This window comes from Chiloscyllium punctatum, chromosome 12 (assembly GCF_047496795.1).
Source record: "Chiloscyllium punctatum isolate Juve2018m chromosome 12, sChiPun1.3, whole genome shotgun sequence".
In the NCBI taxonomy this organism is placed as follows: domain Eukaryota; kingdom Metazoa; phylum Chordata; class Chondrichthyes; order Orectolobiformes; family Hemiscylliidae; genus Chiloscyllium; species Chiloscyllium punctatum.
This window is the reverse complement of record NC_092750.1, coordinates 105,178,736-105,250,824: the sequence shown is the minus strand read 5'-3', so window position 1 is coordinate 105,250,824 and position 72,089 is coordinate 105,178,736. Positions and strand designations below refer to the sequence as shown.

At 43.6% G+C, this 72,089-nt stretch overlaps 1 protein-coding gene across 1 annotated transcript; it reads left to right on the top strand.

Annotated features, from left to right (window-relative positions):
• Positions 1 to 43,344: 43,344 nt before the first annotated feature.
• Positions 43,345 to 52,105, top strand: LOC140483977 (uncharacterized). The gene is made up of 2 exons (XM_072582837.1): positions 43,345 to 44,116; positions 49,221 to 52,105. Exon 2 carries the CDS (start codon positions 49,553 to 49,555, stop codon positions 50,765 to 50,767), a length of 1,215 nt encoding a protein of 404 aa, XP_072438938.1. The 5' UTR covers positions 43,345 to 44,116; positions 49,221 to 49,552; the 3' UTR covers positions 50,768 to 52,105.
• Positions 52,106 to 72,089: the final 19,984 nt, after the last annotated feature.

Genomic DNA, 72,089 nt, shown 5'->3' with positions numbered 1-72,089 from the left:
ACCCCCTCTAATTCTGAGGCTGTGCCCACGGGTCCTAGTCTCCTCGCCTAATGGAAACAATTTCCTAGCGTCCATCCTTTCCAAGCCATGTATTATCGTGTAAGTTTCTATTAGATCTCCCCTTAAACTTCTGAACTCCAATGAATACAATCCCAGGATCCTCAGCCGTTCCTCGAATGTTAGACCTACCATTCCAGGGATCATCCGTGTGAATCTCCGCTGGACACACTCCAGTGCCAGTCTGTCTTTCCTGAGGTGTTCTGCCCAAAACTGGACACAGTACTCCAAATGGGGCCTAACCAGAGCTTTATAAAGTCTCAGTAGCATATCGCTGCTTTTATATTCCAACCCTTTTGAGATAAATGACAACATTGCATTCGCTTTCTTAATTACGGACTCAACCTGCATGGTTACCTTTAGAGAATCCTCAACTAGCACTCCCGGATTCCTTTGTGTTTTGGATTTATGAATTTTCTCACCATTTTGAACGTAGTCCATGCTTGTATTCTTTTTTTCCAAAGTGCAAGACCTCGCATTTGCTCACATTGAATTCCATCAGCCATTTCCTGGACCACTCAACCAAACTGTCTAGATCCTTCTGCAGCCTCCCAACTTCCTCAGTACTACCTGCCTATCCACCTAACTTCGCATCATCGGCAAACTTCACTAGAATGCCCCCAGTCCCTTCATCCAGATCATTAATATATAATGTGAACAGCTGTGGCCCCAACACTGAACCCTGCGGGACACCGCTTGTTACCTGCTACCAATCCAAAAAAGAATCTTTTATCCCAACTCTCTGCCTTCTGTCAGACAGCCAATGCTCAATCCATGCCAGTAGCTCATCTCGAACACCATGCGCCCTCACCTTGCTCAGCAGCCTCCCGTGTGGCACCTTATCAAAGGCCTTTTGGGAAGTCTAGATAGACCACATCCACTGGGTTTCCCTGGTCTAACCAACTTGTCACATCTTCAAATAATTGTTATGTCGCTGTGATAAACAAGAGATTAAATTATCAAGAGAGGGTGGAGAGTCTGCAAATAGATTCAGAGAGGTAAAGACAATAGATAATAATTTGGCAGGTGGAATTTAACATGATATAACCTGTCATTCCATTTACAGGAATAATGGAAGGCAGTATGTTACTGAAATGGAGAGGGATTACAGGACCTAATGATACTGTGAACTGGGGGGGTCACTCAGATCCGTTCAGACATGGAGGGTTTTGTTCCATCCCTGACCGTCAGCTCCCAGACACTCCAAGTGACCCCATTGCTCTCTGTTCATATGCAATACTTTGATGTGGTTGATTGGTGTTGGGGATGGTGTTTTGAAACGTGGATCAAGGGGACGGCCTTTATCAAAGATATATTCATTTCTTTCCACGTGGAGACCCGATGACGATGGGAATGGCTGACTGCTTCTGAATGAAGAGGCCGTGACTGCTACCAGGACAGTGGGTATTCACCAACATGATGTACTGTGCATGTGTACACAGTAACATGAATAGAGAGAGTGCTTCTACAGTTCCTCTACCTCTCCCCATTGACATGGGTACTCTGCAGATCGAGAATCCCACATTTCTGGATACACCCGGCAGCTCCCTGCTGATGGAGAAACAATCTATTTACCTCATCCACCAAATATATCCTCCATCACCGAATGGTGACATTGATGTTGAGACACTGGGAGATGATGGATATGTCACCTAGTCCTGCCTGGAAAGTTCTGGAACATAGAAGCTGAATGAAACAGTGACCCTAACAGCCACTGGCAATACCATCCTCCCCCTGGTGTGAAGCTGCAGGCCGTGTTCAAGGAGGTGATACCGCTCTGTGACCAGCTCCTTGTTCAGTCAGGGTCCCCTCACACTCTGCTACTGGGTAAAGTGAAGCTTGGGAAGCTGTTCCTGGAAAACCCGATGTGGATACAGCAGATCCTTTCCCCCCACACACTCACTCTGTCGTTTCAGAACTTCCTCTCTCTGCAACCTCTGCTCCATTTGTTGTTAATGTTACAGACCCAGATGCTGTAACTTCAGTCCCCATGCTACATACAGAGTTCGGTCACCTTATCCTCAGGTCTCCCTGAATGCCTGAGGCAGCTCACAGCACGATCTCCAGCAAAGCATCCCCAGCCCCTCCACTAAATTTTCAATTACAGGAGCCAGTCAGAAACCCCTCGGTACAAGTGTTGTGGACCAGACCAGATCCCCCCCAGAATGTTTTAAGAAGGCCGCTTAGACCCAAACCTTTCTTTATTTTGAATATAGATGTGAAGTGTGCGTTCCAGATATGTTGTGACTGGTCAAACCACTCAACATTAAGCAAATTATAATCTATGAAAATGCTTTAGTTAATATGCAATCAAAGGAAAGAACATTTTGGGTTAACTTTTATTTTGGAACACTTACACAAACATTAGATACCATACCTTCTTGGCATAGACCGCTTGACATAAAGATATATTCAAATACAGATCCTTACAGCACTTTTCCAATCCGGGGGGAAACAACATCAACAGAGATATCAGAGAGAAAAGCAGCTGGGGATCACGTATTAAAACTTCCAACCCTTCTGGAATCCCCAGCAGCTTCTGAATGCTGCAGCTAAAAACAAAACGAGGAAACCTGGTCTGGAAGAGCTGGCCACTGCGTTTCCATTGTTATCACCATTTTCATGAAACCTAAAGGCTTTCTCAGTTATTTACTTGGAGTGTTTTCAGACAGCAGTTCTGCACCTCTGCCTTGAAAACATCTCTTAAAAAAAACAAGAGAAATTACAGTGGTAATATTCTCACAACTCCATCTTTAATAAAATAATCCATCAATATACAAAGGTGGACTCATTTTAGATGTCCTAATCTTCCTCTATTAGTAGACTGAAATGCATATACTTTACATTGACTGTGAGGATACAAATGTTTACAACTAGTTTCTATTTCAGTCATTTTACTCCTGCCACAGAATGCCTTTGTCTTTCTTCATCCAAGTCTCCACAACGTGTCAAAATGTAAGTTTTCTCGCCCTGTCAACTGTATAATTTCAAACTGAATGGCAGTAATAATAGGCTCAATCGAAACAGACTGGTATTTTTCTCCTTAAACCTCTCCAAAAACTTGAAGAGGTCACGATCAGTGATAAAGATTTGTCCCCTGTATGTTATTCGCAATTTAAATGCTGAAATGTGGTAACGCCAACACCAAGCTCAAAGCCTCCTTCCCCATTGTGGAATAAATCTGTTGATGTTTCCACTGGACACTCCAACCACACGTTACATAATGGAGCACTTCTCATCTCTCCAATAGTCCTTCTGAATGGCATAGCTCCTCATGTCTCAGCATAAAAGAGTTACGCACTTCTGTCCATCTTAATGCTGTAACCCCTTTACCTGCTACCCCTGGCCTCTGCCAATAAACCTTACTCTCACAGGTATATGTTTTAAGAAGATCTCGCACATTCTTCTCAATCTCTCACAGAAACCAAACTTTGATTTCTGAACCAAATCATCATCATCAGCCATTTCAGCTTCTAATCTTGCCATTGTTACTCTCTGCTCTTCCACATGAGTTGTCATGACTCCAGGAAGTGAATTATTGAACTTCTCCAAAATAAGAATTTCTCTAACAGTGTCATAGGTTTGCTCTGTTTTGAATACCCTTACCCACCTTTCAAAATTACTTTGTTTGATCCTTTCAAACTCAATGTGCGTTTAACCAGGGGCCATTTTTTAAATTCCTGCAACACTGTCTGTCGGCTTCTGGCACAAGCTCATATGCACATCAGATGGCTTTCTTCACCTCCTCCGATAAGGATGCAAATACCTATCAGCTTTGTTTGGATCAGCTAACTTCACATGGTCACTGAGCACTGCATTTGTTTAGCCACTTTCTCAAATGAAATTCAAAAGGCTTCTCCATCCTTATCATCAAATTTAGATAATGCCTGGATGCATTTAAACAGAACCCCATTAGACCATTGGTTACAATAGGGTTGCTCATCCTCACTAGCCTATTCATCCCGCCGACCGTCTATCTTGATCTCCGCCCTCTATGTCAACTTTCATCTCTAAGTGCTAACTTTTTAAAGTTGAAACTCTCTGCTCTTCTTCTGTTCTTTTCTCTCTTTCTTCTTCATTTTTCATTTTCTTTTATTTCTGCTTTTCATCATAATTCAAACTGTTTCAATTCCTTCTCATGTTCAAAGTGCCTCATTTGAAATTGAATTCTAGCCATTTCCAAAGAGTCTGATGGCGGTTCCACCAAATGCAATTGCCGAGCTATAGCTGTAACTATCTCTCATTTCCTCACAGCCAAATGCAACCCCAACTCCAGCTTGTCTGTTACTTCCTACAGCTTTGCCTTCATTACCTTTTGTAAAACCCCTAACTTCACTTCTTTCATACCCAGAAATCTCTTAATGAATGAAAGAATCTTTATACACAAAACACTGTTTAAACCAACCAAATTCAACAACCGGAACCAAAGACACTAACAACTACCATACATGACCTTTGAACGCAATAGTCTCCCGGTGCATAATCTCCAGTGTCTGCATGAGCTTATTCTGGATTCTCTGGTTTCCTCCCACAATCCAAAGATGTGCATGTCAGGTGAATTGGCCATGCTAAATTGCTCATAGTTTTCAGGGATGTGTGGGTTGGGTGCCTTAGTCGGGGTAAATGTGTAATAATAGGGTAAAGGAATGGGTCTGGGTCAGTTACTCCTCGGAGGGTTGGTGTGGACTTGTTGGGGAGAATGGCCTGTTCGCACACTGTAGGGATTGTAATTCTAAACCCAATTTGATATTATCGATTTAGAACCAGACAAGAGTCCCCAATTTGCAATAGACCAACCAGACTGCCTCAAACTAGTTTAAGAGGGTAGCTCGGATACCAACCTTTTCTTACTTTAAAGGTAGATGTGAGTTGGGTGTTCCAGATGTGATGGTACTCGTCAAACCACTCACCATTAAGTAAAACACAACATATTTAAACACTCTAATGAAAATCCATTCAAAATGACAAAGAATTTAGAATAATTTAACTATTGGAAACCTTAACCGAATAATGGATACAGTACCTTCTACAGATGAACTGTTCTAATATACTAACATGCCATAAACACACCCCTTGGCAAAAAGGAACATTCAGACATACATTCTTGCATACAGTTCTCCAATCCAGGAGGAATCAGCATCAAGTCAGGTTTCAGAGAGAGTAGCAGCTGGAGATAAGATACTAGGCTGTTGTTACTACTATTTAGTAAAAACCCTAAAAGCATCGTAAGTTATTTACTTGAGCCGTTTTCAGCAGGCAGTTTGGCCTTTAAGATCCCTTATTTAAAGAAAGGAGAAAATAACTTTTTTTTAAAGTGACAGCATTGTCACACAATTTAGATGCCTGGTCCTTTGCTCTAGGGGCTTCCTCGTGCTACTGATAGCAAGGCCACCTGAGAGGGACAAATTCAGATACAGATCAAGTTACAAGGATGTGTGTCATAACTTCTGAAACACTCCTACCCATGGACCATCACGTGGGACATACCAGGAAGTGCACAGCCTGACACACACTATTTCACTCTTTCTCAGCTTCACAATGATTGTACTCGATACAATAGGGATCCAAAAGCAAAGGCCAGGGAAAGATACAGAGGTACAGAAAGATTCACATTAAAGACAGAAAGAGACAGTTAATTAACTGAAAATATATTATGGAAATTTGGTTAAAAAGACAGGGCAGTGTTACTAACTGGATAAGTGAGATCTTCGAGAGTAAAATAACAAGAATGAGAACATTGAATAAAGGCATCGTCAGGTCAGCTGGAATGGTTTGTGACATCAAATTCTGAATCAGCTTGACAGAACACCACGAACAACATAAACTGGGACAAGATGACAGCCCAGCATGGAGAGCTGTGCAGACCCTGCTAGTGTGTTGCTCAGTAAACTGCACTATCTGCCCAGCATAGAGAGTATTGCAAACTTTACTATCATATGCAAACTATCCTCGCATCAGATTTCTGTCTACAATGGGAAGATTTGCTGTGTGTGTGTGTGTGTGTGTGTTCATCAGAAACTGAGGGACAGTGCACGATAGGCGTAGTTGAATGCGAAACTCATTGTTTGAGAAGGAACGCACATGGAGAAATTATTTTAAATAAGAACAACTCGCAGGCTTTTTGTTAATCAACAGAGAGAGAACGAGAGAAGTTTCATGGACAGATGAGATAAAGTGTTTGAGAATGTCAAAATAAAGGCATTGCCAGACACAACAGCAATATACATCAGCGTGCAAATGAATGAGAGATGGATGGGAGTTTGGTGTGAGTTTGAATCAGATTTGCTTTGGCAGGTTTGAAGCCGAAATGTTAGCAGCAGATTATTGGCTTCATTAAGACTGTACTTCATAGCTCAAGGTTCAAACAACAGATGGAATAAACCAGTGAGATATATTCTGGAGTGGTGAGAATTTCAAGTTAGAAATGGTCAGGGTATGGTGTCAGGAATCAGCTCATGGTCAAAGGGATCACCCACAGTTGTGACTCGTCTGCTTCAGTCGCAGATATTGGCCAGGGATGAGATGGAAACAGTGGAAGGAAGTGGAGTTTGTAACCAGAACAGGAGACAGTGACCTCCATGCTGTTAGTACTTAAATAGCAAAGATAATGTTACAATAAATTGTAGTTCTCCGCTGAAACTGAGTAGGCCAACATAGAGACCCGTGAGTAAGAATGTCAGAGCAGAGAGAGAGACAGTAATTAAATACCTTCATTTATGTCGTTAGTAGTGGTCTGTAGAATGAACATCTGGATTGAGAGTTTCAAAAGGAAAATAATAGTGACACGAAGTGTAGACTATATGAAAGAACAGTAATACAGTAATAACCGGTTTATAGAAAAACAAATCTGGACAGTGACACTGACCAGGAACACCAATGATAGCAAGGAAACGATAATAAATATATTGAATAATGCGAAGAGCGAAAAGGATCTGCAATGATAATGACAACCAATTAAATGCAGAAAGATGCCAAACATAATCGGATAACCTCCTGTCTATTTTTGGAACATGCCGGTCTAATGTTCCCAGATTCTGATATATTTTTGGAACATGCCAGTCGAATGTTCTCAGATTCTGATCCATTGTTGGAATATTCCAGTCTAATGTTCTCAGATTCTGACCCATTGTTGGAACATTCCAGTCTAATGTTCTCAGATTCTGATCCATTGTTGGAACATTCCAGTCTAATGTTTTCAGATTCTGATCTCTCCTCCCTCTTTCTCCAAATCTGCTGATCCCTGTCAGTGCTGTCGTTGATGTTCTCGCTCATGTTATGGAATAACACATTGAACGGCGCCCCTATATCATTTAAAGATGGAAATCGTCCACTGGAATAATTAGGATCCATGGAGATTTGCATTAATCACAGTCACTGAACAAACACTGGGTAACTGAGCAAAGGCTACGACAACGGATGAATGGGCACCATACAACAATCAACAGACAGGAGTGTTCCCTATCAGTTGGGGAACACTTCAGTGGTCCAGGATCTTCAACCTCGTACTTTCTGGTGACCATCCTCCAAGGCGGACTTCAGGACAGGCAGCAGCGAAAAGTGGCCGAGCAGAGGCTGACAGCGAATTTCGATACACATAGGGAGGGCCTCAACCGGGACCTTGGGTTCATGTTACGTTACAGGTGACCACCATTGCACTATACACACACACACACACAGGAAATCCTAAACACACAGATACATACGGACACACATGTACACAGACACGTACACAGACACTCACCCATACCCTTACAGACACACACACTCCCACACTCACACGGCACTCTCTCAGAGACTTAGACCACTCTACACTCATGCACATACATATACACTCTCTCTCACTGATACTCAAAACCCCCCTCCCAGACACGCACACACTTCCACACTCACACATGCACACCCTCACAGACTTAAGACACTCTACATCACTATACACACATATACATTCTCTCTCACACTCACAACCCCCCAACCCAGACAGACACATACACACATATACAAATCGACAGAGACCCACATGCACACATATATTTTGTGGGATGAATTTGCACTTGCAGAGTTACATTGTATTTTGCTCAAAAACTGCATGAATTCATGTAAAACTCTGAGCTCAAAAACTGCATGAATTCATGTAAAACTCTGAGCTCAAAAACTTCATGGATTCATGTAAAACTCTGTTATCTCACTTTTCAGATTAGGATCAATCTACACATCATGGCATAGACAGAGAACAAAGGGGGATAACATCTTCAATATATTGTCTAGCTAACACTCACTGTTACAGCTAACCTGAGAATGCAACTTTTTTAAAATAGGTTTTGTGATTTACACATGAAATTAGTGAAACTATCATGGTATTCGAACAGATGAAAGACCCAACAGACAATCAAGGTATTTTTCAATGTATAATTTCAGTTACATCACACTGTAAATTTTTGCTATAAATTCTGTGCCTTACAAGTGTGTCCTCCACTATCACCTGATGAAGGAGCAGTGCTCCGAAAGCTAGTCTGCTTCCAATTAAACCTGTTGGACTATAACCTAGTGTTGTGTGATTTTGAACTTTGTACATCCCTGTCCAACACTGGCATCTCCAAATCATGACTGAGCAAACAGGCTCAATTAACCAGTTACACACATCACTTTTCATATAACTACAAAGAAAAACATTTCCTGGGTTTGGATGGAATGGATGAGGGTTGCTGAGGGATGGACCATAAATCTTTAAATCTTTTTTTAAACTTGGATATGAGAGTATTAACAGAACACTGCAGGGGTCTATATATGTTCCACTCTGTTTATGAAAAAGACAGTTATAAAATAACAGAACGGTTGCATAAAGAAAACACGGATGCGCAAGTTTCTAGATTCCTTATTGACCAGTGTGAGGCTACTCCTGGTTTTAAGTGCCCTGCTACCAAATCCTTTCATAACCTTGAGACAGAGCATTGACACCGCTGCTCAGCAACAGGCCGAAGCAATTCTGTCCCTATGTGCCTCTGACAGAGGGATAAGGCAAGGCGATTCAGCCCATATTAGCCTGTTGCTACTTGAAAAGGTGGAAATCTAGAAAATTGGCACATTTTGCCAACAAGGAGAAAGTGAGGACTGCAGATGCTGGAGATCAGAGCTGAAAAATGTGTTGCTGGAAAAGTGCTGCAGATCTAGCAGAATCCAAGGAGCTCTCCACCAATACATTTTTCAGCACATTTTGCCAACAGAATCATTCAAAACAAAGAGATGTGTCGCTGCAGCTGTATGAGGTGTCACTGAGAGGGCACCTGGAGTACATTGCGTTGGTTGTGTTTCTGTAACTGAGAAGGGATGGACATCCATCAGATACAGTTTAACGGGTGCTCATAATCCATAGCTTGCTGTCTCATTTAATGTCTCGGATCTGTTACACAAGGACAGGAGTAGGCCATTCAGCCTTTCCAGTGTATTACAGTGGGTCACGAGGAGCCCATTCAGCCTCTCAAGCCTATTACAGAGGGGCAGGAAATGTGTTTATTTAACTTTCTGTTACGCATAAATATTAGTTTTAAACTAGTTGTGGAATAGGAAAGACCTGATGTCAACATTAAAGTTCTAACTTTGAACAAGGCCAATTTTGAAAGTGTTAGGCGAGCCCTGTGAAAGGCTGATTGGAATACCCTATTCACAGGTAAAGGGATGGTTGGAAAATGCAAGGCCGTCAAAACGTGGTTTCAGAGAGTCCAGAGCCAACGTGTTCGTATTAGTGAGATGGGCAAGGCTGGTGGGTGCAGGGAGTGCTGGATGGCTAGATATATTGATGTTATGGTCAAGGTAAGGAAGGAGGCATATGTCCGGTAAACAGAGCTGAGATCAAGTGAACCTGAGAGGAGTATAAGGGCAGTAAGTGTATAGTCAATGAGGAAATCGGGCCAGAAAAATGTGGACATGAGATGGCTTTAAAAATAGGTTTAACGAGGCATTGAAGAAATTCTACAAATCCTTTTATGGCAAAAGATTAACTTGGGAGAGAACAGGGCCCCTTAAAGATCAGTAAGACTACCTATGTGTGGAATCACACGAGATTGGAGGCATACGAAACAAAAATTTCTCCTCAGTATTTAATGTAGAGGAGGTTACAAGAGCGAGAGAATGAATAAATATATAGTCATACATTGAAAAGTGTCTATATTGCAAGGAGGTGTTTGACATTTTAAAACACATAATGGTGAACAAATCCCTGACCCCTGATCAGTTGTATCCCAAATGTTTGTGGGAAGCCAGGAAGGGGATTGGTCAGCATTTTGATGATGTATTTGTATCATTGATTTCCACAGGTGAGGTGTCAAAAGACTGGAGGGCTGCTAACATAGTGTCATTATTTAAGAAAGGAAGGAAAAAAAAAACAGGTAACTATAGATCGCTGAGCCTGACGTCAATGGAGAGTAAATTGTTGGAGGGGACTTTGTGGGAAAGGATGAATGTGCATTTGGAAAGACAAGGACTGATGAGGGCTTTGTACATTGGAGATCACGTCTCACGGACTCGGTGTAATCTTTTGAGGAAGTGATGAAGATGATTGATGAAGGCAGGAGAGTGGATGTTGTCTTTATGGAATTCAGTAAGAAAACCAAAATGTTCGACATGGTAGACAGGTTAGCAAGGTTAGACTGCCTGGGTTCCAGGGGGAGCTCGTCATTTAGATCCAAAATGTTCTTGAATATTGGAGACAGGGCGTGACAGTGGACATTTATTCATTAAACTTGGAGACCTGTGACCAGTGGCGTGCCGCAAAGATCAATAGAGGGTGCACTGCCTTTTGTCACTTATACAAATCATTTACATTTGTGTATATGAAGTATGGTCAGTAAGATTGTAGATAATAACAAATTTCGCCGACCGTGAAGAATGATCTCTCAGACTATAATGGGACCTTGTTTAGGTGAGCCGAGGAGTGGCAGATAGAGGATATTTTAGTTTCATGTGAGGTGTTGCATTTTGGCAAGACAAATCAAGGCAAGATATGATAGAACTCCATAGATAGTATTGAATCCCTACAGTTAGGAAACAGGCTTTTCGGCCCATCGAGGCCACACCGACCCTCTAAACATTATCACACTGGACAAACACCTGCCCTATCCCTCTGAGCCTGCAATTCCCATGGGTAATCCACCTCCCCTACACAACCCTGGGTACGGTGCACAATTTAGCATGGCCAATCTACCCTTACCTGTATATCCTTACACTGTCAGAGTAAAACATAGCACCCGCAGGAAACTTACGCAGACACGGGGAGAATGTACAAACTCCACACAGCGAGTCATTCAAGGATGGAATTAAACCCAGGTCACTGCCCTGTGAGGCAGCAAAGCTAGACTAGTGGTGCAGGTTCTCCGTTCCTTGAAAGTGCTGTCACAGATAGACAGCGCAGTGATGAAGGCATTTGGTGATCTTCTCTGTATTGGTGCATGCTTTGAGTCGAAGCATTTGCATGACATGTTAAATCTGTCCAGGACATTGGTTTGGTCACTTTTGTATTATTGCCTTTAATTCTGGTCTCCCTGCTGTCGGAAAGGCGTTGTCAAACTTGAAAGGATGCAGAAGAGATTTAAAAGAATGTTGCAGGTGTTGGAGGGTTAGAGTTACAGGGAGAGTTTGAATAGGCTGGGACTATTTTCAAGTGTTGAGGCTGAGGAGGGACCTTAAAGGGGTTTATAAAATCATGAGGGGTATAGATAAGGTAAACAGTCAATGTCTTTTCCCAGGATAGACGAGTCCAAAATTAGAAGACAAAAGTTTAAGGTGAGAGGAGAAAGGTTTTAAAAGGGACATGAGGGACAACATTTTCACACAGAGACTGCTGTGTGTATGGATGGAACAGCCAAAAGAGGTGGTGGAGGCAGGTACAGTTACACCATTTAAAAGGCATTTGGATGGATAGTTCCATGGGAAGTGTTTAGAGGGAGATGGGCCAATTGCTGGCAAGGGGGACGCGATTAATTTAGGATATTTGGCGGTATGGATGTCCAGACCGAACGATCTTTTTCCGTGCTGTACATCTCTGAGAGTCTATTGACTCTTCATGTATAACACGGGAACAGGAGGAGGCTATTCAGCTTCTGAATTCTGACATTCGGCTTGTTTGCTCAATCACAGAGCATCAAATAAAAAAAATATATCATTCAGATTTTGATGGTGCTTTACAGAAACAGGAGAAAGGCCTTTAGTCAAGAAAAAGCTGTAAACAATGTGAAGAGGCCATTCAGTCCCTCACCTCCATTCCACAGGAGCAGCAGGTGAGCACAGAGCTTTTGGAGCCTGTTACTCAGGAGCAGGAGGAGGACATCTACTTTCACAAACTTGGAATCAGGAGGGAGTCATTCAACTGCTTGAAACTGGGGCACAGAGACAGGAAACAGGCACTCAACTGTTCGAGACAGGGACAGAGGAGCAGCAGCCAGTTATTCAACTGCTCAAAGCTGGGGCATAGGGAAATCTAGAGGCTAGTGAGGCCCTAGGATCCTGTTACGCAGGAACAGGAGGAGGTGACTCACTCCCCACCAGTATGGGACACTGGGAGAGAAGGGGAGTTTGCTTGGAACAAAGAGAAATATATGATAAGTTGCATCAGTGGTCCGTTCAATCCTGCCCCGCCATTCACTAAGACCACGGCTGATCTGATGGTGATTCCCTCATTCCATTTTACGGAGACTGTCCTCTCTGCAGCCTCTGCTCCATTTGTTGGTCATGTTGCCGACACAGATACTGTAACAACAGTTACCATGACTCATCCAGAGGGTCGGGTCTAACTGGATGAGTCAGGATTTGAAGAGTCCAATCACAAGAATTAAAACAAAAATAAAGGCATAGCCAGATGTTTAGTTCTCTCACATTCGCAATCAAACTCACATAACCGTTACATATTCAGGATGGAGCACTGTGTAGATCCGGCTAGTGTCTGCTGAATGCAACCCAGCTCTGTGCAGAGTGAAACTCTGTGCAGCCCACACCAATGCTGGATCTATAATCCTGGGCTAAATGTCCAGCGTGGGGGGCTGTGCAGTCCGCACTGGTTCATTCATATATAAACCCAGATTGTTGCATTGTTCGGTAACACTGTGTTAGATCACAGCTCAGTGTGGGGAAACTTGCAGCCAATGTTGGAACGGACAGGATGTGCAGCTCCCATCCATTTACAGATCCATATCTCCACTGTGCCTTGACAAGGGATGCAGCGAATGTGAAAGTCACTGCGAGGAAGAGATGTAAATGGAAACAATTTAAATACCAATAGTTCTGATCAAGGCACGTATCACTCTAGTATTTAAAGATAAAATTACTGAGATAATATCCAACGAGATTTTGTAAATTATGCAAACAATAAGAGGGGTTGGTAACGTTATAGTGGTTGCACTATAAGCCTTCAAATAATCAATGGGAATTAGGAGAAAAAATATGCAGGAAGACTGGCGAGACTTGCAGGAACAGTAAGGTTGTCATAATCGGTGATTTTAATTATCCTAACATAGACTGGGACTTCCAGAGGGTTAAGAACTTAGGTGGAACGTAATTTGTTAAGTGTGTTCAGGAATGCTTCCACAAGCAGCATGTGCAGGGTCCTACTCGGGAAGGGACAAACTCGACCTCCTGTTGGGAAATAGGGCAGGATAGGGGATGGAGGTAAAGTGGGGGAGCATTTCGGGAAAAGTGACCAGAGATGTATTAATGTTAAAATAGTTATGGTAGGGAGAAAAGTGGCCCACAGATTCAAGTTCTAAACTGGGCAAGGCGAATTTTGTTGAAATTATACAGGGGATTGCAGGGCTTGATTGGAGTAGTGTGTTTCCAGATAAAATGATTCAGGGCAAGTGGGAGGGCTTCAAAAGTGAGATAGCTCGATTTCAAGGTCTGCATGTTCCTGTGAGGGTGAAGGGAAAGTGAGGCTGGAAGAGAGAACCCTGGATGACAAGAGAGATTGAGGCTCTGACCAGAAAGAAAGGAGGCGTCACTCAAGTACAGGCAGCTGGTTCCAAGGGAATGTCTGGAGGTACACAGGGGTTACAGGAGTTGACTGAAGAAGGAAATCAGCAGGGCTAAAATGGGGTATGAGATAGCCTTGGCTGAGCAGATTAAGATGAATCCAAATTCAGTATAGTAAATAAAAAGAACAACTAGAGAGAGATAGGACGCCTTAAATTCCAAAATGGGCATGCATGTGTAAAACCTCAAGAGATGGGTGAGGTCCTCAATTTCCCCTCTGTGTTTTTCATGAAGAAAGACATGAAGACCTGTGACCTTTGGGAGATTAGTTGCGATATCTTGGTACAGTCAATATCACAGTAGAGGTGTTGTTGGACATATTAGAATCCATAAAGTCAGATAAATCTCTTGGTCCTAACCAGATATATCTAAGAGCACTGCACAAGGCAAGAGACGGTAGTTCAGGGGCAAGGTCCCGGAAGACTGGGCAGTAACAAATGTAGTGCCCTTATTCAGAAGGGCTGCAAAGAAAAGCCTGGGAAAGATAGACCAGTAAGCTTCACATCTGTTTGGGAAACCACTTGAGAAGGTTCGGAGATATAAGATATGGATGCATTTGGGAAGACAGTGTTTGACTTGGAGCAGTCAGCATAGCTTTGTGCGTGGCAGATCATGCCTGACAAAGTTTGATCGAGAGTTTTGAGGAAGTGACCTGGAAGGTTGATGAGGAAAGATGGTGGACATAGTCTATATGGATTTCAGTAAGGCCTTTGATTAGGTTCCACATGGTTGGCCGCTCTAGAAGGTTAGATCGCATGGTCTCCAATGTAAACTGGCAAATTGGCGACACAGTTGGCTTAATGTTCTGAAACAAATGGCTATGGTGGAGGTATGCTTGTCAGACTGGAGGCCTGTAACTAGTGGAGTGCCTTAGTGATCTGTCCTGGGCACATTGCTGTTCGTTATCTTATACCAATGATTTGGACCAGAGTGTACAACGCAACGTTAGTAAGTTTGCAGATGACACTAAATTAGGAAACATAATTTACAGTGAGGAACGTTATCAGAAATTGCAGCAGTACCTTGATCAGCTGGGGAAGTGGGCTGAGAAATAGCAAATGGAGTTTAATTTAGATAAGTGTGACGTCTTGCATTTTGGAAAGTCAAATCCAGGTAGGAGTTTAATGACGAATGATAGTGCCTTAAGACGTGTAGTGGAACAAAAGGTCGTTGGAGATCAGGTGCACGGTTGTCTGAAATTTGAGTCACAGATACACAGGACAGTGGAGAAGGCTATTGGCACATTGGCCTTCATCAACGCATTGAGTATAGATGTTGGGACGTTATGCTGCAATTGTACAGGATGTTGGTTAGGCTGCAGTTGGAGTATTGTGTTCAGTTTTGTTCATCTTGCTCTAGAAAGGATATTATTGAACTAGAAAGCATGCAGAACAAATTTCCAAAGATGTTTCCTGGGCTATAAGCTCTAAGTTATAGGCAGAGGTTGGACAGGTTCGAACTTATTTCTTTACAGTGTAGGAAACTGAGGGGGTTCTTATAGAAGTGTAGCCCTTATAAAATCATGAGAGGCGTGCATGGGGTGAATACTTCAAACGTCTTTCTCAAGTGTGGTGATTCGAAGACTAGAGGACATCCATTAATGTTTGGAAAGGATAAAAAATATAAAAAGGAAACTGAGGGGCAACTTTTTTACGTAGAGTGTGGTATGCTGTCAGTGGAACTGATTGAGGTGGGTACTATAACAACATTGAAAAGGCAATTGGACAAATACACAGACAGGAAAGGATTAGAGGGATACAGAACAAGGACAGGGGAATGGGGTGAGTCTGGATGTACATTTTGGTTGCCATGGACCAGCTCGGCCAAATGACCAGTCATAATGGCAGTCTCGTGCAATGTGACTGTAAATGAGTGTGTTTTGGGGTGGAGATAGGATGTGGGGGGAGGGGGGGAGACTGAGATAAAATGTCATGGAAGGATATGTTCACAGGTTTCAGAATGAAGACATTTCGATAGTATCATGCTACACTGGTCAGTATTTCGAAGAATTATGAGTGAAAGGGATATTGCTGTGAGTTCAGGCGATGGAGAGTTTTGGATGAGCATTTGTTCTGTAGCTTTGTAACTGGGAGTGAGGACAGCAGAGTCTTCGCCTCACTGGGCTGAATCTAACAAAAAACTGTCGCAGTGACATTTTAATTAAGTGTGACAGAGGGGTTGTCTGCACAAGGCCGAGCTAGTTTCCTGGTGCTATCTTACCAAACTCACCACATTAACTACCCACCCCACTCCATAGTGTCCCTCTCATACAATGCCAGCCCGATTCTCCAACCCATCAAGACTGGAGGTACTCACAATCGCCTGGATGCCTCTGGATATTCTGTGATCACTGACATTGGGGCCATCTTTACAAGGCCGATGGGCACACGGTTGCGCTTTCTCAGTTTAGAGCTGGCCTGCACATTTTCCCCAAACATGGCAGCGAAGGGGAAATTACACCACGGTTTGTCCACAGTAACATGGAGGTCCTGGTGGATGGGCAAGTACAAAAGGGGACCATTCTCTTCCCAGAGGGGGCCACACTACCAGACCTACCGAGCATGGGCTGCTCTCTCCACCCAGCTCAGTGCAGTATCTATGGTCTGAAGAAATGTCCAGCAATACAGGACCAGCATCAATACCCTTCCCCACTCTGTCAGGATAAGGGTCACCATATTTTCTCTGCTCCCTCACACTCACTGTATATCTGTTATAGCACCGAACCCCGAACAAAGCTCTTGCTCCCCCACTCTCACTGCTGCATGCAGCACCTTCCCTCTCTTTCTCTCTTGCTTTTCTCATGCCCCCCACATAGTTATAGAATATTCCTGGGAATGCCAATTATGGAATTTTTCAGGTATTGTTCCAACTTATTCCCAGTTTCAGGAAAACGGCTGTGCCCCAGTGTGTAACATGTAAGAGGATGGAGTAGAGATGTCCGTTTTTCAAATCACACACAATTAAAATCCATCATGAGGCCATTCAGTCCTTCAAATATGCTCCAACGTTCAATACGTTTGGGGGTGATCTGATGGTTTTCTCAGCTCCATGTTACAGGAACTTTCAGTCATTCAACCCCCAGGTTCCTGTTACCGAGCAGACGATTCTCAGACACTTCATACCCCGGGATTCTTCTAGCACGTGTTCAGAAGGCATTTCCCATGTGGATGGACTCTCCTTTCAATATAATTCATCTGATTTATAAATTCATGCAACAGTCATCAAGCTTTCCACAGACCAATCAAAAACATGGACTTATTTTATGGTTATCGATATCCAATCACAATTAGTCATTCTGGTTATTTCACTTGTCTCACCTTATTGTATTCAGCCAAAGACAGCTTCTAAACACTTGTCTCATTATAAAATACAATTTCTAGCACAGAACATTTTTGTATCAAATACACCTTTTTCCTTGTCAATAAAATTTCTCTTGCCCTTTTTCTGCGGCTGATTCTGTGTGTAGCAGTTACACAGTCTCCCACTCAGTTGGTTGGATGGTTGGTTTGTGATGCAGAGGGAGGCCACCAGCGCAGGTTCAGTTCCCTACAATTCCCCAGAGGTTTTCATGAAGGGGATCCTCTCTCAACCTTACCCTATCACCCGTGTGGTGACCTTCAACGTAAACCACCACGAGTGGTCTCTCTAATGAGAGTTATTTGGGACTCTAATCTATCCATTTTAGCATTTTAATTTTAAGCAAATCTTTTTATTGGAAAAGATATTTTTATTATTATATTAAACCAATAACAAAACAACTCAAATAACTGAACAAAATTACAACCATGTGCATGTATATACAAAATAAGTTAAAGTCTCTAAACGGACAGAAGAAAACAAAAATAAACAATAAATAATAAATAAATAATAACAAAGTGATAAATCTCGTTCTTCGAGAGCATCAACTGATACACATTCATACGTTCATAGTTCCTAATATGTGATTCATTAGTCAATATCGTCATGGCTATATAAAAGACCTTTTTAGAGTGGTAAATAAGCCTGCATCGCGGTAATCCAGAAAGGGTTGCCATATCTTACATAAATCTCTGCTTTTCGGTGCACCTTACTAATCAGAACGTCCAAAGGGATATTCTCCATGACGAGCTTACAACGACCCAATAGACGCAATAGGGTTTTCAGACATCCAACACAACAGAATATTCTTCCTAGCACATGAAGTATGGGGGAGATACTAAACGAGTATTGTGCATCAGTATGTACTGTGGAAAATGATTTGGAAGATATAAATTGTAGTGAAATAGATGGTGACACCTTGCAAAATGTCGATATTACAGACGAGGAAGTGCTGGATGTCTTGAAGCGGGTAAAGGTGGATAAATCCCCAGGACCTGATCAGGTGACCCCAGAACTCTGTGGGAAGCTAGAGAAGTGATTGCTGGGCGTCTTGCTGAGATATTTGTAATATGGATAGTCACTGGTGAGGTGCCGGAAGACTGGAGGCTCGCTAACGCTGTGCTATTGTATAAGAAGGGTGTTAAGGACAAGCCAGGGAACAATAGACCAGTGAGCCTGACTTTGGTGATGGGCAAGTTGTTGGAGGGAATCGTGAGGGCCAGGATGTGCTTGTATTTAGAAAGGCAAGGACTGATTAGGGATCGTCAACATGGCTTTGTGCGTGAGAAATCATGTCTCACAAACTTCATTTAGTTTCTTGAGGAAGTAACAAAGAGGATTGAGGAGGGCAGAGGGGTAGATGTGATCTATATGGACTTCAGTAAGGGTTTTGATGAGGTTCCCCATGGGAGACTGAATGGCATGGTTAGATCTCATGGAATACATGGAGAACTAGCCATTTGGATACAGGACTGGCTCAAAGGTAGAAAACATAGGGTGATGGTGAAGGGTTGTTTTTCAGACTGGAGGCCTGTGACAAATTCAGTGCCACAAGGATCGGTGCAGAATTCACTACATTTTGTCATTGACATAAATGATTTGGATACAAGCATAAGAGGTACAATTAGTAAGTTTGCAGATGACACCAAAATTGGACGTGTCGTGGAGAGCGGAGAGGGTCACCTCAGATTGACCAAATGGCCAATGGGCTGAGAAGTGGCAGATGAAGTTTGATTCAGATAAATGCGAGGTTCTGCGTTTTGGGAAAGAAAATCTTAGCAGGACTTTTACACTTAATGGTAAGGTTGCAGGGAGTGTTGCTGAACAGAGACCTTGGAGTGCGGGTTCAAAGCTCCTTGAAAGAGGAGTTGCAGGTAGATAGTATAGTGATGAAGGCGTTTCCTTTATTGGTCAGAGTATAGAGTACAGGAGTTGTAAGATCATGTTGCGGCTGTACAGAACATTAGTTCGGCCAGTGTTGGAATAGTGCGTGCAATTCTGGTCTCCTTCCTATCGGAAAGATGTTGTAAAACTTGAAAGGGTTCAGAAAAGATTTCAAGGATGTTGCCAGCGTTGGAGGATTTGAGCTATAGAGAGAGGCTGAACAGACTGGGGCTGTTTTCCCTGGAGCATCGGAGGCTGAGTGCTGACATTATAGAGTTTTACAAAGTTATGAGGGGCATGGATAGGGTAAATAGGTAAAGTCTTTTCCCAGGGGTCGGGGCGTCAAAACGAGAGGGTATAAATTTAGGGTGAGAGGGGAAAGATATCATAGAGAACTACAGGGCAACTATTTCATACAGAGAATGGTACATGTATGGAATGAACTACCAGGTGATGTCGGGAAGGCTGATACAAGTGTAACATTTAAGAGGCATTTGGATGGGGAAATGAATAAGAAGGGTTTGGAGGGATATGGGCCGGGTGCTGGCAGGTGGGTTTAGATTGGTTTGGGATATCTGGCTGGCATAGACGGGTTGGACCAAAGGGTCTGTTTCCATGCTTTACATCTCGATGACTCTATGACTCTAGACTTATATTCATCTCTGTTTTTTTGCTGCACCATGCTGGTGTGAAAGTCCAAAGGGATATTCTCCATGATGAGTTTACAAAGTCCCAACAGATCCGGGGAGTTTTCAGACATACAACACAACATAATATTTTCCCTAGCCCAGAAAGTAAGGATATATTTTTTCCCCATGTGCATCTGTGTAAGATATTCTGGGCAGGCCCAGGAAAAGAGAAACCAAGTCCATCTCCAATTCGGTCCCCTCGACCCACTCTCTCACACCTAACGCAGTGCTCCAATATATACGAAGCATGCAGCAGGACCACATGCAATGAGTAAGAGTGCCTGTAGTCATTCTGCATTTAGGACACGCTGAAGATAATCTCACTTTGAATTTTGAGGGAAAATCTGGGGTCAGATAGACCCTGTGAAGAAATTTCAACTGCATGGAATGGTCCTATTTCAGATCAAAATCCTTATAGCATTTTCACAAATATCCTCCCATGTCTCCGAAGACATCTAAACCCCCAAGTCTCGCACACAGATGTCACAAAGCTGCACAGTCTTGTCTAAGCGGACACTATCCAACTAATGATAAAGGATACTGACAGAGACTGTATTCTTAGCAGTAAGAACCCACTTCTCTATGTCGGATCTATAAGTGTCTGTTCAAAGTAATTTTTTAATCAAATCTCTAATTTCGAAAAAAACAGAAGGCGTCTGTACTAGCTAGCCCATACTTACGAATTATTTGAGCAAATGGAATAATTGTTTCTCCCTCAAGTAACACGTGGTGGCTCAGTGGTTTGCACTGCTGACTGACAACATCAGGGTCTTGGGTTTGGTTCCAGCCTTGGGTGACTGGCTGTGCGGAGTTAGTATATTCTCAACTGCGTCTGCGTAGGTTTCCTCCCACAGTCACGCAGATGTGCAGGTTAGATGAATTGGTCATTGCTAAATCACTCATAGTGTTGCAGGATCTGTAAGTTGGGGCATTAACCAGGGTAAATATAGCATGGTAGGGGAATGGGTCTGGGTGGGTTACTCTTCAGAGGGTCGAAGTGGACTTGCTGGGCCCAAGGACCTGATTCCACTCTGCAGGGCTTCTACTAATTCTGAATCACCCAAGCAAGGTATCCCCCTCGCTGCCCACAGTTTATACCTGGAATCCATTATCCCAGGTTGACGACCTGGTATACCAATTATAGGGGTTAAGAAACATGGTTTTGGCTGTTTTGCCCTCAATCTGACGGATTGTCCTTCATGCTTTAACAGTATTGATCATCATTAGTTTCTGACAATACTCCATAAACGTTGTCAATTTATCTAAGAACGACAGACTAAACGGGTTCACTTTGTCTGAGAGGGCTCAGTGTCTCGCCATATTGACGCCAAGACCACAGCGGCCCAGGCACTCAAATACGTTGATAAAAACTTAATTGATTATTATTAATTGGGGTGATTAACTCCCCACAATCTTTGGGGCAGTTGCAATTTTGTTAGCTTGATAAACAATCGCTTATGGTGCCAAATAAAAGAGCTAAACCAGCCATTTTTTTTCAAAAAAAACTTTGATTAGATTACTTACAGTGTGGAAACAGGCCCTTCTGCCCAACAAGTCCACACCGACCCGCCGAAGCACAACCCACCCACACCCATTCCCCTACATTTACCGCTTCACCTAACACTACGGGCAATTTAGCGTGGACAATTCACCTAACGTGCACATTTTTCTACTGTGGGAGGAAACAGGAGCACCCAGAGAAAACCCACGCAGACACGGGGAGAATGTGCAAACTCCATGCAGTCAGTCACCTGAGGTGGGAAGTGAACTGGGTCACTAGCAGTATGAGGCAGCAGTGCTAACCACTTTGCCACAGTGCAGCCCACATGCTTCATCTGTCTGGGAAACATCAAAAAAAGCATTCACACGGGGTGTAGGAAATGAGGAAGGACATTCATTTTAATAACAGCTATCTGACCTAGCCAGGACTTTGGAAATGCCTCCCATCTTTGAAGGTCTTGTTTAATTTTGTCCAACAAATAGACATAGTTCACGTTACATAAATGATCAAAGACAGATGTAATGAATATACTGAAATAGGAAAACCACCCCAGTGACCATTTAAAAGGAAACCAGGATTTGGCCTCAGTATCAGGTATTTCCCTAAGACCTCCCATAGGTATGGCCTCCAACTTTGTAAAATTAATCTTATCGCCCGGAAAGGCAACAAGCGCATTAATGCATTGCATCACATGACCTACCGAAATTGCAGGATTTGATAAAAAAAACATAACACCCTCACCTGCATACAATGTAATCTTTCGTGACTTATATCCCACCTTTGGGGCAGATATGTTGGCATCCCTACAGATGGCCTCCGCCAGTGGCTCAATCCCCAACGTAAACAACAATGGTGAAAGATGTCAACCTTGTCGGCTGCCTGGAGAAATATTACTATTACTGGTTGGCACACCATTAGTGAGAACTGCAGCCAGAGGATCACGGTAAATGACCCTCACCCACTTGATAAAATCTTTGCGTCGACCAAACCGTTCTAATGTACAGAAGAGATCCGGCCACTCAATCCAATCAAATGCCTTCTCTCATCTAAAGAGATCAATAATCCCTGGGCAGATTGTTGTTGACACTCTTGGATCATATTGAGTAAACTCTTAACATTGTAGGAAGATCTGCTGCCCTTTATAAAGCCTGTTTAGTCCTCTTTGGTAATGGAAGGCAGCAAAGTTTCCAGCCTTAATGCATGGGTTTCAGACGGGATTTTGAGACCAACATTTAAAAGTGAGATTGGCGTGTAAGAAGCACAATCCTCCGGGGTCTTCATTTCTTCAGCATCAGAGAGATATGAGCCTCTCTAAAGAATGGAGGGAGGGATTTGTGACTGCATGAGTGACGGAACACGTTAAACATCAGCCCTGACAATAGGTGTATAAATTATTTATAAAACTCACTAGGAAATCTGTCAGGAACGCGCACCTTTACATTCTGAAGCTGCTTCACACCCTCCTGCGCTGACAATGGTGCATTAAGGCACAACACTTATTCAGGGGTTACTCTTGGAAGACCCAGGTTCTTGAAAAATGCTTCCATCTTAATCCATCTATCCTCAAAATGTTCAGGCTGAAATAATTCGGTGAAAAATCTCGGACAGGAGGCATTAATCTTTTTGGAATTGAAGGTAAGGATCCCAGTACCCTCCCTAATTGAGGTAATGGCTTAAGAGGGACGTTCGTTTTCCTGGCAAGATAGAATAAATACCTGCCTGGCATATCACCATGTTCAAACAGCCTTTGTTTTGCAAAAGTAAGTACCTTCCTGGCTGTCTGTGTGAGCGTGGAATTCACTGTAGACCGAAGCATTGTGATCCTCTGCAGCTTAGCCACTGAGGGTCTATCATAGTATGCCCTCTCGGCTGGCCTCAGCACTGCCTCAAACCAGCGTTCGTGCTCCCCTTTCTGCTGCATCCTAAGGATTAATTAATCCCTCGGCAGAAGCCTTAGCAATTTCCCATCGAATGGATGGTTTACTGGTTAGATATGAATTAATGGCTAAGAAAGATCTGAATTCATTGCAGTGGGTGGCACGTGGCACGGTGGCACAGTGGTTAGCACTGCTGCCTCACAGCACCAGAGACCCCAGTTCAATTCCTGCCTTAGGTGACAGTTTGTGTGGAGTTTACACATTACGCCTGTGTCTGCGTGGGTTTTCTCCGGGTGCTCCGGTTTCCTCCCACAGTCCAAACATGTGCAGGTCAGGTGAATTGGCCATGCTTAATTGCCTGTAGTGTTAGGTGAAGGGGTAAATGTCAGCGAATGGGTCTGTGTGGTCGGTATGGACTTTTTGGGCCGAAGGGCCTGTTTCTACACTGTAAGTAATCTAATCTAAATCCTCAATTAACCAACTAGTCTTAATACTAAAGAGATTGATTCGCTAGTGTCTCGAAGCTGTTATATTGCCCTTAATCTTAATCAATAAGTATCCTGCTTCATGGTCAGAAATGTTAATATTCCCAATTGTGCAGGATGCCATCGAATCTAAGATTATTTCAGGAATGGGGAAGATATCAACCCTCGTGTCGCATTTATGCCGGTTAAAGAAGAAAATAAAATCCTTACTTGTGATGTGGATCTGCCTCCAGACATCCACCAGCTCTCCTTCTGCACAAATCCACTAATTGGTTACATTATAACGAGGGTATTGGGGCACTTTAGGACATTCTGTCCACCGTGGGGTCCATAAGAGAGTTGAAATCTTCGACAATAATGTGCCACGATACAAGATAACTGAATTTGGAAAATGCATCTAACAGGATTTTAAGAGGGTGCGCCGGGGGTGGGTGGGGAGGGGGTGCAATAAACATTCAAAATACTGTATTATTTACCATAGTTCAAGGCTTTGGGGATTATGAGCCTCCCGTGAGTATCAAGTACAATCTAGAAGGTTAAATGGAAGATTCTTTTTATCCATTATGGCTTCTCCCCAACTCGTAATATAAAAAGAGGAGAAATAAACCCGATCAAACGCGACCTGCTGGAAAGTCAAATGTTCTTTGTCATCAAGGTGCATCTCCTGCAATAGGACAACATCCACCCTCTCTTTTTAAGGCTAGAAAGTAAATTTTTCCTCTTTTCTTGCTAATGGCTCCCCTTAATGCTCCAGGTAAACCATTTAAGAACATCATTACCCAGAACACACTACAGCAACATTTGAACTCGAGAGACGAAGAACTCGAATTACTGATCATTAATAAACAAAGTCTCATGGAGCTTAAAAACTACACAAACTAAAACTACTACAACTGCCAAATCTCAAATCTTTCCAAAACTAAGCATTTTAAGTAAATGGCTGGGATGGAGTGGGTGAGGGAACCACTTTGCCCGTACTGTGATGCAGAGCCCAACAAAGCAGACCTTCCAGATCGCTACCATCTTGAATTTCCCCTTATCATTTTATCGATATTATCATTTCATTTTGCATTTTATTCTTGGATGTGCTGGAGCAGTGTGATTTTTTTTACCACTGTCAGCATTTCCCCGACACTGCACATTCCTGCCATTCCACGATAATCCTTGACTCCGTTATTCTTTATGAACATTCTGTCTGTGACTCAAACATATTCAATATCTCTGCCTCCAATGCTCTGCGGGGAAGAGATTTCCAAATACTCTCATTACTGAGAAAACAAAAAATAACTTCATCTGTGTATGAGATTATTTTTGTCTCCTTACCTGAGAAAGGATATAATCAAATTGGAAACAGTTCATAGATATGTCAGTTCATGTATTCCAGGGATGAGGGTCTTTTATTATGAAGGCTTTCACAGGTTACGCTTTGAATTAGAGGTGATCTTATTGAAACATACAAAACCTAGAGGAGAGCGATCAGATAGATACCCACTGGATGTTTGTATAGTAAAACTTCTTGTTGTTTTTATAGAATCTCGACATTATGGAAGCAGGGCATTCCGTCCATCAAGTCCACATTGATCCTCGTAACAGTATTACCCCCACCTCCCCCCCCCCCCCCGGACCTGACCCCTCCCACTCTCTCCATGTAACCCTGCATTTCCCATGACTAACCTATCTAACCAACACATCCCTGGGCGCTATAGGCAATTTAGCATAGCCAATCCGCTCTAAGCTGGATACCTTTGGACAGTGGGAGGAAACTGGAACACTGGGAGGAAACCCACACAGACATGGGGAGAATGTTCAAAATCCACATCGAGGGTTGCCCGAGGTTGGAATTGAACGCAGCTACTTGGTGATGTGAGGTAGCAGTGCTAACCACAGATCCACCATGCACATCCGTTAGTTCTATTAGTTACTTGTGGCTGACTAAAGGAATCTTCCTGACTTGTTCCTGTCACTGAACCCGACTCAGTCTGAGAACTTTATCATCGGCCATATCACCAACCTGGTTACATTTCAAATTATGTGTCAGCAGTGGAGGAATGAGACGAGAAAAGGAAACAATAATACCCTCCAACCTCCATCAGAGCAGGAATTAGGAGAAATACACAAAGTAGGATTTCAGTCAAGTGGGAATTCTCTTACCCAGAAGTTTGGGATGGCTGGATCTTTAAATTATATCTAAGCTGGCTTTGTCTGATTTTCCATGGACAGGTGAATCAGGGATAATGGTGCATGGAAACAAAAGTGCAGCTGGGACATCAATGAGATGAGCCATGACCTCATTTATTAGTGGAGTAGTGTCAAAGGGCCGAATGGCCCACTTGTGTCCCTCAGCCCTATGTTCTGATGTTCCATTCAGCCCTCGGACATGCTAAACAGGGACAGATCGAGGCCACTCCGATGGTTAGGTGGAGTTTTGGAAATGTACTTGGAAAATCCAGACTGGATCAGGAAGTGACCACCACCCCCTCCCCCAATCCCTGTTTCCAAGCTTCCCCTCTTTGTAACTTCTGCTCCAGATGGGGGTCATGTTGCAGACCCAGATACGCTGGGAATACAGCCACATACCCCACACAGGGTTAAAACAACAAATCCTCTCCTCTCCCTGAATGCAACATTGTACAACACGATTTCCAGCAAAATAACCCGTGACTTTCCAAAAGCAGAGCATGTGAATTTAAGAGATAGGAACAGGAGTAGGTCAATCAGTCCCTCAAGCTAACCCTGTCATTCAATAAGAACATGGCTGATCTACTCCAGGGCTCAACTCCACTCTCTTGCCGACTCCTTGTATCCCTCCACACCTCTCTGAGTTAGGGAATTCCAGACATTCACTACCTTCGGAGAGAAGACATTACTCTGCATCTCAGATTGAAATCGATGTTCCTTATTCGGTATCTATGTCCTCGAGTTCGACACTTTGCCCAACAATGGAAACAACTTCTCAACATCTACCTTCTCCAACCCCTTCTGTGTCTTATATGTTTGAGCAGTATCACTCCTCATTCATTTAAACCCCAATGAATTAACGCTTCACCATCTCAGAGATTCTCAATAACACAACGCTTCCTTCCCAGGAAACCCCCTAATGTACCAACCGAGTTCCTTGCTGCATCATCATGCTGACTTTATGTTTCATACACAGGAAGACTCCAATGCCTTTACTGTTCCTTTTCTGGAAGTCCTCTCCATTAGATAACAGCCTGCCTTTTGATTCTCAGTGTCATCCTCAAACTCGGATGTATATTGCACTCAGCTCCGTCCTTCAGGCTGTCAGCATAGATTGCAAATAACTGATGCCATGAGACTGATATTTGTGATACACCAGCAGATAAACCTTTATCATAAAGATCCATTTCTCCTGACTCTGCGATTTCTATGTTAAACAATCATCATCCCATGTTAATACAGTATCCGACGTCCGAGAGCGTCTGTTTTGTGTAAGAACGTTTGTTTTGTAATACCTTGTGGAAAATCTCTGGAAAGCCTGGTGTCCACCAGATCCCCTTTATCAAGTGCATTGTTACATTTACAGGCATCTCCAGAAATACTTTGCATGATTTTACAGGGCAAAATATAATTTCCCTTTCACAAAACCACCCTGACTCTGCGTGAAAATTTTCTAAATGTCCATGCTTGCCAGGTTTTCCAAACGGTACTAGTCCTATCTGTTTTCATTAGGTCCATATGCCTCTAAATGTTTCCCATTCATATGTTTGTCCAAATGAGTTCTAAATGTTGCAGCTGTCCTTGCATCTCCCACTCTTCCTATGGAAGCTCATTCCATACCCACACCGCCCTCTGTGTAAAAAAGCTGCCCTTTAGTCCCTTTTAAATCTACCCTCTTTCACCTAAAACCTATTCCCTCTGTTTGGATTCCCCTACCCTTTGGAAAAGACCTTGGCTATTCACCCGATTCATACCTCTCATGATTTTATAAGTTTCTATAATGTCACTCCTCAACATCCTACACTCCATCTGATGCTAACTTCAATAATAAGCGTTTAAAGATAAGCACTGCAAAATTGAAACAATATTAAAAATGACATCTCCCAATACTGAGCCCAAACGTCATACTGTGATTTGTTTTTCTCCATATTACAATACTAAGGCAGCATGAAACGCTTACTCGTGCCAATAAGAAGTCAAGCACCTGAATTCCTTTATCTAAAGGGGGTGATGATGATGACAGTGAAAACATATCTGTGGCCAGGTTTATATAATACCACATGGTCAACATTCTCCCTCCTGGCCTCCGTATAACTTTGTGTGGTTGTGTCTTCTTTATCTTGCATTCAATAGAGAGAACCCCTTTCCCCCATTCACACCTTAAATTCGACCCGTTATACAAAATATTTTCGTTCACCACTGCTAAAAGCCCGTTTATCTTTTGCCACACCCTCTTTTCCCTGCCACCCATCATCTACATCTTGTAGATGATTAAGTGATTAAAAGACCATTTTGCAATTGTATTCAGTTTTGAAGAATTGTCACACTGGACTGGAAACGCTAACTCTGTTTCTCTTTCTCTGCAGATGTTGACAGACCTGCTGAGTTTCTCTAGAAATGAATAGGCGCAGAACAATTTTTCAATTAAATAAATAATTATGGATACTGGAAATAAAAATAAAAAACCTTCATAGAAGGTTCACTGGACCTGAAAGATTAACTCTGCATTCACTTCAGAAAATTCTGCAACATCTTTAGCAATTTCTTCAGCAATTTCTGTTTATGAACAATTTCCAACGACATATTGTCAAAGATGCCCAAACATCCTGTCCAACATGGAGCGTTGTACACTGGGAACTGAACAGTAACGCATGGTGACAAGTTCCTTGACTCTCAAACTGCATAAGGCTGGCATCACTGATACTGCAGAGCTCTGATTCATGGTCAGGGAGAAAAAAACAGAAGGAAACACATTCACTTTAAATACAGAAGATGGTTTTACTGCAAGGAAAAGATTCAGATTAGTACCTTAAATGGATATTGTTTATGTAAAGATTTGGAGGCGTGACACCAAGTAAAGATTTCCAGCAGAATGAGAATATGAAAATGGAAGTATTTCCGCATCAGAAACCAGAGTAGGTCACTGAGAACAGGGCTGATGGGTGAATGGGTCTCGGTGTGAAAGGGGGGGGGGGGGGGGGGGCAGTCAGTAGAATTGAATTGTAGATATTGCAGCTAAAACTGGGTTATCATCTGATGCTGTAGATTTCAATGACAATCTGTAACTTTTCCCCCAGGATAGTCCATCCATCTACCATTTCCATCAAGCCGATCCATGGGTCAGTGACGAGTGTGGCTGAACATGTTCGGGTCGGAATTGCTTACATCTAAACCTGATGATAACCCATTAATGCGACCACACTTGACTGGTTACATTACAAACAGCAGGACTAACATCTGATACAGAGAGAGAGATGATCCCAAGACTAACAAATCAGATCTCAGCTCTGTCGGCCTGTCAAATACATGCATTGAAGTCAATGGACCATTAAACAACTTACTGGAAGAGAGGACTCCACAAATATCCTCACCCTAAATAATGGAACAGCCCTGTACGTCAGTGTAAAAGATGCAGTATCTGCACCATCCTTACCCAGAAGTGTTGAGTCGATTATCCACCTCACCCTCACCATGATGCCCACAGAATCACAGATGGCAGTCTTCAATCAATTCAATTCACTTCACGTGACATGAAAAAATAGCTGAACACTGTAGATACGACTAATGCAGTGGGCCCTGGAAAGATGTGTGCTGCACAACAAGCTGTGTCCCTGGGAAAGCTGCTTATTCCAGCTCCAACTCCGACATCTCCCTGTCAATGTGGAAAATTACTCAACTATATCCAATCCGCTAACAGGAGGATTGCGGCAATCTGACTCTTTACTATCCTTCAATCCCAACACGACAGTTAAATTGGTGGGTGTTCTAATTTGACAGAGCTGTCAAGCAGCACAGAAATAATCTGCTCAGTGTGGTTTCTGATAGGTCCACATGTGGAGATGGTGCTGCTGTGGAAATGCCACTGGATTACTAAATTAGACCAGGCTAATACTCTGGCAGCTTGTGCAAATTAAAAACAATTAATAAAATATCAAGATCTAAAATCTGGTGTCTGTCATCGTGATCTTGTGTTCAATATCAGTTGTAAACTTTGATTTCCTTCCCCAATGTACTTTCAGGAAGTGAATCTCCCGTGCTGCCCTGGTCTGGCCTAAAAGTGACTCCAGACACAGAGTCATGTGATAAACTCTTCAATGGTCTCTGAATGGACCAAGCAAGACACTCAAGTATATCAAACTGCACTGAGGTCTTAAATGATAAACCCATACCGAACACCAGGCCCCAGCCTCGTTATTAGAAAAGGAAATGGGAAACACAATCCTGTCGACCCTGCAGAGACCTCTTTCCTAATAGTTGAGAATTTGTGACAATATTTGCAGAGCTTTCCCACACACTGCACAGAAACATTGTTAGAGGAGTAGGTCGTGCAACACATTGAGCTTTCTCTGTGCTAGTTAATGGCCACACATCTCAGTGCAGTTTTCCCCATACAATAATCATATCCCTTAATATGTTTAAACATTGTGAAATATAAAATGAGAACTGCTGTAGTCCCTTCAGCCCATCAGTTTTGCTTCTCCATTCAATACACAGGCAGTTCACCGATAACACGTGTTGATTAAATACAATCTGGCTGAAATGTGACTCGTGAATCTTTTTCCTATAAAGTGAATTCCCGTTCACTGTGATGCGATTCCTTGCCGGGAACCAGCTGGACAGCAAAACCCTGCCTCAAGATCCTCTCTCTGCAAAATGTACAAACATTGTGGTCGTCTAAAATAGGAATGCAATTGCTCAGGAAGCCTTGAAACTGAGGCGGAAACTGGAAATTGTAGACTAAATTTAGAAAGAACTTTATTTCAAACTGTGGAGAGAATTTTGAGGTGACCCGGAATTCCCCATCGGCATCACGTGGTTATTCAGCCCCCACGTGCTTTCTGGTGAAAGGTACAGTGCTCCAGTGAGTGACTCGTGTGAAAGTGTTACATTTACAGCACTGTTCCATTACAACATGTGATTTAAAGATTTATTTAGACTGAACGAGTGTGGTTGTTAGACCAAACTTAATTTTTGGTTCTTACTAGTATTTATTGGGGTTCGCCCCTTACCCGGTTTTTCCATAGACCCCATTATTAATATTGAACGATTTTCGACAACACAGTGTTGCTCAGAAACACAGCTACCGTGTTATTGGAGAACAACCTGGACTGATATTTGATCTTCCATCTTCACACCATACTCCTGCTCTCTCCCTATCCCTTTAGTTTCCAGAAATCCTTATTTATAATCAGGCCCTTGATTTCCACAGCCTGATCTGGGAGAGAGTACCCCTGGTTCACCAGTCTCAGAGTGCAGACATTTATTCTCACCTCAATGCAAAGCGGCCTGTCTGTACCTGATATTGTGGCCCCTTACTTTAGACATCCGAGCCATGGGAATTACCAACCCTGCTTCCAATCTGTCTCACCCAATCAGAGTGTTATATATTTTACTGAGATTTCCACTCATTTTCCTAAACCGCATGGAACACAAGTCCAGTCCCGCAAACTCAGATCCCATAACAAGTCTGTCATCCCAGAGATCATTCTGGTCATCCTTTACTGCTCTCTCTCAATGTCAGGTATGTCCTCTAATAGGAACAGAGACCAAAACTGCACACAATGCACACAATGTTCTAGATGGTGTCTCACCAAGGCCCTGTACAGCTGCAGTAAGATACTCTTACTCCTGTACTCAAATCCCCCTGAAATGAAGGTGAATACAGCATTTATCTTCTTCCCTACTTGCTGCTCCTGAAGTATTCCTTTCACTGACTGGTGTACAGGGAGATCCAGATTCCTTTCAATATTACAGCTCCCCACTCGCTGGGTCTACATACACTGGTAAGCGTGCCAATGCCATTCCCAATATTGACTCCTGGATTCAGAACTCACTGCCTGACATGGACTCTGAGGGCTGCACAGAAATAAATAAAAATGCATTTTAAGTTTATTTTTTCGTGCAATATTTTTCAACCACTCCCTTTTCAAATGATTGGCAGCCATTCTATTGTTCCCACCAAAGTACACAACATCTCATCTCTCCCATTGCTCTCAATCCGCCACGTATTTGCCCAGTCATTTCACTTGTCTCAGTCATCTTGGAGCTTTTTTACATCCTCCTCACCACTCACAAGCTGACATTGTTTTGTGCTGTCAGCGAACTTGGGAATATTGCATTTGAGACACTCAACCAAATATATGATGTGTATTGGCAATAGCTGGCGCCCAAGCCACGATCCTTGCTGTATACTCCTAGCCTTCCATTAATAAAAACGTTGTTTTATTCCTACTCACTGTTTCCTGCCAGCTCTGTCCTTCGAGAACCATGTCCATGTATTAGCCCCAGTCCCACAGGATTCGAATTTGCACAATAGGCTTGGGGCTTTATCAAAAATCTTTCTGAGATTCCATTCGTATTGCATTGATAGCTTCTCATAATTTTGCTAAAAGCCACTTTCTCAAATATGATTCCTATTTGATGAATCTCTGTTGAGTTTGTCTATGCCCATTAATTTCAGTCTGATGCTTTCTCTAAACTGTTTAGTTGATAATTTAATTCTATTCCCTTTTTCTCACCAGACTAAAGTTCCCTCATATTGCTAGGAAGTTTTCTTTTTTGTTCTGCTTTCTTCTGTGAATGCATGACTGAAGTATTTGCTCCATAGTTCTGCTATTTCCCTGTCCTCAATTATCTGGTATCAAACTGTAGGAAAGCTGCACATTTTTTCCCCTAAATTTGCCATTGACATATTTTCAGGAAATATTACAAGTTTTGCGTAAAAACTTTGTTACGATATTCTTCAGAATCCTACCAATTCCTATTTTAAGGTACTCAGTGATTGGCCTTCCACAGCCATACAATCACTGAAGCAAACACTCTGTACTATCAGAAATACAGCACGGTCTACATTAGACCCAGTTCGCGACACAAAACCCGTAGCCGTGAATCTTAAGGCATTTCAAGGGCACTACCGTGTATTTTCTCATGGTTTTGAGGTTACCATGACAACTCGCCTCTCAAGAAAAGCATTTCAGACCCCAACACACTCTGGATGAAATGCAATCCTCAAATCCTCACTCAACCCCAAACCCTTCACTTTAAAAGTGAGGCCCTTTGACTAAAAGGAACAGCTGCTGTCCATCCACACTGTCCATGCTCCTCGTAATCCTATCCTTCAAAATCACGTCCCCCTCAGCCTCCTCTCCTCCAAACTAAACAACCCAAGCTTATCCAGCCTCTCTCCATAGCTGATGTGCTCCATCCCAGGGAATATCCTGGTGAATCTCCTTTGCACCCCCTCCAGTGCAGTCACATCCTTCCTGTAATGTGATTCCCAGAACTATACACAGTATTCCATCTTGGCATCACCAAAGTTCCGCATAGCTCTTATAATCTGTGCCTCAATGTATCAAGGTTATGTTTACAGTCCCCTATGCTTTCCCAAACTGTGTAGTAACCTGTCCAGTCTCATTCAGGGATGTGTGGAGAAACACCCTCTGACCTTCCTAGTGTGCTGCCATTCATTGAGTCCTTCCCTGTCTGGTTCCTTCTTCCAAAGTGTATCACCTCATATTTATCAGGGTTACATTCCATCTGCCATTGATCTTCCCAGCTGACCACACCATCTGTATCTTCCCATAATTTAAGGCCTTCCTCCTCACTGCCAACCAACCGGCCAATCTGCGTATCAAACACAAACTTACTTATCACACTCCCCACCCTTCGTCCATATTCACAGCGACATCATTTATGATTACCACAAATATTAAAGTGGAAAATCACACAACATCAGGTTAGAGTCCAACAGGTTTGTTCGGAGGCACTAGCTTTCGAAGCGCTCCTTCTTCATCATTTGATTGTGCACTTTGATGAAGAAGCAGCACTTCGAAAGGTAGTGCCGCCGAATAAACCTGGTGGAGTATAATCTGGTGTCATGCGATTTTTAGCATTGTCCACCCAGTCCAACACCAGCACCTCCGAATCACAAATAATAAGGGACACAGCACTGATCCCTGTGATATACCATTGGACACTGGCCTCCAGTCACACAAGGAGGCAACCACCACCTTCTGTCTCCTACCACTAAACTTCATTTGGATCCAATTTGGCAAGTCACTAATGAGTCCTACCTGTTCCCTGGTTATTCTGTTCCGCTGGACACACTTGTAGAATATCTGGGAATTCTCCCTAATCTTGCCCTGCCAGCAGGTTTCGACGTCCCTCTGTTAGTTAGTCCCCTACGCGTGCAGAATTTCCTCCTTATTGCAGTCTTAAGTGCTCTGTCCTTTATCTTGCCATTATTTCCCTTGATTGTGTATTAGGCAGCCGGAGAAACATCCTGTTAACTTCCAACTTGTCACATGTTTTGTGAATTTTATACATTTCACAGTGACCCATCTCTCAGTCTTTGAGACTCTGGAGAACACAGGCAGAGTTTCCTCATCACGCAATCTCGCCAATTGAGGGATTAATCTGGGGAATGTCCATTGAACTTCCTCTGTGGTCAGTATATTCTTTCTCAGATTTGGTGACCAAAACTGTACTCAATATTCCAGGTACAGTACTCACCAACACGCTGTTAAACTGCTCCAACATGTCTTTACATCTATATTCTGCCTCCCTTAAAGGAAGGCAATCCAAAGTTTAATTTACCACTTGCATATATTCCTCCAAATACCCTTCACATTCATTGCATTTATGAACTCATTGTGTGAGTTCTTATAGAAAGCCTTCTGATAATCTAAAATATGCCAATTGTACTGATTTCCCATTATCTATGCTGCAAGAATCAACTTCAAACAATTCCAAAGTTTGTCAAATATGATTTCCCTTTCAGAAATGCATACTGATTCTCTCCAATGTTGCTGTTAATTTCTAAATAATGAATATCACATCCTATATGATAAATTCCAACAGTTTCCCCACAAATGTCAAGTTAATTGGTCGGCAGTTCTCCACACTATCTCTTCTTCCCTTTGTAGATGCTTGGATCACTACCGTTCATCTATAGTGCTTGGATCCAGACTATGCAGAATGCACTGGGTAATAGAACACAGTCATCGACAGTGCAACTAATACTTCTATTAGTGGTTTATTTCTGAAGATTTTGGTATGAAGTACATCTGGATTGTCAAGGTTAGCAATGCTCAATCCAGCTGTATGTTCAAGTAGAGCCTTGTTACGGATATAAATTGACTTTATGTCTTTCGATCCACAAGTCCTATGTGATGACTTCGAATTTCTGGGTGATTTTCTGGATCTTCCTTATGAAGACAGGTGTAAACTAACTGGTTATTTGTTTGGCCATTTCCCTGTTATCGATAATAAGCTCGTCTCGCCTGATTGCAGATTTCCACATTTGACTATGCTTTTCTCTTTCCTTTGAAATATAGAACATAGATTTATGCAGTCTTTGTGTTCCTGTCTGTTTGCATGCATGTTCCCTTTTTGATTTCCTTACCCGTTTCATAAGTGATGAAGGCAAGTGAGTCAAATGCCTTTTTCAGTGCCTTGTCTACCTAGGACTCCACTTACAGTGAACCCTGCACCTGAATTCCCAAGGTCACTCTGTTCCACTGCACTCCTTAAGGATCATAAATTTCTGAGATTTCTCAGGATTCCACAATGTCTAGAATTCTTCTGAAGTCACTTCCAGTGATTAATATAATCTTTAATTTATTATGCTAATCATTGTTAACTCACTTTCTCATTCTTGGGTGTTTTGCCAGAAATCAATAGACATATTTTTCAGACTTTGTAGTATTTCTGGAAATCTCCTGGTCCTGACCATATATATTCAGGAACACTGCAGGAGGACAGGAAAGAAATAGAGGGGGCCCTGGTTGGTACTTTTGTATCATCGGGAGCCAATGGGTGAGGTTTTGGAGGAATGGGGCGGGGGGGGGGGGGAGTGAATGCTGTGCCGTTATTCAGGAAGGGCTACACATAAAAACCGGGCAAATTTCGACCAGTAAACCTAAAATCTGTAGCAGGAAAGTTACTTGAAAAGATTCTGAGGGTGAAGATATACATGCATTTGGAAAGGCAGGGCCTTGTGAATGTGGGATTATGGCTCACAAATTTGTTAGACTGCTTTGATGAGGTGACCAGTTACTTTGGCAAGGGCATGGTTGTATATATAGTCTGTATGGATTTCAGTAAGGCCTTCAATAAGGTTCCACATGGTACGCTGCTCTGGAAGGTTAGATCACATGGAATTGAGGGGGAGCTGGCAAATTAGGTCCAAAATTAGCTTGATGTTAGGAAGAAGAGGGTAATCGTGAAAGGATGCTTGTCGGACTGGAGGCCTGTGATGAGTGGAATGCCTCAGGGGTCGGTGCTGGGACCGTATATTCATATATTACACATATCTATGATTTAGATGAGAATGTACAGGCATGATTTGTAAGTTTCAAGGTGACACTAAAATAGGTGGTATCGTGGACAGTGAGGAAGTTTATCAGAAATCTCAGAAACTACAGTACCTTGATCAGGTGAGGAAGTGGTCCGAGAAATGGCAAATGGAATTTAATTCAGATAAGTGTAAGTTCTTGCCTTTTAGAAAGTCAAATCAAGGCAGGGGTTTCATGGTGAAAGGCAGGGCCTTAAGGAATGTAGTGGAACAGAGTGACTTTGGGAATTCAGGTGCACGGTTCTCTGTAAGTGGAGTCCTAGGTAGACAAGGCACTGAAAAAGGCATTTGACTCACTGGCCTTCATCTGAGTATCGAAATTAGGGAGTTATGTTGCAGTTATACAAGATGTTGGCGAGTCCATACTTATCGCGTCATGTTCAGTTTTGTTCACTTTGCTCGAGGTAGGATGTTATTAAACTGGAAAGAGTGCAGAAGAAATTTACAAGGATGTTGCCAAGACTCAATGGTCTGAGTTATAGTGAGAGGTTGAACAAGCTAGGAGTTTTTACTTTAGAATGTATGAGGCTGAGGGGGATCTGATAGTAGTGTAAAAGATCATAGGAGACATGGATAGAGTCAATGCACTCAATCTTTTTTTTCCCCAGGATTGGGCAATCACGGACTAGAGGGCATCAATTTAAGGTCAGAGGGGAAAGAGTAAAAGGGAACTTGAGGGTCAGTTTCTTTTACACACAGGGTGGTATGCATATGGGATGAGCTGACAGCTGAAGTAGTTGAGGCGTGTACATTCACAAAATTTAAAATGCATTTGGACAAATACAGAGTTAGGAAAGGATTAGAAGGATACAGGGAAATGGCGGGGAAATGGGGTTAGTGTGAATGGATATTTTTTTCGCGATGGAGCAGTTTGGGCCGAATGGCCTGTCTCCGTGCAGTAAGACTATATGGCTCTAACAATCATTGTTCTCCTACTGAATGTTATATTGTATTTTCCCAATTCACTGGAGTGAACTTGACACTGTAACCTCTGGGCTTCCATGATGTTTGACAAGAATGTTCAAACATTCCACATTGAATGCAGACGCCGTGCAAAATACGACATATTAATGTCACAATACCTCCAAAGCTGCTTCAGAGCAAGGTTAGTAATTAGTCCTTCTGACCACACAATAGACAATAGACAATAGGTGCAGGAGTAGGCCATTCTGCCCGTCGAGCCTGCACCACCATTCAATATGATCATGGCTGATCATCTTTAATCAGTATCACACAACACCAAATCCGAAAAAATCTGTTCTCTAGTTTGGTTCACAACATACTTTCCAACCTACTTGATATACACTATTGGAATTTATTTTTCACAACATTAGCAGTCACTTAGTTAACTCAGTTTCGATGCAACTTGACACCATCCAATATTACTGCAGAACCCACGAGTATTTGTTACTCATTCACTGGATGAGGGCTTAGCTGGATAACCAGCATTTACTGGCCATGCCAGACGGCAGTTAAGCGTCAACAGCGTTGCCTTGGATCTGAAGTGACATGCAGGCCAGACCAGATAAGAACAGCCGTTTCCTTCCCTAAAGGACATTAGTGGACCAGATGAGTTTTTCCAACAATCAGGAATGGATTCCTGACTCCTGATAATCATAAACCCTCGATTCCAGATACTTATTGAATTCAAATTCCACAATCTGCTATGTCAGAATTTGAAACCATGTCCCCAGAACATTACCTGAGTCTCTGGGTTAAGAGCCCAGCGATAATATCAGTATGTCATAGCTTCCCTTTGCATATAGTTGCATATATAATTTCCACAGCATATGATGCAAAATATTTGCGCGACAGTTTTGGTTCAGATATATAACACAACAAGTTTGTTTCTCCTTGCTATTTGTAAGACCCACCCAAACTGATTCTGTGAAATCTGAGGGACAGAGCCTGTGTCGTAATTAGTGATAAACTTGGATAAAACATTCGGGGAGGCTCACCTCGATGCTGAGATGATCTGCAGACATGTCCAGCAATAAAAGGACAAGCATCAATATCCATTCCGCTCTGTCAGGATAAGTGTCACCATATATTCTCGCTGTTCCCTCACACTCACTGTATATCTGCTACAGCACCTGCCCTCAACCAAGGCTCATGCTCTAAGTCCAATAAGGCTCAAGCACGACCACACTCACTGTTGCATTCTGCACCTTTCCTCCCCCACATTTTCTGTCCCTGATGCAATAGCCCCGCACACTAATAGCACTACATGGATACAACACTGTGGACAGACACCCTCTGGCCACCTCACCATATCACACCTCACCTAGTCCAGCACTAACAACAGGGCCATCCACTCCCACCCTCACTCATTCCCTCCCTTTCTCCCATTCCAGGAGAAGCTGCCTGGAATAGGACAAAAAGGGTCAACCAGAATGGTGGAGTGCCGGATATCCGTTCCCTCATCCCCCAACCCTGATATGTGGGGAGGATCCTGGAGAGAGCCAGAGAGGACCAGGAGGCCTTGTGTGGAGATTCTGAAACATCCACGTCCCACCCACCAAATAAGGAGCAGTGTACAGTAAGAGCAATTCTCAAATCAAACCGACTGTTAGTTCCAGCCTCATCTCTCTCACTCGCAGAAGAACAGATACCCCATTGCACAGAGATGCAGGCAGTGAATTACACAGATGTATTGGTAAATACCCCAATGTACTAACATGCACAATGCATACAAGAAGATAAGCATGCACACACGGAGATGCACACAAAGACATAAACAGTCACACACAAATAGACACAAACACAGATAGAAACACACAGGCTGATACAAAGACTAACAGACATAGTCACACAAATACAAAAGTAACAAGCACATGGACACACACACACATAAATACACATCAAGACACAGACGCGAGTGTCATTAAGACTCAAATAAATAAGTTTTTGATTTATAAGGAGATCAAGGATTCTAGGGAGAAGGTAGGAGAATGATGTTGAGGAACACATTAGAAATGACTTAATGGTATATCAGACTCGATAGGCCAAATGGTCTAATTCTGCTCCTTTTTTAATGCCCGTATGGTGTTATGCTATCAGGTATTCTCTTCCTGAGACAGCAGCAGCAACATATTTGATTGGAAACAGTCAGTGATAATGTGGGAAAAGAATGGAGGGCAGAATGGTTAATGTCTATTCCTAGTTATTGTACCACTATATCCAAAAAGGGGCAGTGATTTTATATGAGGTCAACACAGTTTTTAAAAAATGTGTCCCACAATGAAAGAAGGATGTCCCTTTCCCTTTACTGTTGTGCGATCTGTGGTATCCACATCCTCAGGGAGCAGTGAAGACTCTGTTAATTTAGGTATTTTAGTTTGAGCTTGACTGATCTTTGCCGGACAGGAGAGTCAATGTTTATTGGGAACAGACGGGAGACGGATGGTCAGACCCACTCGGATCAGCCATGACCATTCTGAATGGTGCCGCTAAGTGGCCAACTGCTGCCCCTTTCCAATGTGTTGTTCCCTCAATCCACCCTCCCGGCCGTTACAGGAATATACTGCTGACCATACCTCATGTGTTGTTCCTCAACTGAGTGCGATTACAGGGTAGAGGACAATCCCATTCAGCCTGACTGGATCGTTACAATGAGACGGGAGGAGACCATTCTGCCCCTCCAAAGAATTACACAGGAATATAGGATGAAGTAATTCAGCTCGTTGAGTACATTACACAGCCGAGGAGGAGGCCATTCAACCCGCCTGAACTGCTGCACAGGAACAGGGATGCTGTCACTAACAGGAAATAGACAGTAGAGATATATGATTTTTTAAACAAAACTGTAACTAGTTTTGACTCAGAGACCACTGTAGGGTCATCAATGATCAATAATCTATGTAAAATATCTGGATGAAGGGACTGAATGGATCAAAGCTGAACTATCTTGTACACCAAAATGATCATTCAATAGATCTTCAAATGGAGGGAGTGAATCTGCATTATGATGTAGACAGGGAAGGTTAGTGAGCTTACCCTCAACAGAAATAATATAACGTGAGTCGTCTATTGCAGTCGGGAACAATTTAAATGGAGAGAGATTGCAGAACTCTGTGATGCAGATGTTTTTCATATTCTTGTTACATGAATGATACGAAGTCTGTCTGCAGATGCAGCAAGTGATTCAGAAGCTAAGTGGAATGATGCTGTTTTTAGCAACGGGTATTGGGTTTAATTAGGAATATTTCACTGTATCTGTACAGGGCATTGCTGAGACCACATCAGATACTCTGGGTGAAGTTCTGATCCTCTAAACTAAAAATACAACCGGATACAAAATGTTCAAAGATGCGTCCCTTTACTTATTCCTGAAATGAAGGCCTTTTGTTATCGGGGATATCTGTTTTGATCTTAGATGAGAAATCTTATTAAACCACGATTTTCAGAGACGTTTTTCAGCTGGATACATATTTTCCCTTGTTAAGAAGACTAAAGCTAGATAATAATTTTTTGAATGAGATGCATTGGTATTAACACAAATACTATGAAGATATCAACCCATTTTTAAAAAAAATTACGCAGATGTATATAAACATCTCATCAAATCATCAAACGGACACATTACTTTCTTTGTCGAGACGCTGATAGAGGAGGGGAGGGAAATATATCCCTTGTGGTGGGGTCCGTTTGGACGTGGCGGAAATGGCAGCGGATGATATGCTGTACATGGAGGTTGGTGGGGTGGTCGGTGCGGACATTATTTTCTTTTGCTAATGAAAGGCACTGTGCACAATAACAGCAATGATGCTGCATACAGCATACAGTCTATTATCATCCATTGCAGAGAATGTACATGGAGAGTTCACATGGTCCAGTTTGGTGTTCAGTTGACATTCTTGTATTTTTCCACATAGAGACGGAGAAAAATATTACTTGCTTCAGAAGCAGCAGCCAATTGGTCTCTCTCTCTCTTACTTACTTCTGCCTGAAAACAAGGCGTGAGAGCAGAAAAATCCTGAGTCATCTTTACCACTAGTGGAGGATTCCTGATGAGGATTCAAAAGAATCTCTGTACAGCTCGAAGCAAAGGGAATTCAGCCAAATCCAACTGTTCCGGGAAGAAATCCGCATTCCCAGACATTTGTGTGAGCAGAATAAGTTCAAAGTCAGAAAAAAACATTTGGGACGCTCCATCATTTTACCAATTGTTCACAGTTCTCAGATTTTTGAAGAAAAATTACCCAGTCCGATACCTATATCACTGGACACAGCACTCAACTGGTTACATTTAAAATTTGTTTTCACCAATAGAGGAGTGGGAAAAGACATGAATGACCCTCCAACATTGGTCAGAACATGAACAAGAGATTCTCATAGGGTTGTCAAGGCGTGAATTCCCTTCCACAGAAGATTGTCATATTTCCTGGATATTTCCATTTGTTCAAAATTGTCTATGTAAGACATTTGAAAGACAAATGAATGTAGGAAAATGGTACACTGACAGAAAAGTGCTGAGACCTTAATCAGATCATAGTGCATGGTAGAGCCTCACTCAGAGATGACTCAAAAGTGCTTTGCTCTCTCTGATTGCAACATGCAATAACAGTACATCCAGGAAAATTACAGCCATTTACTTTGAAATTACAGAATATGAAAACATAAGGAACAGGAATAGGTAATTCGGACGGTCAAGCCATTGTATACGATCATAGCTAATCTATTGTTCGCATTAACTCCTCCTTAATGCCCAGTTATTCACACTCCTCAGCTCTCTGACAGGTCAAAGATTCATGTACCACCCCATTAAATACTTTCAGTGATGTTGCTCCCCTAACTCTCTAGTCCAGATAATTCCTGACATTGATTACCCTCTGTGAGAGGAAAACACTCTCTACACATACACCGTCACCTGTTGATGTGAACATGAGGTGAACACAAGGGCTCAGGAAAGAGTGAATGGCCTTGATATCAAGGCAGTAGTTGCCTGAGGATGTCATCAAGACCACCTACTTATCTGAGCTTAATGAGAATCAGGTCTAACCTCCTCACTGGTTGGGGTCTTTCAGAGCACAAAGGAAGATGTTTGTGGTCGTTGGCTGACAATCCTCTCAGTCCCGGGACATCACTTCAGGAGATCCTCAGAGTAACTTCCTCAGCACAAGCATCTTCAGCTCCTTCTTCAACGTCTATGTGCCCCCATTCCCGGCGCCCCCCATCTATCCCAAGATCAGAAGCGGAGTGATCACTGAAGATCACGCAATATTCATAACATTTTGTCCCCACTCAGCTCCTGAACCGGTATGTGTCCATATTCAGCAAGACCCAAACAACATTCACATTTGTGCTGTTAAAGTGTCGGTAACATTGATGTAACAGAACGGCCAGGCACTGCACATTTCCACAATTAAAAGAGAAACTCATTCAGCACCTCAAGTTGGTTACACCCGGATATGTGGAAACTATTCAGCCCATCGAAATGACTGAACAAGAAGAGGGACAACCCATTCAATCCTCCTACCTGTTCCACAGGAAGAGGAGGCATCTGGTCAGTACATTGAGCTGTTAAAAAAGAACAGGCAGATTTCAGTAAGACCCCTAAACCTGTTCTATGTAACCAGGAGGAGACCATTCACCCCTCGAGACACTTACACAGGAATAGGAGGGTGTCATTGATTCTCCAACCTGGAAAACGAATGGAGCAGAGACTGTACTTATAGACTGCTCACAATGTTCCTCGTGGCTCCATTGTCTGTGGAACAAATGATTCTTTAACGTGTTTTGCTGCCAATGAGGAAGGAATCAAATGTTTTGTGCCCTCAAGGAGGCATCTTCCATCTCCAAGAAGACAGACCCATGTTCTCCGTGGGGGTCAGAAGCTGGTGGGGATAGTTAACTGTTTTAGAATGAAGGTGTTGTGGCTCCTGTCGGGATGGTGGATAACATGAAGTTCTATGTATGATCACACACTGTAGGGGGTAGTGTAATTTTTAAACGGTTAGCTGCCTTTTAGTCTTTTCTACCTCATAGTAAACACAAGCAGACACTCGAAACTGTTGCCGGACCTCCCCCACGTTTATATGAATGAAACAGTTGTAACAGCTTTCCTCGATAGTTGAGAGGCCGCCCTTAACCACAGTTGTACAACATCATCCATATAAGGGAAGAATGGGAAGCTCAAACACTGATTGGCCAAGTGAATGATAAAAGAATCGCAGGCACCAGAACCCAAAAAAGGAAAACAGTGCGGAATCCGAGCACTCGTTGGTCAAGGCAGCAGTAGTAAACCCAGCCCACATATACATGTATATAATGTGTGGAGATTACTATGCTTGTGTGTGTGTACCTTTGGGAACAGCACCCGACTTTGCAAAGTTGAATGAAAAGTTTTGGACTGACTCCTCCGTGTCTTTGTTCCTGGGAAGGGAAATGAAAAGTGCCGTAGATGGGGCTGGATAGCTACCTATCTCGCACAATTGGGGGCTCCTCCGGGATGAAAGAATTATTGCCGGGGGGGGCAGTCTCTTCGGCTCACGGATCAAGCCTGATTACAACAAAGACGCGTCTAGTATATATTTATACTTCTCACTGATCGGCTTGGTCCGTCGGCCGTCGGCCAAGGGACGATGTGACCCGGCTCATTTAAAAATAATTTTGAATCCTGGAAAAGGAACACACGGACGAGTGCTGGGACGACCGGTTAGTGACTATACACGGGGGTACACACATTTAAAAAGGCCAGACAACTCCGTGCACGGATCAAGGTAAGAGATTCTTTTGTTCTTCCTTGTTGGCCGCGTGGTTTTGACGGTCATCTGTGAAAACGCTTTGGGCGTTTAAGACCAGGACTGAAGATAAACCACGGGAAATTGTGGTTTTGACGGTCATCTGTGAAAACGCTTTGGGCGTTTAAGACCAGGACCGAAGATAAACCATGGGAAATTGTGGTTTTGACGGTCATCTGTGAAAACGCTTTGGGCGTTTAAGACCAGGACCGAAGATAAACCATGGGAAATCAGACTTCTAGATTTACTAAGGAAAAGTCAGGGAAGACTGCAAATGGGAAAGAAATACCCCCCGATAGTCCATTAGGTCGGAAGTTAAGTCTATGGACGGACAGTAGTAGAACGAAGGACTTAAAGAAAGAGACCATGATAAAATATTGTTGTTTTATATGGTCCAAAGAACCTATCCGCGCCCCCTCGGTAGTTTGGCCCGAGTATGGGTCTGATGAAGACTGGGTGTGTCAAATCCTAAATGTATATGTTAACAGAAAACAACCGTTTGACCCAGAGGAGAGCAAATATGCCGCCGCCTGGTTGGCGGGAGACGGCGAGAGTCCCACGCGTCTCTATCCTCTGACTCCCCAAACAGACCCGAGGAAGCCCCAGAAGTCTTGGGACATCCTCACCGACGGTTTGCCACCGTCTTCCCCGCCCCCGTATATACCACCCGCGCACGACCAGGCGTCCAGCGCGGACCTCCCTCCTGCGATGGATAATTCCGAGTCCCAGCAGGCTACGACCAGTGAGGAAGGGACTGCTGGGGGGGCACAGGAGGGGGCACAGAACTCACCCCAGGCACTAGGAAATCAGTCCGACTCGAGATGCGGAGAGGTCGAGAAGAGGGATTGAGAGCTGGGAGGAGTGATAATATTGAACAGCTGAACCCCTTACGAGAGGTGCCGTTTGGGAACGAACGGACCGGGTTTGTAGTACAACCTTTAAATTCTGGGGATATCCGGCAACTCCGTAATGAACGACCCCGTCTACTGGACGACCCCGTCAGTGTGGGAATACAACTGGACCAATTTCTGGGGCCCAGTATATACACATGGGCTGAACTGCAGGCCATGATGAGAATACTATTTAATTACGATGAAATTGTTATGATCCGGAATAGTGCAATGGCCATTTGGGATAGGGAGCATCAGGATGGCCCTCAGCGTGGAGAGCAGAAGTACCCCTTAGAGGACCCCCGGTGGGATCATAACGACGCGGGGGGACGGGCCAATATGACAGACCTCAGAAGCCTTATAATCAGGGGGATCCAAACCTGCGTGCCCAAACAGCGGAATTTAGCAAAAGCATTTGAAGTTGGACAGAAAAAGGATGAATCCCCGAGTGAGTTTTTAGACAGTTTGCGGGAGTCCATGCGAAAGTATTCAGGTTTAGACCCTGATGGGGAAATAGGCAAGGGCATGCTTAACGTGCACTTTGTGACTAAGTCATGGCCTGACATTCAGAAGAAATTACAGAAAGTGGAGGATTGGGCTGAAAAGGATGTTGCAGAATTATTACGGGAAGCACAGAAGGTGTACGTTCAGAGGGATGTAATAAGGGAGAAACATAAGACAAAAATGATGGTGGCAGCCGTACGGGAAGCTTGTAAGTCCACCGGAATGGGGGAGGGAGGTTATGGGGTGGAAAGAGGAACGTCGAAGAAAAGTTGGAGAGGGAGAGAAGCGAGACGGGGCAGAAGTGAGAGAGGAGGATCTTATGGAATTGAGCGCCCTCAGAAGGCCGGATGTTACCATTGCGGGAAACTGGGACACTTCAAAAGGGATTGTCCCGAGTTTAAAAGGGAAAGAGAAGGGATGTATGAAATGGAGTGTGAACAAATGGATTAGGGAAGTCAGGGGAGGATCGGAACACGGGCCTACCAAGAACCCCTGGTAAATTTACGGGTGGGCCCATTTAGACAAGATGTTACCTTCTTAGTTGACACAGGCGCTGGCAGGTCCTCAATTCCCCTCCATCCGAGGGGGGTTGGCTTCCAAGCTAAAACATTAAACATTTCAGGAGTTAAGGGTGGGGTTTTTAGTGCGAGAATACTCGAACCACAACCCTTGCGGCTGGAGGAGGAGGAACTCCAGGTTGAACTCCTTCACCTCCCCCATCTTCCCTATGGGTTGTTGGGACGGGATTTGATAGTCCGTTTCGGATTGCGAATAGAAGTGTGAGAAGAGGAAGAATTAGCCGTTACCATGTCATACCTTAGTGAGTCCCGATTGACAGAGATAGACCCTAGGGTTTGGGTCGCCAAAGGGAACCGGGGGGGACTCGCAATTCGACCTGTGGAGGTAAAATTAAAGCCCCAGAGCCCCGACGTCAGAGTGCGCCAATACCCCATCTCTTGGGAAGGGAGGCAGGGCCTGAAGACAGTTATGGAAGACCTAATAAAAGATGGATTGGTAGAGCCCTGTATGTCACGATACAATTCTCCCATCCTGCCGGTCCGGAAGTCGGATGGGAGCTACCGAATGGTCCAAGACCTAAGGGAGGTAAATAAAATTGTCCAAGTACGGCACCCTGTGGTACCGAACCCATACACTATTCTGGGGCGAATCCCCCCGGACCACGGCTGGTTTAGTGTTATAGACTTAAAGGATGCCTTCTGGGCGTGTCCCCTGGACAAGGACAGTAGGGATCTTTTTGCTTTTGAATGGGAGGATCCTGATACTGGCAGAAAACAACAGTACAGGTGGACCGTACTCCCCCAAGGATTCACTGAGTCCCCGACTCTGTTCGGGCAGATTCTGGAACAATTATTGGAGGGACTAACCTTGTCCCCGGCCCTTAAGCTTATACAATACGTGGACGATCTCCTTTTATCCGGACCGGCGGAGGAGGACGTCCTACTTGGGACTAATGCCCTGTTAAATTACCTAGCTGAGAAGGGGTTAAGAGTGAGCCAGAAGAAGCTCCAATATGTCGAGAAAGAGGTTAAGTACCTGGGACACTTGATAAGTCAGGGACAGAAACGAATAAGTCCGGAAAGAGTGCGGGCAATAATCGAACTAGGCCTCCCAACGACCAAGAGGGAGTTGCGGAAGTTCTTGGGACTCTTAAGCTGTTGTCGGTTATGGATAGACGACTATGCCCCCCTTACTAAAGACTTGTACCTAAAACTTATTGAGGAGGCACCCAACAGAATAAAATGGGAGGAGGAGGAGAAAAAGTTAATTGAAATCCTAAAAGGAAAATTGATGGCCGCACCTGTTTTAAGATTGCCGGATTTTAGTAAGACATTTCGCCTCTTTGTGAACTCCTGAGAGGGAACCGCTCTTGGAGTGTTGACCCAGGACTGGGGGGGTAAAAGGAAGCCCGCGGCTTTCCTATCAAAAATTCTGGATCCAGTCTCCCGAGGGTGGCCGGAGTGTGTCCAAGCGGTGGCAGCCACGGCAAAGCTGGTAGAGGAAAGCAGGAAGTTGACTTTCGGGGCCCCCTTGACAGTCACTACTCCCCACCAGGTTCGAACTATCCTGAATCAGAAGGCCGGGAGGTGGCTGACTGACTCGAGAGTTCTGAAATATGAAGCCATATTGTTAGACCGAGAAGACCTCCGAATAGAAGTCGGGGGCTGCCAGAACCCGGCGGACTTTCTGTGGAAAGAGGAAGGGGAGGAGGAACTGGAACACTGCTGTTCAGACATAATAGAGTACCAGAGTAAAGTGAGGGAAGATCTGAGGGATACCCCCTTACATGCAGGAAGGCGGTGGTACATTGACGGGTCCTCTCGAGTGATAGATGGGAAGAGACACAACGGGTATGCAGTCATTAGTGAGAATGGTTGGGAATTAGTGGAAAGTGGACGGCTACCGAATGCCTGGTCCGCACAAACGTGCGAATTGTACGCCTTGCACCGGGCTCTGAGGAATTTAAAGGGAATAGCCGGGACAATCTACACTGACTCTAAGTATGCCTTTGGGGTAGTACACACCTTTGGGAAGATCTGGAAAGAAAGGGGAATGATAAATAGTAGAGGAAAGGAGTTGGTCCACGAGGAACTAGTAGCCATGATCTTGGAGGATTTGTTGCTGCCACAAGAGATTGCAGTAGTACATGTGAAAGGACACCAGAAAGACGATAAAATAGAGACCCTGGGGAATCAATTGGCAGATGAACAGGCAAAATTGGCTGGGATGGGGAAGGAAGTAATAAACTGCCTGGTAAGGATTCCACAGATATCCGAAATTACCGAAGTGCCCACGTTTACTGACAAAGAAGAAACTCTTCTCGCGTCTCTGGGGGGTACAAAGGATAGGGAAGGCAAGTGGACCTTACCCGATGGCTGCCAGCTACTAAATCGACCGTTGACGCGGGACATTATTGCCCGTTTACACCAAGGGGGTCACTGGGGCGCCCAGGCACTGTGTGATGCCTTCCTGCGCTGATATGCTCACCCTGGTCTGTACACGGTAGCCAAGCAGGTCACAGGAGATTGTATAACATGTCGAAAGATTAACAAAAGGGGGCTGCGGCAGCATGCAAGACAAGGGGGTAGGAGTCCGGCCTATAGGCCGTTTGAGTATGTTCAGGTAGATTACACGGAGCTCCCCCCCATAGGTCGCCTGAAATATCTAGTAGTGGTAGATCACCTGACAGGATGGGTGGAAGCTTTCCCCACTACCACGGCAACGGGCAACTCAGGTTAGCAAGATTCTACTCGAGCAAATCATCCCACGATTTGGGCTACCCCGCGCTATTGACTCTGACCAGGGGAGCCACTTCACCTCGACCGTCCTCCAGAATGTAGTGCAAGCAATGGGGATTGACTGGGATTTGCACACCCCCTGGCATCCCTCCTCCTCGGGCAAGGTCGAAAGAATGAACCAGACCATCAAAAAGCAGCTAACCAAGCTCACTAGTGAAATCGGCCTGCCTTGGACCAAATGCCTACCCCTTGCCCTGTTGCAAATTCGCACCCAGCCAAGGCGGGATTTGGGCGTCTCCCCTTTCGAAATGTTATTTGGCCTCCCGTTCCATGGGCCGAAGGGGGGAACCTCCTGTATTTGAGTCTCGGGATATGTTTGTGCAAAAATATGTGGTGGCTCTGGGGTCTGCTCTATCTCGTTTACGCCAACAGGGACTTTTGGCACAGACGCCGCCCCTCGAGTTTGCGGTGCACACCGTCAAGCCGGGTCAGTGGGTCCTGATTAAAAGCTGGAAGCAACGTACCCTCGAACCAACTTGGGACGGTCCCTTCCTGGTACTTTTGACGACCGAAACGGCTGTCCGTACGGCCGAAAAGGGCTGGACACATTACACTCGAGTCAAGGGACCAGTGCCACAACCGACGGAGGACGAACGAATCTCTCTGACAAAGGCATCTAAGGAACAGAGACCCTGAGAACGAACTAATCGGACTTTGGCGAGTCTAAAGGAACTGTGCCCTCGGGCTACGGGTGTCACGACAAAATGCGGTCAATCGTATTGTTAACTTGCTATGCCATTATCCTTGGGCTGGGTCTTTGTGTGCGTGTTACCCAATTTGGCCTCTGGTTAAAACAAGCAGAGGACCGTCAGTGGTTCACCATCTCCGTGCTTGCCAACCAATCAACACAGACACTTAGCTTAGACCTATGTGAGTTGGTGCCCTGTAGGACTAAAAGTCAACTGAATCAAACTAAGCAGAATCTAGAGAGAGAAAGGGGATTCCAGGGTCAGACGTTAGTATTACAATTGCATGGTAGGGAAGGCCTAAGTAGGCCTCCAGCCCCCGGGGTCCAGGCTATGGTGTCAGTTGTCCGTGATCCCATCACCCCTGGACGGGATTGTGGGCAGAATCAGTGCAATCCGCTCTATCTGACCATAAAGAACTTGGAAAAGAACGAGGCGAGACTTAATAGAACAATACTGGGTATTAGAGTTGGGGGCCAGGCAGGATGGGGGGGGATGCAGCTGTGCTGCACGTATATCACGGTCATTGAAGCTGAGTCTGGGGGCTCATCCACCACTGATAAGCAGGAAAAGGTTAGAATAATTGAGACAACGGATTTGGAAAAGACCTTTGAAATAGAAACGGGATACGGGGAGGCGAATGCCTGGATGGAATGGGTCAAATATACTGTGAGGAGCATAAAAAAGAGTGATTGCTACGCATGCACGAGTGCCAGCCCTAACCCTCAGGTGGTCCCATTCCCGCTGGGATGGGAGAAACACCCACAAGCCATGGACTGCATGATAAGGCTGTACCAGGACCGAGAGGCCTGGAACGACCCCACTTGTCGACCCTTGAGTTTGAAGTTTCCCCCCGTCAGGTCTGAGGGGGCGCCCCGCCCGCCATCATTCTCAGGGGTAACGGGTACGCACCAGTCCTGCGTCTCTCGGACGGGACTACAGTGGGACGACGATGTGGGGACATTGACAAGTGCAGCAGATCAATCCGGCTGGTCAATGAAACTACCGGGGGCGGGAATTACTCCCACATTCATGTGCCTAGGGCAGACCTCTGGTGGTACTGTGGTGGGAGGGTTCTGCGACCGACCCTGCCCCAACAATGGACGGGCACTTGTGCGATCGTTCAATTGGCCATCCCATTCACCCTGGCATTCGAAAAACAAGAGCAACCCCGTTCTAGTGGAAGAACTGAGAGAGCTTTGGAGACCTCTTTTGATGATAACATATATTTAGATGCCATAGGGGTCCCCAGGGGTGTTCCTGACGAATACAAGGCTAGGAACCAGATAGCGGCGGGTTTTGAGTCGTCACTGTTTTGGTGGGTGACTATCAATAAGAACGTGGATTGGATTAATTATATTTACTACAATCAGCAGAGGTTCATTAATTATACCCGGGATGCAGTGAAAGGAATAGCAGAACAACTGGACGCCACGAGTAGGATGGCGTAGGAAAATAGGTTGGCCTTAGACATGATGTTGGCAGAGAAGGGGGGTGTTTGTGTCATGATAGGCACTCAGTGCTGCACTTTCATCCCCAACAACACAGCCCCTGATGGGTCCATCACCCGCGCCCTGGATGGACTCACCACATTGGCGGACGAACTGGCCGAAAACTCGGGCATCGACTCTGGCCTCACGGACTGGTTGGAAGCTTGGTTCGGTAAATGGACGGGGGTGGTCGTTCCCTTTCTTGTCTCATGTATAGTGGTGGCAGGGGTACTCACTGCCCTTGGGTGTTGCGTTATTCCCTGTGTCCGGGGATTAACTCAACGACTGATCGAAACCGCCCTTACTAAGAAAGATGTTCCCTATGGGCAGGTTGAACGAATAAATCTCGAGATGGAACAACGTGAATCCCTCTTGGGCGGGGGTAGTATTAGAGAAGGGCAGTTTGATGAACAAGCTCGGGAGTTATTAAATGCCCTGGAGAAGAAACTTACGGTTGAAAAATTACAGGCCGTAAGAAAAGACACGGGGGATTTGTAGGGGGTAGTGTAATTTTTAAACGGTTAGCTGCCTTTTAGTCTTTTCTACCTCATAGTAAACACAAGCATGTAGGGGGTAGACGGTTAGCTGCCTTTTAGTCTTTTCTACCTCATAGTAAACACAAGCAGACACTCGAAACTGTTGCCGGACCTCCCCCACGTTTATATGAATGAAACAGTTGTAACAGCTTTCCTCGATAGTTGAGAGGCCGCCCTTAACCACAGTTGTACAACATCATCCATATAAGGGAAGAATGGGAAGCTCAAACACTGATTGGCCAAGTGAATGATAAAAGAATCGCAGGCACCAGAACCCAAAAAAGGAAAACAGTGCGGAATCCGAGCACTCGTTGGTCAAGGCAGCAGTAGTAAACCCAGCCCACATATACATGTATATAATGTGTGGAGATTACTATGCTTGTGTGTGTGTACCTTTGGGAACAGCACCCGACTTTGCAAAGTTGAATGAAAAGTTTTGGACTGACTCCTCCGTGTCTTTGTTCCTGGGAAGGGAAATGAAAAGTGCCGTAGATGGGGCTGGATAGCTACCTATCTCGCACAACACCAAATGCACTGGTGTAATGTTGGAAGAGTTTATCGAAATGGGGAGTGGCGTGGACTGAGAGGAACATCCTCAGAGTCTTTTAAGCCATTGAAAATTATGTAAACCAAGTTTAAAAAAACATGGAATTTATCACCGTATTAGTTCTGTTTGGGATATAATGAGTGACTGTCCATCACCTTAAGTTTCAATGCAATCACCTCTTATTCTTCAAAGCACTACAGATCCTCATGCACTCCTGATGGTACAATCATCCCAATAATTAGTCTGGTAAAACTCCTTTATACTGTTTCTGCCAAGAGGATTATTCCTTATAAAGGAGAGAAAATCTGTGCACAATACTCCAAATACTATCTCAACAACACTCTAAGGTTGATCACAACAATTCTGTTCCCTCACTTAGCTGTCTCAGCTTCTTTCCGGTGGTATAAAAAGCCATTCCTTCTCTCTGCACTGCGAATGATGTGGAATTTTTAAGTTTCTTACATCTGTACGCCAGTCATCACCAGAGGTGTCGATGGAGATGTATATCACGTTCAGAGGGAGACTCAATCAGAAAGAATTCACTTGAAACAGGGAATGGTCACCTACCTGAATGGAAATGACTTGCAGAAAAATGGAAATCAGGCAGAGAAAGGGAGCTATCTTTCCTTTTGTTCTTCCCTCACGGGATGTGTGCAGCCCTGGTCAGGCCAGCATGTTATGCTGATCTTGAACTGAGTGGCTGATTCAGCTGATGCACAGGATAATAAAGAGTAAACCACATTGCTGTGGGTTTACAGTCACACAGAGACCTGAACATGAAAGGATAACCCATTGCCTTCTCTAAAGGACATGAGGCAAACAGATATACTTCTGTGGAAAACTAGTGGTGATGATTTCATTTGCATTCCATCCACTTCCTTCACGAGATACCAACAGATTATTATTCTGTGCCGCTTGATTGTGAGTAAACGACTTGACCACCATGCATTGTCTGTCCATCTGACAGATTCTGTGTAGAGGACAAATTAACCAGCTCAAGTGACGTAAGCATAGTTAGAAGGGACTTGAAACGGTTATATCTGGATTTACCAAAGGCACAAACGATGGATTATTCAGCAGCTGCATTGAGGCTGAGAAGGTGACTGAAATATCCTGATAGTGGTCTTGGGCAGGATTGGTGAGGGGGGAGAATATGTATTAATGTAAATATGAATGAAGAAAAAAGATAATGGAAATAAGGAACAGTCTGGTTTCTCCTCGCGTATTGTTGAGTAAGCTGTGAATAGTAATTTGCTAGTTATAATCAGTAAGGAATAAAATATTTGACTGGACTTGAAAATGATGACTTGCAAATTTTAAAATTTGAATATGAACAGCAATTCAGTACAACTCAGCTTAATGGTCAGATGGAATGACTTACCAGGAACACCAACTATAGCGAGGATAGGATAGTAACCACCTTGAATAATCCAAAGGATATCTTCGATCCGTGAGGCTAATGATATCCAAGGCTGAGAAAGGTAGATAAGACCCGAGGATCAACTCCTGTCTGTTGTAATATTCCAGTCTAAGGTTCTCAGATTCTGATCCATTAATGGAACATCCCAGTCTAATGTTCTCAGATTCTGATCTCTCCTCCCCCTGTCTCTCGAGCTACTGATCCCTGTTCGTCCAGTCATTGATGCTCCTGCCCATACTGGGATAACACATTGAACCGAGTCCTTAATTAATAGAAGAGGCAACCCTCCAGTGACACATCTCGGATTCACGGAGATTGACATTAATCACAGTCACTGAACAAGTAGCTCCAGCCAACGCCTTTCAATTCAATATTGTTTTATTCAAATTCAAAACAATGATTCAAACTGTCATTTTCTGGATGGGATATGTGAGGGTGACTTATGGAACAAATCTTGAGGCCGGTAGATCAATTGAGTGTAACCATTCAATCTGTATTGCCATAAATTTATCGAACGTAAACGCGCGTCTCTGATTATAAATGGAAACATACATTCTGGAACTATTGATCAAGCATCATTATTTCAATTAAACATTGAGACAATTTTTATAATTCATGATCTGAGGTGAATGCGTGTCTGAGAAACGTGGGGTTGTAACAGACAAATGGCATGGATATGTTAACAGAGAATTGAACGTGGCGAATACAATTCAGATTGTTATTCCAGGTTTAGAGAGAGGCAGATGAGGCCTGTGCTATTGATGTTATCGATGTTAGTGAACTGTGATGAAATGTTATTTACTGGACTTCAATTACAGTGTGATTATGGCATTGTGGAGGAGACAGGAAACAGAGAGAATTGTGGGATGTGACAGTTCATACTGGAGGGAGGGACAACAATATTCCCCAGTCATCAGTATTGGAATGTTACACTGTATAACTCATGTGAAAAACAGATTCAAGGATACATCTAAAGTGAGGAATGAGGAGTAAATTTTTTTTATTGAACACAAAATACGAGTACAAAATGATTTTCTGTCCGTACTGAACTATGGGAAGGACAAAGAAATAAGATACACTCATGATATTGAGCTTCATAAATTGAAATGTGAATTACAAAACCACGGAAGTGGTGTGTAATCTTTGTCAATCATTTTTTGGCCCACAGCTGAGATGCTGATTTCCCCTCTGTCAGTGATCCACCTCATTGAGATTCTCTGGCGCAGTATCTCAGTATCGAACACGTTCCTGCTGCTGTTCATCCAGTCTAGTTAAATTAAATACCCTTCTCACTGTAGAGAAAAAAAATCACTTTGCCTTTTGGACTCTGTTTAACTGTCAGCAACTCAGCTCTGTGATTTTATTGGCGATAAATGCTCTGGGACCACAGCCAGTATCCGCACAGTGCTCAAACGGTATGGCAATAGATAAAGACCTTGCCATCCGTGAGAATTTCTAAATAAAACTTCCATTTTCTGTACGTTCCTGTCTATCAACCCTCGTGCTGTCTTCTGATCTATCCAACTCACCCTCTTTTAGCATCCCTCCAATCACTCCCTGTTTCCAAATTGTGCAGTTGTACAGCTTGATGTTTTGGCCATTTTGGAGAAATGGATAGAACAGGGACAGGACTGATCATTGTAGGGTCCGGGGTTTAGATGCTTCAATAAGAACAAGGAAGGTACTAAAAGTGAGGCGGGGTGGTGGTTGGGGTGGGGCGGGTGGGTTGGCATTGAAAATCAAAAATTACGTTGGTAGAAAGGATGTTGATAAGGACTCGTCTAGTGAGGTCGTATGGAAAGAGGTTAGATACAAACACGGAGAGGTCACTCTGCTGAAAGTTCTCTTCTGCCGTCTGAAAAGTTCCAGAGATGTAGAGGAAAGGATTACAAAGATGATACTGGATAGGAGGGAAAATAACAGAGTAGTTGTTATGTAAGAGTTTAACTTTCCAAATATTGACTCGAAATTCTGCAGTTCAATTACTTTATATGGGTCAGTTTTTGTCCAATGTGCGCAGAATGGTTTCCTGACACAGTATGTAGATAGGCCAACAAGGGCCGAGGCCAAATTGGGTTTGGTACTGAGTAATGAACCAGACCAGGTGTTAGATTTGGAGATAGGTGAACACTTTGCTGATAGTGACCACAATTCAGTTATGTTTACCTTAGCAATGGAAAGGGACAGGTGTATACCGCAGGACAAGAGTTATAGCTGGGGGAAAGGCAATTATGATGCAATTAGGAAAGGATTTTGGATGCATAGGATGGGGAAGGAAACTGCAGAGGATGGGTACAATTTAAGAGTGGAGCTTTTTCAGGGCGGCACGGTGGCACAGTGGTTAGCACTGCTGCCTCACAGCGCCTGAGACCCGGGTTCAATTCCCGCCTCAGGCGACTGACTGTGTGGAGTTTGCACATTCTCCCCGTGTCGGCGTGGGTTTCCTCCGGGTGCTCCGGTTTCCTCCCACAGTCCAAAGATATGCAGGCCAGGTGAATTGGCCATGCTAAATTGCCCATAGTGTTAGGTAAGGGGTAAATGTAGGGGTATGGGTGGGTTACGCTTCGGCGGGGCGGTGTGGACTTGTTGGGCCGAAGGGCCTGTTTCCACACTGTAAGTAATCTAATCTTTTTCAAACAAAAGCTACTGTGTGTCCTTGATAAGTTTATACATGTCAAGAAAGGAGCAAGTGGTGAAGTGAGGCTGCTGTGGTTTCCTGAAGCAGTTGAATCGCTTGTCAAGAGGAAGAGGGAGGCTTATGTAAAGATGAAACTTAAAGGCTCAGTTCGGATACTTGACAGTTACAAGTCAGCCTGGAAGGACTTTAAAAAAGAGCTAAGATTAGCCAGGAGCGAGCATGAGAATTCTTTGGCAAGTAGTATCGTGGAAAACCCTCAAGCTTTCTATCAGTACGTCATGAATAATAGAATGACCAAATGAAGATTAATGGCAATCAAGGACAGTAGTGTTAAGTTGCATGTGGAGTCTGAGGAGATAGGACAGGCTGTAAATTAATATTTGAATCAGTATTCACAATGGAAAAAGAAAATGCTGTCGAGGCCAATACTCAGATACAGGCTATTAGACTAGACAGGATTGAAGTTCGTAACGTGGAGATGTTAGCAGTTCTGGAGAGTGTGAAAACAGATATGTCCCCTGGGTCAGATGGGATTTGTCCTAGAACTCTCTGAGAAGCTAGGGAGGAGTTTACACAACCATCTGTTCGGATTTTTACATCGCCATTGTCAACAGGAATAGTGCCAGAAGACTGGAGGACAGCAAATGTGGCCCTTTGTTCAAGAAATGGAGAAGGGACAACCCTGGTAATTATATACCTGTCTTACTTTGGTTGTGGGTAAAGTGTTGGAAAGGATTATAAGAGAGAGGATTTACCATCATCTAGAAAGGAATCATTTGATTTGGAATAGTCAACAAGGTTTTGTGAGGGGTATGTCATGCCTCACAAATCTTACCGAGTTCATTGAGAAGGTGACCAAACAGGTGGGTGAGGGTAAACTGAGGTATGTGGATTTCAGTGAAGCGTTTGATAAGATCCCTCATGTTAGGCTATTGAAGAAAATATGGAGAGCGTGGTGTTGGAAAAGCCGAACAGATGAGGCAGCGTCCACGATGCATGTTGTTAGCCTTTCATCAGGAATCAGTTTTCTGGTCTGCAGCATCTGCAGTCTTCATTTTCTCCTCGCTCCTCAGATGTTGCCTGACCTGCTGTGCGATTCCAGCGCCACACTCTCGACTCCGATCTCAAACATCTGCAGTCCTTACTTTCTCCCAGAAAATATGGCGACATGGAATTGTGGGTGATTTAGCGTTTGGATCACAAATCGGCTGGCTGAAAGCAGACAGATGGTGATAGTTGATGGGGAATGTTCATCCAGGATTTCAGTCGCTAGGGGTATACTGCAAGGATCTGCTTTAGAGTGACTGTTGTTTGTCCTTTTGAATGACCTTAATGAGTGTATAGAAGGATGAGTTAGTAAATTTATGGTTGACAGTAAAGTCGGTGGATCTGTCGGAGTGCTGAAGGATGTTGTAGGTACTGAACTGTAATGTTCTATGTGCATAGACCTACAATGCGCTAAATAGCTTCCTTCTGTGATGTAACGGTGCTGAGGTACACTGGCCTACAATAAAAGCTTTAGCCTGGAGAGACAAGCTGGTCCAGTAAAGGACACACACTGCACAATCATCCATCATCTCTTCCTGTTCTCTGATATACAGCGGCATCAAAATATCTGCCCAAACAAAATAGATTGATTCAAATTCACGCAGTCAGGAGGACGTTCACCCAATGGGATTACCATCAGAGGATTCAATGAATAATAAGATTTCAGAATAACACAAAACATAAAGCAATATCACAGCAGCATAATAATTGGCAGCAGAGTAAAACTTACAGTTCCAGATATTTCCAAGTTCAGCATTGTGTTCAGTTTTGGTCACCTTGCAGTAGGAAGGATGGTATTAAACTGGAACTTTACAAGGATGTTGCCAGGACTCAAGGGTCTGAGTCATAGGGAGAGGTTGGATAAGCTGGGACAGTTCTCTTCAGAGCGCAGGAGACTGAGGGGAGTGAAGTGCTTGGAGAAGCTCGTCATGGTCCACATCGGTTCCAGTCTCCCAGCCTGCCTCGATCCCCTACAATTTTCCTACCCGTGGAATGGGTCCATAGCGGGTGCCATATCCCTGGAGCATCTGGACAACAAGGACACCCACGTCAGATTCCTGCTCATTGACTATAAGTTCACCTTCAACACCATTATTCCCTTCAGACTGATCACCAAACTCCCTGACCTTAGTCTTGGCTCCGCCCCTCTGAATTTGGATCCTCAGCTTTCTGACCTACAGTAAACAATCAGTGAAAATAGGTAAGGGTGTATCTTCCATGATAACATTCAACACTGAAATCCCAAAGGATGTGTCCTCAGCCCCATACTATACTCCTGTACACCCACAACTGTATTGCCAAATTTTGAACGAATGTCAGCTACATGTTCACTGAAGACACCATCATAGTAGGACAGGTATATAATGATGGCAAGTCAAAATACAGAACGGAAATAGAGGACTTTGTGATGTGCTGCACTGCGACCATCCTCTAATTCAACGTCGGCAGAACTAACCAATTGATCAATGACTTCAGAAAGAAATGAGGAGAACATGCCCCCATCTGCATCAATGGAACTGAAGTTGAAAGAGTGGAAAGCATTAAGTTGCTTGGAGTGACGATAACCGACCTCTCATGTAGATATGACAGCTGACATGGCACAAGAACACCTCTGCTTTCTCTGGCAGTTCAAGATATTTGACATGTCCACAAGGACCCTCACCAATTTCTACAAATGCACCACTGACAGCAAAGTATCTGGGTGCATAATGAGCTGGTGTGGCCACAGACCTGCCCAGGACAGTAAGAGAAATGACAGAAGGTTGTGTGCACAGCCCATGCCATCACGGAAACCAACGTCCTATCCATTGTCTCCATTTACACAGCTCACTGCCGTGGAAAGTCTGACAGCATTTACAAAGACCCATCGCACCCTGGATCTCCTTCAATCTCTTCCATCATGCAGACAATACAGAATCTTGAACACACAAACCAGCGGCTCATGAACAGCATCTTCCCAGCCCATTATTAAACTGAGGAATGGACTCTCTAACTTCAAATAATGCTGATCTTGCTCACATTGAATTTGCCTATTGCATGCCCTTTCTGGTGTAGCCTTTATGCCTCAGTATTGAATCCTTAAACCTGGGAAAAAGCTTGTCTCTATCCAACCTGGCTACACCCTTCATGATTTTGCAAACCTCAATCAGGTCCCTCCCAATCTCCTTTTATCTAGTGAAAATAAACCTAACCTACTCAGCCTCTCTTCATAGCTAGTAATTCATTCTGATCAGTAGACAGATTAGTAAGTTTCAGTCATATAAGATACAGAATAAGCTAGTCACAAATGGCTTGAATGACGAGGGATATTTTTCCGACTGGAGGCTTTTGAGCAGCAGTGTGCTGCAAGAATTAGGACTGAGTTCACTGCATTTCAACATTTATGTAAAGGATTTAGATGTGAATATAGCGGCCATAGTTAGTAAGTTTAAAGATGACATCAAAAAGGTGGTGTAGTAGATTATCTCAGAGTACAACAAGACCGCAATTAGATGAGACAAAGAGGCAAGGAGTAACAGATGAAGTTTAATTTAGATAAATATGAAGCTTTGCATTTTAGGAAGGCAAATCAGGGCAGACATTATATACGTCATGGTCAGGTCCTGGGGCATGTTGTGAAACAACGGGGCATAGGGATGCAGGTGTATTGTTCCTTGAAAGTGGAGTCGCAGGTAGAGAGTGTGGTGCAGAACACATTTGGCACATTTCCCTTAATCAGTCAGAGCATTGAGTATAGGAGTTGTGGTGGCATGTTGTATCTGTACAGGATGTTGGTGAGGCCACTTTAAGAATACTGCGTACAATTCGGTTTTCTGCAGAAATGACTTACACTGATGTTCCAGGACTGGAGGTTTGAGCTTTGGGGAAAGGCTGATTAGATTGAGGTGTTTCCCCCTGGAGTGTCAGAGGCTGAAGGGTGACATTATAGAGGTTTATAAAACCATCAGGGGCATGGATATTCTGAACAGCCACGTTCTGCTCTCCAGGATAGGGGAGTCCAGAACAAGAGGGCATAGGTTGGAGGGGAGAGGGCGAATGATTTAGAAGGGACCTGAAGGTAAATATTTCACACAGAGAGTGGTGTGTACAGAAAGTGCTGTCAGAGGAAGCGGTGAAAGCGGTTACAATCGCACATTTAAAAAGTATATGAAAGAAGAGGGTTATTGGTCAAATGCTGGCAAATGGGACGAGATCAGATTTGATGTCTGATCGAAGTGAAAAGATCGGACTTACGGGTCTGTTTCTGTTCTGCATGACTCTCTGAATCTATAAGAGGGATGACGAATAATTCTGAAAGGCCCTTTCAAGTGGGAATTCTCTTCAGTGGAAGTTTATCGTGCCTCTATGTTCACATTGATTGAAAGCTGCATTAGTTAAATATTTGACGGAGAGGTGAGTCACAGATAATGGGATATAGACGGGGAAGTGGGGCTGAGACCACAACCTGATCAGCCACAATCTTCGTGCCAGGTGGAGAAGGCTCAAAGTATTTAATGACCCACTCCTGCTCCTCAGTCCCATGGTTCTGTATTCCATTCAGCCCATCAACCCTGCTAAACAGGAGCAGTTGGATGCTACTTACTGCTATAAACTGGTGCACAGAAACAGAGGAGACCATTCAGCCCTTCAAAAATGTCCCACACGCTTTGAGGTGATTTTGGGAAATGTCATTGGAAAACCCAGGCTGGGTACGAAAGAGGCCCCTCATCTCTCTTTACAGAGCTTCCCCTCTCTGCAACTTGTGCTTCATTTGTTGGTCATGTTTAGACCCAAGTTCACTGAGAATACAACCCACTTACGTCACCCAGAGATGGCTCACAGAATCCTCGGGTCTCCCTGACTGCAATATGCAACAACAGAGCATTCATGAAAATGACACCCACTAACTTTCCAATAACAGAATGGGAGAACATCAGAAACAGGGGCAGGTCGTTCACTCCGCAAGCCTGCCTTGCCCTTCACTAAGATCATGATTGATCTGCTCTTGGCGTCAAATCCTCTTTCATACCCAATTCCTCATATCCCTCACCTCACTGACAGGTCAATATCCATCTACCTCCTCTTCAAATACTTTCAGTCATCTCGCTCCCCGAACACTCTTGAGAAGAGAAATCCTGACATTCAATCCCACCTGTTTGAAGAAAACACTTGCTGCTCCTATATCATGGTTTATTGATATGAACAAAAGAGGTTGACACAAGAGTTCAGGTAAAAATGACTGGCCCCAATATCAAGGCTGTGGTTGACTTCTGTTGACATCAAGAAGCTTAACAAAACTGAACTTACTGGGAATCAGAGTAAACTCTCCAGTGTTTGGAGTCAAACGTGGCACAAAGGAAGATGTTCATCATCTCAGTCCTGGGTCACCTCTGTGGGAGATCCTCAGGGTAGCTTCCTCTTCACAAACATCTTCAGCTGCTTCATCAATGTCTCCCCACCCTGAACCTCCCCACCATAAGATCAGAAGTGGGGATGGTCACTGAAGATTCCACAATGTTCAGAACATTTTGCCCCCTCAGCTCCTGAACTGGTCTCTTTTCCATGTGCAGCAAGACCCAGACACCACTCAGGCTTGTGCTGTTAAAGTGTCGGTAACATTCATGTAACAGCACAGCCTGACACTGCACATTGCCACAGTAAAACAAGAGTTCATTCAGCACCTCACGCTGGTTTCACAGGAATATGAGGAAGCCATTCAGCCCATTGATATTATTGGAGTAGAACAGGGACAGCCCACTCAGTACCTCCGACCTATTAGTCACGAAGTGAAGGAGTCTAGTGTGATGGACCACACCAGAGCCCCTCGGAAATATTTGAAGGCGGTAACCTAGACTCTAATGTTTTCTTATTTTAAAGGCAATGTAAAGTGTCTGTTCCAGATGCAATGTGACAGCATCAAGAGAAAATTCAGAGAGAGTAGCAGCCAGGAAACATTCCCTGAAGCTTCCAACTCTGTTGAGACCCCAATAGTTTGTGATGTTACTAAGAAACCAAAACCCAGAGATCCTAATCTGCGAAAGCTGGCCACACCCATTCAGGCTGCATTAAAATAAACCTAAGGCCTCCCTCGCTGTTTACTCAAGAGTCGTAACTAACCAGCTTGGTAATAATCGTTCATTCTCTCTCATAAAAGAAACCAGGACAAAATAACCTCGAAAAGCTACAGCATCATCACACTTGTCAGTACATCGAGCTGTCAAACAGGAATCAGGAGTAACCCAGTCAGGCCCTTGGCCCTGTCCAATTGGACGAGGAAGAAGCCAGTCAGTCCCTTGAGTCACTTACACAGGAACAGTAGGAGGCCATTCCCACCTCAATGCACTTACACAGGAGCAGAATGAGATAATTGATGCTGATTCCTGATGAATGTCTTAATCCCGAAACGTCGATTCTCCTGTTTCTCGGATGCTGCCTGACCCACTGTGCTTTTCCAGCAATTGATGCTCTACTCTGATCTCCAGCATCGGCAGTCTTAAGTGTCTCCAGATTGATGAACTAACATGATGACCAAGTGGAGCAGAGGCTGCACAGACAGACTGCTCCACGTTGTTCCTCGTGGCTCTGTTGCTCATGATACACACGTGGGACTTTAACATGGTTTTCTAGAGGTGGGCTGGGAAGCCATATGTTTTGTGTGAAGTCTCAAGAAGGCAACTTCCATCTCCGCGAAGACAGCCTGGTGTTCTCTATGTAGGGCGGAAGCTGGTGGGAATGGCTACCTGTTTCAGACGGAAGGTATTGTGGCTGATGTTGGGGATTGTGAGCAACCTGACGTTCAGTACTGGTTCACTTGCCAACTGCACAATAACGTGGGGAGAGTTAGTAAAGGCATATAAACTATTAGGAAGGTCACGTTAGACTGATGAATGGACTCTCTAAGTTCAAACAATGCTGATCTTGTTCATGTTAATCTTGTCACATGTTTGTCCTGTTCAGTGTAACCTGTATGCCTTACTCTGTCCAAGTCTATTTCCACCCTATGATCTGTCTGGCCATGCTTACTATGATCTGCCTCCACTGCTCATAAACAAAGTGTTTCCCTGTACTGAGGTACATGTGACAATAAATCACAGCAATCAATCCTGTGTAAAGTATGGAATTTTTCAACCTATCAATGTGTCTTTTGGAAATAAGTGATCGCTGCCACTCTTCTTGTTTCAGCGTCACCATTTCTTTGTGTCTCACAGCTCTAAGGTTTAACACTCTGCTTCTTTACTCTATCCTCTTGTTACCATCACCGGTGTCTGTGATACGGAGATCATTCCTTACAAAGGTGATCAAATCTGTCCAGAGTGCCCCAAATCCTCTCTCAGCAAGGCTTTACAACAGCAGGAAGATGGCTTTACTTATGTACTCGAATCATCTTACAATGAAGGACAGCATACCATTGACTGCACCCATTACTTACAGAGGGTTTGATTCGGAGCATTCAGAATAGATTTGTGAGTGGGAGATCATGCTTCCCAAATTTGTTAGAGTTCTTTGATGAAGTGACCAGGAAGGTTGATGAGGACAGAGCCATAGACATAGTCACTATGGATTTCAGTAAGGCCTTTGATAAGGTCCCACACGGCAGGTTGCTCTGGAAGGGGACATCACGTGGAACGCTGGGGGAACTGGCAAATTGGATACACAGTTGGTTTGATGGTAGAAAGCAGAGGGTTTAGTGGAAGGATGCTTGTCAGACTGGAGGCTGGGTCCATTGCTGTTTGTTATCAATGAATTGGTTGAGAATGTACAAGTTATGATTAGTAAGTTTGCAGATGACACTAAAGTAAGTGGGAGCATGGTCAATGAGGAAGTTTATCAGAAATTGCAGCAGGAACTTAATCAGGTGGGGAAGTGGGCCGAGAAATGGCAAATGGAATTTAATATCGATGCGTGATGTCTTACATTTTGGGAACTCAAATCAAGGTAGGAGTCTCATGGTGAATTGAAGGAACTTCAAGGGTGTAGTGGGCAGAGAGACATTGGAGTTCAGGTGCACGGTTCTCTGAGAGTGGAGTCACAGGTAGACAGGGCAGTGAAGAAGGCTTTTGGCACATTGGCCTTCATCAGGTAGGACATTGAGTATAGAAGTTGGGAATTTATGTTGCAGTTACACAGGACTTTGGTAAGTCCGCACTTGGTGTATTGTGTTCCGTTTTGTCACGTTGTTATAGGGAGGATGCTATTAAATTAGAAAGAATGCAGAAGAAATTTACAAAGACGTTCCCAGGACCCAATGATCTGAGTTCTAGGGAGAGGTTGGACAAGCTAGGACCTTTTCTTGAGCATGTAGGAAACTGAGGGAGTCCTTATAGAGCTGAATCAGATCATGATGGTGGGGTTAATGCTCTCAGTCTTTTTCCAAGGTTTAGAGAATCGAGGACGAGAGAGGATCAGTTTAAGGTTAAAGGGGAAGGAATAAAAGGGAACTTGACGGGCCACGTCTTTACACAGAGGCTGGTACGTGGATGAGCTGCCCGCAGGTGTGGTTGAAGGAGATACATTAACAACATTTCAAAAGCATTTGGATAAATATGTTGATAGGAAAGGACTGGAAGGATATGGGCCAACTGCAGGGAATTGGGGTTAGCGTGGATGGACATTTACAAGGTGGAGTCGAACGCTTTTGTTAATTAAAACCAATCACCCAGAAAAGCTTGCCTCACCTTGTAATCTGTTAAAATATGAGTGACACAGATCTCCTACATTCCACTAATTAAACAAAAATTAACAAGTTAGTTTCTTAACTTTAATAGTGAACAATAAACAACAACTATTCACAAATACAAGCCCCTCTTTTCTTACCTACTTACTATCTGACTCAACTCTGCAAAAATATTCTGTTCCAACAGTCCACATATTAAACATTACAATCTCAAGACCCTACAGTCTCCATCTTCCCCGCTGTGTTCACTCTTCCAGCTGCTGATCTCCCTGAGTCATGTTTTTATTGCAAGTAGGTTTACATGAACATGTGTCTTTGATAAAGAGTGTTTGAGATGGCCAGTTAGCACTCCTGCTCTACAGCAGTTACTCTGCTGTTGGATGGCAGTGGCTCTCCCTCTAGTGTTCAAATGCTGGGTTTATCTACTCCCCATGATACAACAATTCTCATAATTTGATTGCTTTCCAGATGTCCAAACAATAATATTCAAGTTCCGTTTGCTTCTGGTATCCTGAACGTTATTTAAAATCTTTGGTTGTATTTGAATTGTTGTCAAAACAGCAACCAAAACTCAGGTCTCCATTTCCCAGCTAATTGTGACATATGGAACAATCTGACATTTCACTGGCATCTGTGCTGTACTTTCTATTCAACAAAACCCGTTCTGTCTTAAAGTGACCTGACATGCTTTCGGCTTCATAAGACCTCCCTCCTTCAGAAAACAAAAGAACCATCAGAATGAAAAGATGGCTTCGTTTCTTTTCCTCTAATTCTTAATCCCATTATTATGAAATACAAAAGTATTAATCTCAATTATGTCATTCATATTAATTTTGTACACCTATTTAAACCGGAATAAGTCAAATCTTATCTAAACTTTTTCCTTTAAATCCGCGATAACACATCTGCTATCACATTTTAGGACCCACAGCATGTACATTTTGTAAGTTTAAAGTTGGTGTGATAAGACTCCAATGAAATCCTCGCATATTCTGGTCTTTATATATTCCAAAAAACGTGAGAGGTTTGTCGTTGTCCACAACCATCTCCGACAATTTATTTGTCACATAAACATTAAAAAATTGTCAGGTCAGTGCAAAACTTTATCACTCTTTTTCAATAATGGAGAATGTTGTATTTTTCTTTCTGGTGGATATTGCGTTTTTCGACAAGTAGCCATTTAGCCACTCAAATCCATCATAACCTTTCTGTATCAATACATCTCCAAACTCTAAATCCCGAGAAGCAAATAGAATTTTCAAAGGGTTTCAGAATATTTGGTGTAGCTAAAACTGGTGCGGTGATTAATCCTGCTTTAAAATTCTCAAATGCCTCCTGGCATTGTTCTGTCCACCACAATTCTGTTTCCTTCTTTACTAAGTCCATCAGTGGTGCCCATACGCTGCTGAAATTTGGAACAAACTTCCGATAGAATCCAATCAGTTCCAAAAATTGAAGCATCTCTTTCTTCGAGCATGGTCGTGGAAATTCCTCAAAGCTCTTCGTCTTTGTGTTCCATGGGGTCAACCTTCCATGGCCAATGTAATGTCCCAAGAACGTCCCCTCTGCCTTCGTGAATTCTGTTTTCTTTAAGTTTATTACCAAGTTTGCTTCTTGTAATCGTTCAACATGCTCTGCCAACTGTAACATGTGAACATTCAATCACATGTTACAGTTGCTAAAGGTCACTACATCATACAGATAAACTATGCAATTTGTTCATCTGACCATACCTCTGTTCCTGAGTCACTAAACCTGGCTTTGACGGGAATTCCTATCACTGGTGGCAATACTAATACGTCATCCCCACAGGAAATTGTCAAAATTCCAGAGTTTTTATCTGCCACGTGCTTCATTCTATGCTGAGCCCTTCAGGTGCTGTTTAGCTAACTCACCTACTCCATCTAATCTCTCGCTCACCTCACATACATAATCCGAGTATGAGATCTCTGACTTCGGTCCTGTCAATTTATATTCAATTAATTCCAAAGGACCTCTCACTTCAAATGTTAACTCAAAGGAAGTAAACTGAGTAGATTTATTTGGGGCAAATAATTTTTGTCCAATGGCAAACAATTCAATGAGACACCTTCATTCCAATCATTCCGGTAATCCTGACAGTACACTGTTAATATGGTCTTCAGTGTCTGATGCTAACTTTCCAAGGCTCCCTGGGATTCAGGATGGGATGCCCTTGATTTAAACTGCTGTATGCCTAAGCTATCCATGACTTCCTTAAACAGCTGAGCGGTAAAATGAGACCTTGGTCTGACTGAATCTCTCTGCGGAGCCCACAGCGAGTAAAGAAAGATACCAACTCCTCCACCTCCCTTTTTACCTTAACACTCCATAATAGAATTGCCTCTGGAAATCTGGTAGACACATCCATTATGGGTAGCATTTCCACTTTTATTTTAGATAGGAGAGCTACACAACTCATCATAACTTACGTGAAATGTTCTTCGAATGCAGGAATTGGTAACAAAGGTGCTGGCTTTATTACTGCCTGTGACTTACCTACCATTTAGAATGTTTGACATGTACGTCAAAAAATAACCACGTCCTTGTGCATTCCAGGCCACTAGAAATGCCTCTGTACTTTAACCTGACTCTTCTGTCCACCTAGGTGACCCCCTGCAGTTAGTTTATGTGTTACCCGTAACACTGCACGCTACCTCTAACACAATCTGGTGCACTTAGGCCCATTCCCCTTCTGCACTCACCTATCGGGGTCTCCATTTTAATTTTAGCATTCTATCTTTAAGTTAACAACGTTCGACAATATATTCTGATTCCTTTTCTGTGTGTGAGCATGTGTATGTGTGTGTGAATGTGTGTGTATATATCTGTTGTAGGTCCATTAGCCTTTCAGGACTAAACCCCTCTGCCTGATCCTCTGCCTGTTCAGGTTTTTCCTGCACCGTGACATCAAACAGGGGGTCAGTTCACTGAGCATCAACTCATTTGGCTTTTTCTTTCGGTTTTCCTTCCTGCTCTAACTTATGACAGTGGAATCTTGTTACTATACAGTCTGGAAAATTCCTGGGTATTTTTCTTTTAACTCCCCAATTCCCTAGTTTTCCTTTTGCCTTCTCCAACACATGGGGTGCCACTCCCACCTTGGATCCAGTTAAATCGTTCACAAGAACAAACTGTTTTCCTGGAACTGACACTCTGTTACTCACTGTCACTGTTACTTCCCCAACCTTGAATTGGCATTCCATCCTGATGTTACACTAGGGAATAATTAATTTCTAACCCCATTCCACAAATTGTCACGATCTTGATTAATATGACAGAAAGAGTGAAAATAGTTTCATCTCTCACCATTAGATGCCTAGAGAAAGGGAGGGCTGCAGATGCTGGAGATGAGAGTTGAAAAGTGTGCGGCTGGAAAAGCATAGCCAACCAGGCAGCATCTGAGGGGCAGAAGAGTTGACGTTTCAGGCATAAATCCTTCATGAGGAAAGTGGGAGGTGGGGTAAGGGAGGGGGAAGGGGGCCGAGAAATAAATAGGAGTGTAGGGGTGGAGCTGGGTGGAAGATACTTTGGAAGGCGATAGGTAGGCGCAGGTGGGATGTGATGGTGATATTTCGGAGAGGAGGGTATTGTGGATAGGACAACTAGAACCCTCAAACTAGAACCATCATCAAAGTTTACACTTACCAAATTCCAAATCTCCTCTCCACCAACCTCTCCCAGATCCAACCGTTCAACCTAGCACTGCCCTCTTGAACCGCCCTAACTGGTCATCTTCCTTCCCACCTACCGACTCCACCCTCCCCTCTGACATATCACTATTACTCCCACCTGCATCTTCTTATCGCCTTGCCAGTGACCCTCCCACCAGCTCAGCTACTACCTTCATATTTATCATTCAGCCCCATTGTCCCCCCACCACATTCCTGACGATGGGTTTCTGCCAGATATTCGATTGTCCTGCTGTTTGGATGCTGCCTGATCTGTTGTGCTTTTCTGGCGCCTCACTTATCAACTATTAGAGACTGAGCAGATCCCGTATCTCACAAAATTACAACATCTTGTCCTTCTCCCCCTGTTCTTTCTTAGTAAACTTTATCGACAGAGGTGAATTCTTTCAGAGATCAGGTACTGACTCCATACCCAGCCCTTGCCTAGGCTGAGCACTCTCTTGCAGCTCCTCGGCTCCACTTGGGGTCTCCTTTACCAGTTTCATTAATGTCACTGGCTTAGCCTCTTCTGCCACATCTTTCCCCAAAGTGCCTTCCTTCAACGACCATCACAGTGTGTCCCAGCTTACTTCAATGAAACCACCTTTTCCTAGTGCTCTTCTTAAACCATCGGCACTGTCATTTTATGTGTTCCACACCCTTATACTGAGAACACCTGAGGCCTTTCACCTCCTTTCAACCCCTTTGGGCTTCTTTTTTCACTTGTGGTAAACTATTGTGCACTACTGTTTGCTTTGTAATGTGTGAACTTCCCTTCTCCCAATTTCTATCCTTCATAGCATGCAAATTCTCCCGGAAGTTAAATTTCATCTCATGCACCAATGCATATTTACCTGCCATTTCTGCCGCGCTTCTCGCTTCTTGAACTTTCTGTTCGTGCACATGAATTCTTACCATCTCAGGAAGTCAGTCTTTCAACTTCTTCAGCAGATTAATCTCCCTTCAAGCCTCACAGGTCTTATCTATTTTTAAGTCCAGCACCCATCTTACAAAATGACTGTTGTTAATTATTTCAAACTTAACATAAGTCTGACCTGGTTCCGTCTCTATTTTCATGAACCTCTGTGTATATGCTTCTGATACCAATTCATAGCCAATCAATATAGCCAATTTGACATCTGCATAATCTCTTGACCCCTCATCTGACAGCGCTGCACATACCTCAACAGCTGTGCCCACCAGCTTAGTCTGAACGAGCATGACCCACAAGTTCACTGGACACGTAATCTGCCGAGTCATTTTTTTCAAATGAAATAAAAAAGGTTTTGACATTTTTCTCATCGAAATATGGCAAGGCACTAACATAGTTGTATACATCCTGACGTTCTCCCTTCATCTCCATTCTGTTAATTTAACTTTCTTGTCTAATTCCCAACTTCTGAATCTCAAATTCTCACTCTCTTTCTTTTTTCTCTCCTTCTCTTTTTTCTCTCTCTGTTTCCGTCTCTTTCTTTATCTTCTAACTTCAGTTGCCATATCTGCAATTAAAGTTTTTTCTAACTCGACTGCAGTTGTCTGTTTCTCTGATACATCAAAGTGCTTGACCAACTCCATTATAATTTCTGGTTTCCTTTTGTCCCTGGTTAAACCCAATTCCAATCTATTTGCTAATTCTAAAAAAATGTCCTGCTTCTGTCTTTCTAAACTTTCTTGGCAAATTTGGGAACCTCTTTATTCATGTTAAAAGCCATTTCCCTCACTTTTAATTTTAACAGCCACAAGTAAACAAAATTAAACAGATTTTCCGACTGGTTTTATTTGAAGATCGAGGTCATTAATTGCAAAGTGTTGGAATTTGCTGGGATATTTTGTACCCGAAATCTGTTCAAATCTGTCCAAGCCCCATACGGCAGGGCCCCAATCTGTGGAGACATCTTTGTCGAGCACTTCCGTTAATTAAAACCACCAACCCAAAAAAGCTCACCTCACCTCGTAATCTGTTAATACATGAGTGACAAAGAACTCCCAAATTCCACTAATAAATGAAAAATAACAGATTGTATGTATGCAAGTTATCTCACTGTGCTTGAAGGTGTGTTTTCCGACAATTCGACACTATGACTATGTAACATCATCAGTGAGAGTCTCTGCTGAAGTGCTGGTGGTATGTCGCGCCTCTCCATTGAGAGGTCTTGGGTTCTTAAGATGGGTGATGTCATTTACAGTTCTTTTGTTATACAAGAGTAGGTAGATAGGATCTAAATTGATGCGTTTATTGATGGACGTCTGGTCAGAATGCCATTCCTCTAAGAACATCCTTGCGTGTCTTTGTATGTGTGTGCATTGCCCCAATCAAAGTGGTGCCCTTCTTTGTCTGTATGTATGGAACATAGTGATAATGGGTCATGTCTTTTGGTGGACAGCTGGTGTTCGTGTATCCTGGTAACATGACAACAAGACCATTTCAGTGCCGGAAAATGATTTTATATACACTGTTTAATGAATGTGTGTGTGCAGATATGTAACATTTTTCACATGTGCACAACACATTCTAAATGAACAACGGAGACACACGAAAAGTGATGCATATGATGTATAAAATTTATAAAACATTATTGGATCCTCATCTAAAGTGATATGTTTCCCCTCCTCTCAACGTTCCCTTCTTTTCTAGAATTCTCTACTCCAATCTCTCCTTCTTATCAGGATGTGTGTTAATACTTCTTACTTCTGGTGTCCCAACTTATTTCAGTTAATCCCCTTTCTATCACAATTCAATATATTGGCCTGTTGGGTTCTTTTCAAAGCTAGTGTCTGTCATATTATTGGAGATAAAAAGTCTGGCATCAGAGCCAGCATTTGAACACATTACTCTGTGGTCCATGGACTATACTAAGGACCACAGCACACAGGAATTGCCAAAACATTGAGGGATGTACATCTAATTCTTTCAATGATCTAGTTTTCTCATTTTTCACATTTCCTCATCGATGTTTTCGCGCTCTTTCTCTCTTTGTATCTAGTTAAGAAATTTACCAATTATTCTTTGCGTCCCTTCTCTCAAAGCTCCTTCTTTCGGTTAATGTCTATTGCTCTCTTCTAGATGTAATGTGATAATAATTTAGCAATGTAACTGTAAAGACATGCGGGCATTGCTAGCCAGAGTTAATTGGAAAGATAGCTGAGCAGGGCAGACCATGGAGCAGCAAAAGCAGGAATTTCTGGGGATATTTCAGAGGATATCAGAAATTCTTCCAAAGGAGATGAAACATACTCATGGGAGGACAAGGCAGCCATGAGTGATAAGGCATGAAACCAAAAGAGGAAACATACAATGTGGTGAAGATGATTGGGGATCCAGAGAATTCATTGGCTCGGAAACTACATAAGGCTGGCATCACTGACACTACAGAGCTCTTAATCATGATCAGGGAGAGAAACAGAGGAAACACATTCACTTTAAACACAGAAGATGATATTACTCAAGGAAAAGAATTGAGGTGAATTAAACAATTGAATTAAAATCAGTTACTTGGTTTTGCAGAATGTGTCAGATTGAAAGCCTGACCCGGG

Coding starts and splice junctions, on each gene's coding strand:
- LOC140483977 (XM_072582837.1), top strand. CDS start 49,553: ATGCGGTCAATCGTATTGTTAACTTGCTATGCCATTATCCTTGGGCTG.